The sequence below is a fragment of the Periplaneta americana genome, chromosome 8 (genome assembly GCF_040183065.1).
Source record: "Periplaneta americana isolate PAMFEO1 chromosome 8, P.americana_PAMFEO1_priV1, whole genome shotgun sequence".
Taxonomy (NCBI): domain Eukaryota; kingdom Metazoa; phylum Arthropoda; class Insecta; order Blattodea; family Blattidae; genus Periplaneta; species Periplaneta americana.
In genome coordinates, this window is record NC_091124.1 from 141,730,952 (window position 1) to 141,803,040 (window position 72,089).

The 72,089-nt window shown below is 35.7% G+C and overlaps 3 protein-coding genes across 5 annotated transcripts in view; all 3 read left to right on the forward strand.

The window, feature by feature from the left end:
- The first annotated feature begins 9,327 nt into the window (after window positions 1–9,327).
- LOC138705109 (uncharacterized) lies at window positions 9,328–16,372 on the forward strand. Of its 3 annotated transcripts, XR_011333619.1 has the most exons (6): window positions 9,328–9,579; window positions 12,930–13,258; window positions 13,338–13,493; window positions 13,630–13,707; window positions 14,599–14,655; window positions 14,844–16,372. XR_011333619.1 is itself a non-coding variant. In XM_069833746.1 (5 exons), exons 2-5 carry the CDS (start codon window positions 13,421–13,423, stop codon window positions 14,972–14,974), a joined length of 339 nt encoding a protein of 112 aa, XP_069689847.1. In that variant the 5' UTR covers window positions 12,417–13,258; window positions 13,338–13,420; the 3' UTR covers window positions 14,975–16,371. The 3 variants fall into 3 exon arrangements, 2 of the variants coding, with proteins under 2 accessions (XP_069689846.1, XP_069689847.1); XM_069833746.1 differs by lacking the exon at window positions 9,328–9,579 and having other exon boundaries at window positions 12,417–13,258; window positions 14,844–16,371; XM_069833745.1 differs by lacking the exons at window positions 13,630–13,707; window positions 14,599–14,655; window positions 14,844–16,372 and having other exon boundaries at window positions 13,338–13,514.
- A 2,374-nt stretch (window positions 16,373–18,746) lies between these two features.
- LOC138705110 (UNC93-like protein) lies at window positions 18,747–44,399 on the forward strand. Its single transcript, XM_069833748.1, has 6 exons — window positions 18,747–18,879; window positions 24,716–25,002; window positions 27,273–27,480; window positions 33,102–33,264; window positions 37,060–37,327; window positions 43,132–44,399. The coding sequence occupies exons 3-6, from the start codon at window positions 27,359–27,361 to the stop codon at window positions 43,362–43,364; spliced, it is 786 nt and encodes a 261-aa protein (XP_069689849.1). The 5' UTR covers window positions 18,747–18,879; window positions 24,716–25,002; window positions 27,273–27,358; the 3' UTR covers window positions 43,365–44,399.
- A 16,199-nt stretch (window positions 44,400–60,598) lies between these two features.
- LOC138705111 (serpin B4-like) overlaps window positions 60,599–72,089 on the forward strand; it is a 21,197-nt gene continuing 9,706 nt past the window's right edge. The window contains exons 1-5 of the mRNA XM_069833749.1: window positions 60,599–60,641; window positions 62,261–62,376; window positions 67,813–67,989; window positions 68,283–68,401; window positions 71,441–71,574. Of these exons, the coding sequence (XP_069689850.1) occupies window positions 60,632–60,641; window positions 62,261–62,376; window positions 67,813–67,989; window positions 68,283–68,401; window positions 71,441–71,574 (556 nt within the window). The 5' untranslated portion in view covers window positions 60,599–60,631. The remainder of the gene's footprint in view (window positions 60,642–62,260; window positions 62,377–67,812; window positions 67,990–68,282; window positions 68,402–71,440; window positions 71,575–72,089) is intronic.

The following is a 72,089-nucleotide window of genomic DNA, read 5'->3' on the forward strand; positions in this document are numbered from 1 at the left end:
GTTTTATTCCAAGTCGTGAATAATTCAAGCTTTTCGCGCGGTCTCTTGGCATTCCTATACAACGCAATAATAAGAAGTCGCCTGTAATTCCATTTGTTTTTTCATAATTCGAAGTAAAATTCAACGAATTCAATTACAAAATTACAAAAATCGGCCCGATATAGTGCGAGTCAGAGTGCTGGGAATTAGAAAGGTGTCCATTGTCATATCTGCTGCATCCAGGAATGAAAGTGCTAATTTTAGAACAAAAAAAAATTGAGTGAAACAATTTTCCAGTCGCTGAATTACATCGGCGGGACATGGATTGTCTAACGCGATGGAAAACTTCAGGATTACCATTTACTCGTATTTCCCCAGCTACAGAAAATATTCGCACCAGCAGAACGGTTTAATAAAGCACTGTACTTGGTCAACACGTACGACAAAATGTGAATTTTAGTGTCGTCATGAAATGAGGAACTCATACGCCTTCTACGGTTTAATCAAAGACGTTGTAGTTATATATAAAGGTTTAAAGGGTTTAATAAAGCCTCTGAGGAAAATATGACATTAGAGAAAACAGCTTGTTTTGCTGTCCCATACAACCTCCCGGAATTTGTCGGTTTAATTACTTTTCACTCTATATATGCCAAGAAATAATAACGTTGGCCTAATTATCTGGAAGTAATCTACGGAAAACATATATTCCTAGTATGAAGACCTTATTCAGATCACACGTACTTCAATAAAATTGAGTAAATTAATCACGAAACATACGCAACATTGGAATTCCTGTCCATTTATGTTATCTGTAATCCTATTTCACTATCAACACTATCCCGATATCAAGCCACTGTCCTTTAACTAATGTAGATCTCGACGGCAAATTCATTGAATTGAGGAGTAAGCAGTAAGCAACGACGATGACTGTAATCACTTTGATGATTACAGACCAGCAAAGCGAATAAAGGGACACACAGACGACGCTAAGGATACTGTTTTAACGTCTCTCACATAGAACTGCAACTCCAGAACATTAGTAGGTACAGTGTACTGTTGTCTACAGATATATCGAAAGAGATAGATTGAGCTAGGTTAGATGATAGGGAGAAAAGGAGTCACCAGTAAGTAGACGGACGCAAATTTATTTTCCCTTCAATAAAATGAAAAAGCCAACAATGCTCCACTAATATTTCAGAATTTACTACTACTGTTACTGGCCATGGCAAGACAATATGAGATAAGGTGCTATCTCAACACATTTAGAACAATTAATATTCGTTCCGGCGGCGGGTATCGAACCCGGGTCCTTGGTTCTACGTAGCAAGCGCTCTCACCATTGACCTACGCCGAAGTTCAATCCACAGCACCGGATCTAACCCCTCTCCTCCAGTGTTTTTCCCTTTGTGGCCTGACTTCATGTTGGGCATGTACGTTGACATTTTACATTAAGTCACCTGCCATTATACAAGAAGCGCACTCAGTTGAGTGACTTGGTGGCCGGGATTCCACAGTAATATGGACAGTAATCTGTACAGTAATATGCACTGTTGCTCGGAGTATCTACGTAAAGATTAGCTACTTTTTGGTCTTAAAGAATACATCTATTATGGTAACAATTAATATTAGAGCGTAGCTCAATGGTGAGAGCGCTTGGTACGTAGAACCAAGGACCCGGGTTCTATCCCCGGAGCCAGAGCGAATTTTTCTCCTCTAATATTAATTGTTACCATAACAGATGTATTCTGTAAGACCAAAAAATAATAATCTTTACGTACATTTAGAACAGTTGACTACTCAGTGTGAATGTTCTTTCTTTCATTGGATTATTTTACGACGCTCTATCAACATCTCAAGTTATTTAGCGTCTGAATGATATGAAGGTGATAATGCCGGTGAAATGAGTCCGGGGTTGAAGGAAAATCCCGGAAAAAACCTCAACCAGGTAACTTGTCCGACCGGGATTCGAACCCGTGCCACCTGGTTTCGCAGCCAAACGCGCTGACCGTTACTCCACAGGTGTGAACTAATGTGAATGTGTATTAATAAAAAAGTAGTCGGATCTAGCTATGCCAAAAATAATGAGCATGAAAGTCCGACTATTCCTTGTTGGTTGCTGTGGTTGGTCGTGATACATGGCTCCTAGAGACGTGGAGGGGGTTATAGAATCCTGCCATCAAAGAACTTCAAGCTATTTTCCATCCCCCAACCCTCCTTTGTAAAACCAGCCAAATGGCAAGCGAAAATGTTCCTCACAATCCTCACCCATAGATCTTCATCACCTTGCGCGAGCGCATGTGTCATTCACATGTGCCACAATCTATAATATTTTCGCTCTTAGAATAATCCTAATTTAAACACAAGCACGTGGCTGTCATACCCGTGATTGGCTACTAGTCGAATCACTTACACGACGCAACGTAGGAGAGCATACATAATTCCGTACTTGATGACCGTGATCTTGCACTTACTTTAAAAGAGATTTGAATTTTACCTGGAAAATACGATAAAACATAACTTGACTCAAATGTGCATGGGATGGGCAACTCGTGCTAACGAAGTACTAAAAACCTTGACGCAAACAAAACAGATGGAGCCAGCCGCAGCAGTTACAAGTTGTTTGTATAATTGTTTTTTTTTTAAGATGGGACATGGATAAATATATAATAGGATGCGAAACTGCGGACAGCACAAGCCCCTACAGTCTCGGCTGCGCGAAACGAGGAAACCGGGGCAAATTGAACGCTGCGCTTGCCGCCATATTGTTGGAGAGCAGACAAATAATAGCAGTGCGTAAATCACGCAATTTAACGCTGTGATGATCTAAAATTGACATATTATGGCCATTTTCGACGTTTAACGTAAAATTAGGACGAAATAAACATATTCAAAGCTTCATTGATATGTATTAGAACATTAAAGAAAAGAAAATACGTATGCAGCAATTTATAGAAAACATACTGTTACATCATAAATAGGCCTACACAATACACATTATAGACTGTATAATTTTACGATAATCAGCAAATTGTTAGGTTTCAGAGAATCTAAAATTATATTAACATATTAACTCTTAGATCACAAGACATAAATATATGCACCTTGATTACACAAGTTCTTGTTATAATCAAATTCCTAAGTGAAATAAATATGCGATAATCAGTATAGACTTGTTGTTAAGTTTTAGAGAATCAAAAATAAATTATATTACCGGTACTTTTAGACCACAGGACATAGATAATCTGGTAAAATATAATATGCGAAGGTAGCCAAATTACATTGAATTTATTCTTAAATTAATAAAGGGAATGCTATCAATTATAAAAAGTATCGGTACCTAATACACTGCAAACAATAGGTAACGTGAAGACCTAAAAACTAAACAATCACTTTATGCAAGATAAAAAAACCACATACTTTTTATGTGTGGATTTTTTACATATTGTATTTTTATTTTAAATAAATAAAATAGATATATTATCATTGCTTGCGGAGTGATGGTACATAATTTTTATGCACTTATGCAATATCAATAAGATGCCATTCTTTGCTTTTGTTAATAAAATATAACCGGCAAAACGTAAGAGTTATTTATAGGTGAACTCTGAATCATAAATTCACAAAGGAGGCTTAGCTATTATAGCTATTTATTTATTTATTATCTGTATATTTATTTATCCATATATGGATCTTGAATGAAAGTTTATTATCTTGCAGATAAATTCATTTACATAATAAAAACAAAAAGGTATCTTCCCACTAATGTTTTAACATCTGATGTGTAAGTTTAAACAATTCACTCAGTGGGATTTCTCTACAGTCTGATATACCTGTACTAACAATTAAGTATTCTTTATTGTCGTAAACTACTGATTGATTTTTAATGATATTGATATTGTAACAACAGAGATAATATTATATCGTACCTTTTGCAAATAGCTTGGAAAATTAAACAGGGATGGTATTATCGCCGCGCTCTCATGGTTAACATTCGGCAGGTCTTTGAGCGGCCTCATGCGTTCGGCAGGGCTTTGAAATTTAATTGTATTATTGTTTTCAATTTCTTGTGTCGCCGCTCCAATCACTCGCCTCAATTTCAATAATGCAACCAATAAGCTGCTTCACTTATTATTAAATGACACTTACTTGTCTAATCCACGTAGACTAAACCCGAGGTTGCAATGTCTTGTGCTGAGGAGAATATTAAGGTATGTGATTAAAAATTATTATTATAGAGTTATTATTAAGAGTTAAGAAAGAAAACGTACTCGTATATGAAATAATAATAATAATAATAATAATAATAATAATAATAATAATAATAATAATAGCCATTTAACAATATAACAAACTAGTGCTTATTCTTATCGAGGAAGTAGACGTGACAACGTGACGCTTAGAGTGAAACCTACAGAGCAACAATCAGTCGGCAAAATTATTTTTTTAAACCACACCGCACGTTATTGTATGATGCCGACATGTTAAGCATGAGTCCGCGGCGATAATATATCATCTTTCAAAATTATATTGCCATTACTTTCACACTATTCACTAAAAACACCCGAGACAAAACAAAGGACAAGTATGACAATCGTGTTTACCGCTCTATTTCTACCAGGAGCATGGCGGCATAAATATGCGCAGACTGGTTTCAATTTTGGACAGCACACCAGCGCTCTGTGTGAGTCTAGTATATATATATATATATATATATATATATATATATATATTAACAGAAACATGTATGGTACATAAGTGTCAGCCTTAAAAGGCTTTTACTTTAACAGAGATGGTTAACAAGCAGGAACATTTTATATTTAATTGAGGTGAACGATCTTGACGGCAGTTGTTACATTATACTCTTGTTGCCAGGGCTCTTATCAGAGGATTGGGGTGGTACAGCAAGTCCTTATGAAAGTTTTCTGTAAATTTCTTTATAATGTCGTAGAATGATTCTATTTCAAGCATGTCTTGTAGTTGTTTATTGGTGGTTCTATAGTCTGCACCAGTGATAGTTAGGGATACTTTTCTCTGCATAGCATGAAGACGTCTGATAATTTGGAATTTTGCATTGCTCCAGATTTCGCAGCCATAGGTCATTTGAGATCTTATAACAAAAGTGTAAAGGATTTTTTTTCAGGAGAAGTCTGATGTAAGGTGATTTCAACAATGGATATAGATGAATGAATCTGGCTAATGCTTTGTTACGAGCTGCTTCTACATGGTGATGCAATCGAAGTTGTTTATCAAGTGTGACGCCGAGGTATTTTACAGATTGTTTATAGGAGATATCTTCGGAGAAGAGATTGAGGTGATCTGGTATTTTTGGCTTTCTTCTGGTAAAAATGATGGCTTGAGTTTTACTTATATTGACTTTTATTCTCCAGTTTCTTAGCCACATTTCCAATATTTTGAGTTGTTTTTGCATAGTACGTTGTGCGATTTTGATTGAAATGTCACTGGTGAAGTAGGTGGTATCATCTGCGTATAATCCCATATTGCATTCAGTAATCAATGGAATATCATGTACATAAACTGAATATAAATGCGGTGCTAAGACGGAACCCTGTGGAACTCCGGCTTTGATATTCTTGATTATTGATAATGTGCCATCCATTTTGACTTGAAAAGTTCTATCTGTTAAGAAACTATGTATTAGGTGAATAAGGCTATCATCTATTGACAGTTTAATTAATTTGAATAAAAGACCCGAGTGCCAAACTGTGTCAAAAGCATATGCTATATCCAGAAATGTAGCTATTGTATGTTGGCCGGCTTGAAAGTTATTTGTGATATGGGTTGTGATTCTTTTAAGTTGATGAATTGTTGAGTGATGTTTCTTGAAACCGAACTGTTTGTGATGTACTTTTGATGGAATTTGAAGAATTGGTAGAAGTCTTCTTGCAATAATTTTCTCTAGAATTTTTCCTTGAATGTTCAGTAGACTAATCGGTCTTCTATTATTTGGAATCATTGGATCTTTTCTTGGTTTGGGAAAAGTGACTATGTGAGCATGTTTCCAGGCTTCAGGAAAATACTGCAATTTTAGACAAGTGTTGTATATTTTTGTAAGTTATGTAGTAAAATTTTTTGGAATATACACCAGCATTTCTGTTGTCACTTTATCAGGTCCTGCAGATTTCTTACGTTTGAGTTCCGCAATTATAGATTTTAACTCTGATGGTGATATAGGAGTAATAGTATTCGTTGATGAATGGCTGAGATATTGTTGAACTTGACATTCTGTATTATCAATAAATGTCTGATTGATTGGAGAGGTATTCGGTCTAAATCTGTTTTCTAAGGAATGAGCAATAATGTTTGCTTTGTCTATTGGGGAATAATGTACTCGTCCTGCCTAGTCTTTTATTGTTGTGTTTGATGTCTTTGTTGTTTTTCCTAACAATCTTTTGTGTAAGGTCCACATCTTATCTGGGTTTTCAGATATTTCCTTTACTGCTGATTCAAATTGAGAAATTTTATGAAGTTTAGTTTTATTTCGGACGGCTTTGTTCAGTCTATTGTAGCATCTTTTTGACTGCGGATCACCAGTATCTTGCCATTTTTTTCGTGCTCTGTGCTTTGCTTGTATGAGAAATATGAGTTCTGTATTGTCAGTTGTGTCACTGATATCTTCTTCGGAAAAGTGGGAAGCTTTGCTGTAAGAATCTAGCAAGGAATCTGAGAGACTTTTTATCCCTTCCTCAATATCTTGTGTAGTGTTTAATATTGGATTACCTGGAACAACTTTACTTAGATCATTTTGGTATTGTGACCAGTCTGTACAAGGTTTTCTGTAAGTTTTAAAAGTTCGTATAACAGCAGAAGAGGTGAAATGGACAAGAATCGGAAGATGGTCAGAGTCAAGGGCATTGATTGTTTGAACATTGCCAGGAATTACCGACGTTTTTAGGAGGAATATGTCAAGGACTTCTGGAGTTTGTTCTTCATTGTAAGGATAATGAGTAGGTAAGTTTGGAGCAATGACGCGATAATTTTCTTGATCGGCATATTTTTGTAAAACTCTTCATTTTGGATTAATTACTTTGGAGTTCCATATTCTGTGTTTTGCATTTAAATCCCCCCCTATGATAATTTTTTTTATGTGGGTTTGTGATGATGGACATTTCATTTGGTGTGAGAATTTTATTGGGAGGGAAGTACATAGCTGCTACCATCACTTCTTCATTGTTGTAATTTCTGCTGATGTGAGGCCGTGAATTTGGACTGGAGTGTACGTTATATTACTCTTGATGATAACAGCTGTCCCACCACCTCTTCCATAGGGCCTGTCTGTGCGGATTATTTCTTAATTTCTAATGCTCAGTCTGTCTGTCGATTGTAAATGAGATTCACTAATAAGAGCTATGTCGATATTATTTTGCACAAGGAAATGTTGGAATTCGAAGATTTGCCTTTTTAAACCATTGGCGTTAAAAGCAATGAGCCGAAGTTCCCTGTGATTTGTCTGTTTATGGTGCTGCATGGACAGGAGTTAGAATTTCAGTCACAGCCTCAAATAATATGAACATTTTAGTAAATGTATCGGGAGCTTGTTTGAGTTTTTGCGTGACGAGTTTTAATTGGGCTACAATTCTGTTTAGTCCTAACCCTTGAATAAATGTATATAACTCTTTGTTGTCATTCATGATTTCAATTTTTGGGGTCGCTTGATTGTTGGGTGCATTAGACGTCCATGCAGGTGGAGGCTGAACCGATGGAAGTCGTGGGAAGTCTTTTTCATAGAATTTAAAGTGAGCTTCTCTGTTTTGCAACCTTTGTTGTTTGTTCATTTTTCTTTGTTGAAGGGCGTTTTTTGTTGAATGGCTACTTCACATTGCCTGAAATTAGCTGTATGAGGCTGACCACAATTTGCACATTTGGGTTCGACTGAAGGTCCTTTTACTGGACATTCTGCTATTCTGTGATTTTGGCTACATTTAACACATTTGGATGGCAGATGGCATCCTGCAGAAGTGTGTCCATATTGTTGACAATTAAAACATTGGTATATTTTAGATTCTGGATTATATGATTCAATTAAAACTGGTTGATACTGAATAGCCTTCAAGTCGTATATACTCCTTCCATAATCATTGTTGGTTAGAGATACAACCCAGACTGGAATAGGACATTTAATAAATGTTCCATTTTCTTGTTTAGTGATTGTCAACTGTCTGACATTAATAACAGGGAAATCTAGGACTTGCAGTTCTTCCTGAAGTGTTTGGGCTGTAACATGAGTTGGGAGCCTTTTGATAAGAATTTGAAGTGGCTTTTGAAATTTTGGTGTAAATGTGAAATAACCTATACTCTTTTCACGAAAAATAGTTTGCAATTTATCGAAAGCTTCTTGCGAAGTAACATGGTATTTGGTTCCTTGTTTCTGATGGTAAATTATTTTCAGGGTGTGTCCTAATTCCTTTTCAAGTTGCCTATGATAGTCAAAGTAGTTATTATGGGATGGGAGATTTGGAACTACAATAGGGGGAAATCTTTTCGTATTCTGTTTGTCGTTGCTTTGAGAGTAATCTTCGTTTATGGTACTAGATTCATTTGTTTGCATTTCTTCGTCTACAGTTTGGTTAAGTGGATCATAATAGTTATGAGTAGGGATGGCAGCTACAATGTGACTTTCTTTGGTAGAAATGGAATTAGTTGGAGGATTGTGGTTCTCAGATTAGTTCTCGTTACCTGGTATTATGGCCGAATTTGTTGCATGGAGATTTGGTTTGAAGCTGTCCTCATAGTCGCTTCTGTAATTGTGATGCGTTTATATTTCTGAAGGTGTTCTTCGTCAGTTGGAAGCATTCTTTTCACTTTATCTTTTTTACTATTTACTTTTGCAAGGGGCATAACTTCCTGCCCTCTAGCCGTGAGATAAGTTTTTGGTTTTTGACTTCTTAATAAGACAAGATGAGAAGTCTCGTCTCCTACACCATGAAGCTGATTCGAATTCACATCTGAATTTGAATCCCCTTTCGGGGAACCTTGATCTGTGTCGTGTGATTTGAAAGACAGTACGATATGTAAAAGAAAAAAAAACTCGTAATTATATTAAACTATTGGATAATACCAATCTCAATGTTTGGATAGTAGCGTGTCGTTTAAAATAAAACTGTATTCACTATTTACACAAAGTTTCTCTTCTTAATATCACACAACAAATAAAAACACAATATCTAACGCTTATTAACACATACAATGCTAAACACACTTATTTAATAAGATAAATTAGTTTTTTAAATTCAGATTACGCGGTTTCAGTCAATACGCAAATTGCTGTAATACAACTATCCTGTAGTATACTATTATAACGTCTTTGGGACAGCACGATCTAGATGCGGTATTCTGAAATAAGGTGATCAGCGCCCGACGTCGTAGGTGGTAAATCATAGAACTACGTGAGGACCAGCGTTCTCCACTCTCCGATACGAAGTAGTCAGAACGTTGGCCGATGACCAGCCAACAGCGTTACGAAGGCAAGATGGATTCCAGAAAAATGCAAAAGATTCGAGGAAGATGCTCAGCGCCTGGATGCAAGATTGTTAATACTGTGGGAGGGAAGCATTTTTTCTATTTTCCTCAGGAACCTATGAGGTAAGCTTTAGTATTATTATTGTGTCCTGTGTAGCCTAAACCTTACACTTGCAAACAATTTATCAGTGACAGGTTATCATATTTAGTACTTAAGGGTAGATGGTGCGACATCATAGTTATAAATGCTCACGCCCCTACAGAAGAGAAAGACGACTATATAAAGGATAGCTTCTATGAGGAATTGGAACATACTTTTGATCAGTTCCCTAGATATCACATGAAAATTTTATTGGGGGATTTCAACGCTAAAGTAGGACGGGAGGATATTTTTAGACCAACTATTGGAAAAGAGAGCCTACACGCAATTAGTAGTGACAATGGAGTTAGATTAGTCAACTTTGCCACATCGAAAAATTTAATTGTCAAAAGTACAACATTCCCCCATAAGGATATACATAAATATACTTGGACTTCTCCAGATGGATTGACACACAACCAAATAGATCACATCTTGATAGATAAACGGAGACATACTAGTATAGTAGATATTCGAACTTTCAGGGGTGCAGACTGTAATTCTGACCATTATCTGGTGATTGGAGAATTAAGAGAAAGATTATCAGTAGCCAAGCGAGTAGAGCAATAAGTTAATATTACTAAATTCAATATTTTGAAATTAAAGGACGAGGAAGCTAAGCAAAATTATCAGGTCGAAATTTCGAATAGGTTTGCCACTTTAGAAAGTTCCGACGAAGTTGAGAAAGAATTAGATGTTAATAGCGTGTGGGAAAATATCAGAGATAGTATCAAAATTGCAGCTGAGCAGAGCATAGGTTATTATGAACTAAGAAAAAGAAACCGTGGTTTGATGAAGATTGTTGCATGGTAGTAGAAAGAAGGAAACAGGCAAAATTGATATTCTTACAGGATCCAGTTGAGGAGAAGAGAGATAATTATTTCAATGAAAGACGGGAAGCAAGTCGTACACTTAGGAATAAAAAGAGAGGTTACTTGAAGGAAAAACTGAATGAGGTAGAAACAAATAATAAGAATAAAAACATTCGAGATTTATATAAGGGTATAAAGGAATTTAAGAACGGATATCAGCCAAGGGTAAACGTGATCAAGGATGACAATGGTGACTTGCTTGCAGACTCTCCATCAATCCTAAACAGATGGAAAAACTATTTTGCGCAACTACTAAATGTACATAGGCCAAATAGAAATGATCGGGACGATATTGAAATACAAACTGCTGAGCCATTTATACCCGAACCCACGTTTTCAGAAGTCGAAATTGCGATAGAAAATCTGAAAAAGTACAAGTCTCCAGGTATCGATCAAATTCCAGCAGAATTAATACAAGAGGGTGGAAGTGCATTATATAGCGAAATTTATAAACTTGTACTTGCTATTTGGGAAAAGGAAATTGTACCAGAACAATGGAAGGAGTCCATAATTGTACCTATTTTTAAAAAGGGGGACAAAACCAACTGTGGTAACTTTCGAGGAATGTCACTTTTGTTGACGTCGTACAAAATTTTGTCCAATATTCTTTTGAGGAGATTAACTCCGTACGTAGATGAAATTATTGGGGATCATCAGTGCGGTTTTCGGCGTAATAGATCGACTATTGATCAGATTTTTTGTATTCGGCAGATAATGGAGAAAAAATGGGAGTATAAGGGTACAGTACATCAGTTATTCATAGATTTCAAAAAGGCATAAGACTCGGTTAAGAGGGAAGTATTATATGATATTCTTATTGAATTTGGTATTCCCAAGAAACTAGTTCGATTAATTAAAATGTGTCTCAGTGAAACATACAGCAGAGTCCGAATAGGTCAGTTTCTATCTGATCCTTTTCCAATCCACTGCGGGCTAAAGCAGGGAGATGCACTATCACCTTTACTTTTTAACTTCGCTTTAGAATATGCCATTAGGAAAGTTCAGGATAACAGGCAGGGTTTGGAATTGAACGGGCTGCATCAGCTTCTTGTCTATGCAGATGACGTGAATATGTTAGGAGAAAATACACAAACGGTTAGAGAAAACACGGAAATTTTACTTGAAGCAAGTAAAGCGATCGGTTTGGAAGTAAATCCCGAAAAGACAAAGTATATGATTATGTCTCGTGACGGGAATATTGTACGAAATGGAAATATAAATATTGGAGATTTATCCTTCGAAGAGGTGGAAAAATTCAAATATCTTGGAGCAACAGTAACAAATATAAATGACACTCGGGAGGAAATTAAACGCAGAATAAATATGGGAAATGCGTGTTATTATTCGGTTGAGAAGCTCTTATCATCCAGTCTGCTGTCCAAAAATCTGAAAGTTAGAATTTATAAAACAGTTATAGTACCCGTTCTTCTATATGGCTGTGAAACTTGGACTCTCACTTTGAGAGAGGAACATAGGTTAAGGGTGTTTGAGAATAAGGTGCTTAGGAAAATATTTGGGGCTAAGCGGGATGAAGTTACAGGAGAATGGAGAAAGTTACACAACACAGAACTGCACGCATTGTATTCTTCACCTGACATAATTAGGAACTTGAAATCCAGACGTTTGAGATGGGCAGGGCATGTAGCACGTATGGGCGAATCTAGAAATGCATATAGAGTGTTAGTTGGGAGACCGGAGGGAAAAAGACCTTTAGGGAGGCCGAGACGTAGATGGGAGGATAATATTAAAATGGATTTGAGGGAGGTGGGGTATGATGATAGAGACTGGCTTAATCTTGCACAGGATAGGGACCGATGGCGGGCTTATGTGAGGGCGGCAATGAACCTTCGGGTTCCTTAAAAGCCATTTGTAAGTAAGTAAGTAAGTACTTTTTGGTGAAGTAGGTTAGACGAGCTGTGCATTGCTTTCTGCTAATTTATTTGGGATTATAGTAGGAGTATAAATTTAGATGGTTCCGAAATTCAGTCAAACTGTAACGAAATGTGAAATATTGACGAAAAAGAGCAAGAAGGCTGAAAATGAAACCTCGTAAACCTGAATTGTAGCATTAGGCCACATGGCTGCAAACTAAAACCACATAGTTTTTAGTATAAACATCTCACAGTTATGGAAAATAAAATTATGCCTTCTTTGATGTAGTTAGCCATTCTGGAGAAATTCTCAATCATGTGTAATAATAATAATAATAATAATAATAATAATAATAATAATAATAATAATAATAAGCTTAGGCCTAATATTTAATTTAGTTTGTACCCAATATCTGTTGCTGCTACCAGTTTTCCTATGGTCACTCACCACCTAGTGATGCGCATTAGACATCTCTTAAAATAACACAAATGCAACAGATAACTTATTATTTTTTTCCCCAATTTTTGCATGATTTCTATTCAATATTTCTTCTACTTTATCTCATTAGTAATTGTAATCCATTGCTTTAGGTGTTGGAAGTGGCTCCGATTTTGTGGGCTAGAGGACCGGTATCGAGTTGCCGCAGATGCCACACACAGGTTGAGAATCTGCATGGACCACTTCATTGAGTCTGACTATTATAGCTCTTCACAAAAAGTGATACTTAAGCAAACTGCACTGCCCACTGTTCATGCTAATGGATTAGTGGTGCCATCAAACCCAAAAATCCGGAGCCCACCATCTAGCCCAGTTATGCCTCGAGCGACCTTATCACCGGGGTCTACCCCAACTTTCAGGCATCACAAGACTTTGCGGACGTATGCTAGGAGGGCGAAGATTGATTCTGCAGCTGCTGAAGGTAATTAGTACACTAGCAATGTTTTTATGTCATTCATGTTTAAAATTTCCGATATCATTACTCTTTTCTTTATTTTCAGGTACGCGTAGTCTCATAGGTTTACAAGCTGCAACTGAGTAGGCTGCAAGCTTGGCAGCTACGCCTCAAACAATTCCTGCTCCTATGAGTACTCCAGCTTCAAAGATTACTGCTTCGACGGCATATGCCGGGATGAATAAAGATGCATGCCAACAAGGTAATTATTCCACTTAGTCAAGTTTATGGATTTCAAGGAATGCCTTAGTTTCTCATCAGCTGTTCTTACATTACATGTTTCAAAATACATAATTAATTATGTTTCGTTTTTTTTTTTTTTTTTGTGATTATTACAGGGAACAATATGATTGGTGAACAGCTGAGGGGCTATCAGCAACCATCGCTCCTATTCAATGTGGTTCCCACAGCTGAAGGTAAGCGATACTGTCTTGTGAGCCTGGTAACATGCTAGTAATCATTTAAGTTAATTGCCCCCGGCATATATCTGCAGTTTTCATACTTCATTCTTTTACAGTAGCGAATAATAACAAATCCTCTTAACTACAGGGCAAGGTGTTTATCTTTTTATATATCGATCGTCCAGTTCAAAAGTGCGACAACTAAAAAATTGCCATTTTTTAGTTATTTATACTACGGAAAGCCCCTTTCGGAGCTCTTTCCGATTCAATATTGAGATAAGTCATATTTACAACCAAAAAGAATAAAAGCGAAATAAACTGCTTTAGAAGTAATTATAACTATGGACTTTATTAATTCATTATTACTACATTTCGAAATCTATTAATAATGAACTGGAAGATCGTGATATACTCGTCCTGAATACTGACTCAATTCTAATTGTCGTGGTTATGAACCACAAATCTGTCCCTTTTTAGGGGATTTATTTGAAACTTTCAACTGAAGATATCTCTAAACTTTTTTTTTTTGAGTTGTCGCACTTTTGAACCAGACGATCGATATTGCAACTGATATCCTGACAAGTCTCCCTGGCACGAAGTACACTATCATTCCCTCTTACTGACTTCTCTTTAATATCCCAACACCTCTGCTGATTATCCCTTTCTGTTAGTGTCAGTTGTCCTCTATAGACCAGCCTATTAGCAAAAAAATATTTTATATTACATTACAACGAACAATTCAGATTAACACAATCAAATTTGTTGCAGCATTAAACTTTTGGATTGTTACTATTACTTAACATTTATATGAGTTATAATTTGTACAGTTAAGAGCAGTTTGAAATGAATGGAGCACAAAGTCTGTTCAATTCTTGCTTCAATTTAATTTATCATTTATTTCCTTAGATACTGACATGAATACATTCAAGATGGAACAGTTTCGTTCACCTCCTTCCAAACTTGGTAAATATTGATCACATCTTGATGTATTGTCAATTTTGTAGTATGTTATATTAGCCTATCCATAGCTTGCATGCCTTTTGTTAGGCCTACATTAACTTAACAAGGCTAAAGGTGTTGTCACGTTTCATTTTTATTTAAAATAGTTCCCAGCAATTAGATTAATCTGAAGTTAATTTCGTAATCTTTAGGTCCTGGTGCTGTAAAACGAAAACTTTTCTCCAGTCCTCACTTCTCATCTTCACCCAGGAGCAACAAACTAAAAATGGCAGCTCTGAAAGCAAAGGTGAAGAGACTGGAGAATAAATTGCAGTGTCTTTAAATTAGTGTAAATAGCCCATATTGTGTGTAACAAAAAGGTATAATATCATATTGGTGGAAAGTTCATAGCTTTTTTTTTATTATTTTTTTATTTTTATTTATTTTTTTTTTGCCCCAGAAAAAAATGTTTTTAGCAAATGTTAAATATATTGTGTAATTGTAGGGAGCAAAGTTACAGTATGTGGTACATGTGTGTGTATGTAAGAGAGATATTTGACTTTGGAAGTTGGGGGTTAACATACCTTCAGTTCACCTAGTAAACTTTTTTGTCCAACATAATGCAAGTAAGTGATGCAGCTCATGTATTTCACTCTGACTCTCAGTACATACAACATTTTGGTATACGTTACCGTTATGTGTATGCCAAAAAACAATGTCTAAGAACCTTAGATGTGATCCTAGAAAAGTGTTCTAAAATGTGTTGCAAAATAGTAGATAGTAATATGACAGTTTCAATTATCAAACATTTTTTTGTAGTATCTGAAATCCGATTAATGTAATATGTATCTAGTCAGCGATGTATGCAACAGAGGGGAGAAAGGAATTCGCCACTCTTACTCATTACCTCCTGCTCTGATTGTCCCATGAGTGTTACTTGTAGCGTCCAAACCTGTTTTTGGACAGTTGACTAAACAGTAGTTGATGGGTCCAGGCAGACAAGGGGACAAACCATAAATTTCGATACGTAGGATATCTCATTGGAATGTGAAGAAATATGTTCTGACTAAACTATATGACAACACATTATTCAAATGGTATCATTTACATCTGTAAACGAGCACAGATGGCAGAGCATTCCAAAATATAAATATATAGATGTGGCTTTTTCTCTTATCCGACTAGGCCCCACAATTTCAATTATTCAATTTGTTGTATAGACTTTACCAATGTACTGCACACTAAATATGTAAGTGTATCTGTGTGTATAGGATTACCAGATGTTCTGGATTTCGCTTGACATGTCCTGCATCCTGCCAGGGTTCGTAAAAATCAGAAATTGTCCTGCTTTTCTTTCTTGCCAATTCCCAATGGACAAAAGAGAGTAACTATTGAGTTGGGGTCCATTAGAGGAATTATGTTTGTAAAATCCTTGCTCAAACAAGTCGAGTCACCAGAGAAGTATTAACAATCCGAAAATTAAATAAGGTAAAAGCTAATTTAGAATCCCTATATTTCAATTCTATTCATGATAATAGTTTTGTATCAGTTTTATTGTACAAAGACAAACAAATTACCTAATTATATAACAATGTAAAAAGACGTCACGTCAAGTATCAAGTTAGTCTATTATGCCCTGCTTTTATATGGAAAATTCTTTTTCATTTAAAATGACCTGCTTTTAAATTGTTACAATTTGGTAACCCTAGTGCACATGTAGTGTATGTTAAACAGTGATATGATGGACCTTGTCAAAATTGTGTTGTTGAATGTATTGTAAAATAGTATACAGTAATATACTAATTTCAATTATGTAACTAGTTTTTGCAGACTTAAAGTGCACTATACACTATTACCTAAAGAATAAAATCCCAATTATCTAACCTTGTTTTCTTTTATTTTCTGTCCCTGTTTGGCTGTATTTTAATTAGTTACATTACAAGGTAGTGTAAAATAGACCGTCTCTTCCAACTATTGGCTCCAATAACAATTTTCAGTGAAAGATGATGTGAGGAATAAAAATTTTAAAGTTTTACTTTAAATTGAGGGTTTGGGGCGGGGGGGGGGAGGAGGAATATTTACTGCATATAGTTCAACTTTCCGCCGCCATGCGCGCTGCTAGATACGCGGAGTAATTAGTTATTATTTGCGCTGCTGGATGCACGGAGTAGTTACTCTTTTCGCTACTTGGTGCGCTGCTAGATGTAATAACGCCTCTAACCGCTATAGATGGCAGCACGATCAATTCTACAACAGCGCCTCTAGTATGTGTTACGGGAAACTCAGTGAGTTTCGCATCCTATTATATATTTATCCATGGATGGGACATGACAGGAGCGTTGCGATCGGAAAAACAACTGAATGTCACATAGCGTGGTAGGCCTGTTGCAACGAGTTAGAAAGAGAAAAATATAGAGTGGTCATTGCGCCGCCATGTATGAAGAAAATTGAACGACCGTCGGTAATGAACTTATGCGCCCAAAACAAAGTGGGCGTGGTGATAACTGACATTAGAATCGTCAGCTGTCTTAATTTCGTTTGCATAAATCAGTTAAACTGAAGTGGAAAAATCTAGTATTTCGTCAAATACGTGCTAGGAACTTAATCTAAACTTATGTACGCTAAATTTAAAACACTTGATCTATTCCTAGAAGGAATGCTTAAAAGAATAACCTAAGCAAAATTGTCATGTAGTATGACAAGAAGTCCTAGCAAATATACTGAAGAAAATGTTAATATTCCTAGGTTCTTTTAAATGCAACCTGCAAGATTGCCTATAAAATGAACGAGTATGATTCGGATGATTTTATTAAATTGTTTTCCCCAGTCTCTACACGTTGCAAAACTATTTACTATACCATAAGATATAGAATGAAAGTAGGCCCTATCTGTAGTAAACAACCTTTTCCTCCAAGCTTGTAACGTGGGTGAAACATGACAAAACACGCTTTCAGTTTTTTTGTTACAGTAAAGTATAATTATTATCGAAATGTGAACGTAAGGCCAACAGCCGGCTGGTCTGTCTGAGCCTTTCAAGTGCTGTGGCACCACAGATAATTATTAGTGTATAATTGAGCACCCACGTACAATAATGGGGTAAGTAGTTACGAAATATATTCATACTTACCCCATTATTGCACGTGGGTGCTCAATTATGTTCTTTCATGTCCTTCCAGTCAAAATACTAACAACAATACGACCTACCCCAGAGTTTTGCGTTATTTTGGATGCGAGTGTCGAAATACAATTTTAATATTTGATTGTTATTACTAGGTTTGAAACGGAATTGTAGCGGTTTTATCCGTATTTAGTTAAACTTTATTACTAGTGAACCATTTATATGATTAATCGTTTGTCTTCGAAATAGGCCTACTTCTTATAAGCTACAGCTCATCGTCTTTTTGTATAAGCAGTAAGGACAGAAGGAGCAGAAATAAAGAATGCCTGTGTCGAAATACAGTTTTAATATTGTATTGCTATTTGCTTTTCACTGGATCTGAAACGGAATTGTATTGGTTTTATCCGTATTTAGTTTAAGTACATTACCAGTGAACCATTTACTTTGTTTATGCCGGGCGTTGTTACACATTTATGCATGAAAAAAAATGCTGCTAATTAACAAAACTATGGACTTAACTTCATAAAATTTACATTAAATATGATATATCAGTTGTCTTTTTCCTTTTGACATTGCAGTTATATGCAGCACACACAACAGGCATGTTTTTTCTTCGTTTTTTTGTACTTCTTATCTCCGTTATACAACATTGTAAGCAGACGAATTTTTACAAAGGTGGGCGCTTAGCTCAGATCTGCCGTGTTTCGCGGTGGCACCGCAAAGAGCGCTGTACAGGACAACATGGCCACTCTATAGTCTTCTCTTTCTAACTCGTTGGCCTGTTGCTATGATAACAACGGTTGAGTTGCCAAACTTACCATTCCCACTTGGCGACATTTATTATGCACAGAGTGTTAGCATTGATATGTTTCGTGTTTGAGTCTCTGTCGATTTTTGTATTGTTTTCTTACATTCGCGTCAATTGCCAATGAATGTTTAATGTCAGCCATCTTAACGTCAATTGCTAAGCTTCCATCAGCTGGCAGCATGGTAGTCCATATTGTCAACATCAAAGGGTCAACATAGCACTGTAGTTCCAAGCTCGGCCGTTTAACTGTCATGACCCATCTTTCAAAAAACCAAGTATAGTTACGCTACAGAAGCATGATGAGCTGTAGCGACTCATGCAGGTGATCATGATGTCTAATCCATGATTTGTATTCCATAATGACGCATGATACAATAGTTATAATAGTTTTATACAGACTGTAGTTAAACACACATACTGTAGCTACTAAAATTATATTGTTGCCAAGCTATCTTAATTAGAATACGATATTATGTAATAGGCCTTATTGAAAACATAACTTGAACACTATTTCATGTAAAAATAAACAACATACTATTAATATTACATTCAAATATCCGTTATTATAGGCCTAACATTATAAATCTAAAAAGTAGTCTGCTGATTCACGTGGTGATGATGGAAAGTTTTATGGAACTATTTACCAATATTAATACACGTATCACTGTTTAACATACACTACATGTGCACTAGGGTTACCAAATTGTAACAATTTAAAAGCAGGTCATTTTAAATGAAAAAAGAATTTTCCATATAAAAGCAGGGCATAATAGACTAACTTGATACTTGACGTGACGTCTTTTTACATTCTGTTATATAATAAGGTAATTTGTTTGTCTTTGTACAATAAAACTGATACAAAACTATTATCATGAATAGAATTGAAGTATACGGATTCTAAATTAGCTTTTACCTTATTTAATTTTCGGATTGTTAATACTTCTCTGGTGACTCGACTTGTTTGAGCAAGGATTTTACAAACATAATTCCTCTAATGGACCCCAACTCAATAGTTACTCTCTTTTGTCCATTGGGAATTGGCAAGAAAGAAAAGCAGGACAATTTCTGATTTTTACGAACCCTGGCAGGATGCAGGACATGTCAAGCGAAATCCAGAACATCTGGTAATCCTATACACACAGATACACTTACATATTTAGTGTGCAGTACATTGGTAAAGTCTATACAACAAATTGAATAATTGAAATTGTGGGGCCCAGTCGGATAAGAGAAAAAGCCACATCTATATATTTATATTTTGGAATGCTCTGCCATCTGTGCTCGTTTACAGATGTAAATGATACCATTTGAATAATGTGTTGTCATATAGTTTAGTCAGAACATATTTCTTCACATTCCAATGAGATATCCTACGTATCGAAATTTATGGTTTGTCCCCTTGTCTGCCTGGACCCATCAACTACTGTTTAGTCAACTGTCCAAAAACAGGTTTGGACCCTACAAGTGACACTCATAGGGCAATCAGAGCAGGAGGTAATGAGTAAGAGTGGCCAATTCCTTTCCGCCCTCCAATTGTATACATCGCTGACTGGATACATATTACATTAATCAGATTTCAGATACTACAAAAAATGTTTGATAATTGAAACTGTCATATTACTATCTACTATTTTGCAACACATTTTAGAACACTTTTCTAGGATCACATCTAAGGTTCTTAGACATTGTTGTTTGGCATACACATAACGGTAACGTATACCAAAATGTTGTATGTAGTGAGTGTCAGAGTGAAACACATGAGCTGCATCACTTACTTGCATTATGTTGAGCAAAAAAGTTTACTAGGTGAACTGAAGGTATGTTAACCCCCAACTTCCAAAGTCAAATATCTCTCTTACATACTCACACATGTACCACACACTGTAACTTTGCTCCCTACAATTACACAATATATTTAACATTTGCTAAAAACATTTTTTTCTGGGGCAAAAAAAAAAATAAATAAAAATAAAAAAATAAAAAAAGCTATGAACTTTCCACCAATATGATATTATACCTTTTTGTTACACACAATATGAGCTATTTACACTACTTTAAAGACACTGCCGAGTTCACAGTATGCAGATGAGAGATGGGTGGGTCACTACTCTAGGTAGCTGCAATCCAAGAAGATAGATGCACAATGATGTACAGCAGTGGCAAAAAAAAAAAAAAACGAACCGACCCTTGTAGCTGATTTCAGAGCCTTGTTCACTCCAGAACACAATAGATTGGTAACTAAGACTTTCGTGGTTCGAATCCTGCCTGGAAAGGAACCTTTTTTTTGTTCCTTATTCAAATTTATTCCGATTGCAGCGATATTATACTACTTAATTAACTTATTATTCCCAGAACATGAATTTTGCCATCTTATTTTCTAATGGCTTTCAAAATGGGCTACGTCAGCAGTCGAGACTACAACAATTTCAGTAGATTACTTGCTATCTTGTGAATGCGGGTGTGGCATGTGCAGTGGCTAATTTTGGGGACTTTGATTATTCTGTCGGTCCGGGTTTTCTTGCCACTACTGTACACTGACGTTCAAAATATCTGGCCCTACTAATCGATATTTTTTTTGGCGTAAGTATGGCTTATTTAGTTATTACTTGTATGAATACATGGTGATGATAATAGTCAGTGTTGCCAATTACACATAAATATACCTGCATTATAGAATTCAATTTTTCATCCCACACTGCTGATTGTGAAGCAACACTGAATTTAGCGGGAAACCACTGATATTGTCAATTACGAGAATAATTTATGCTCAATCTACATAGTAATTTTTCCTGACACGTTTTTAACTGCTCAAATAATGGTACCACTTATTGAGAACTAGTGGAATTCTTCCAATTTTTGTCAATTTTTAATGTCTTTGGTTCTGACTTATTCCGTGATTGGAAAGTTTGCTTACATGGTCATATAATCATAGGCCGGATATCTTTGAACGCCAGTGTACATGTGATGCTATCAACACTGTACCTACTTTCTTCTCAGAAGAGACTCAACAATTATTTAATATCCTTAGTTTTCTCTTGAAGTCAGGACCAAAACAATGTGACTGGTTCAAAAACCGAGTCGACCAATTAATCCTAGATACTATATACATATTAAACAAATTATTGAATTGGTCCTGACTACAAACAGAAAAATTACAATCATTCAACACATATTTTTTCATCACAGTCCTCAAATTTTTACAATGACAGTTTGCTTTGAAATGTCTGCAGAATGAATTCTCCCATTCTCGGAACTGAGTGAAAACTTAGTTTCTGGGCAATGAAAGACTTCCAAAATCGTCATTAAATGCCTTGAAGTAAGTAAATATTTGATGGCTTTCACTCAGTTCTCTCTCGCTTTCTCCCAGAGAGTGAGAGTATTTTTACAGTGACTGCATTTATGTTTTTTGAGGAACCTTGAGCAAATGTACCCTGCAATGTAGTACACAGCATTATCGTCCTCGATACTTCCAGTATCACACTCCACATCCATTTCGACTATAGTATCAGGAGTACAATCACTGATACAGTTTACATCTGTAACAGATGACGACTCCTGAACAGCCTTGTCACTAACAGAAATACTATTCAATTTCGTCAACACATACTCAACATCTTTTTCGCAGTTACTTCTGTGTGATAACTTGGAAAGAGATGTAATGAGTATGTGTCGAAGACCACTTTCAAGTTGTTGGACAGATGGATTTACATTGCACCGGTGCTGTTGTCTTATAGTAGCAAATGTATTCTCCAATGCATCCTGACTCAGAAATCGAGTCCTTAATTTAGGAATGTTGTACTCAGAACTAAGCTCATCGAACAAATTCAGCAAGCTCTGAATACTAATTCTCCAACCTTCAAGACAAGCTGGCTGACGCTTGCAACCCACGAATTCCAAGGACTGAATGTCATTCAAAGTTTTTTCAAAAATTCTACGTGAACGGAGTCAGGAGTTATGGCAAATCTATATTTAAATTTATCTGTTTTCAGTTTCGTGCTGTTGAAAGTGTCAAACAGCTTGTCCATCATCTCAATGAAGTCGGCAGTATGCAGAGCACTGATAGGTAGCTTTCCCATTCCAACATATGCATGAACTGCAGTATGTACAGAATAGGAAAACACCTGTGTTGCCAGCTTAACCTTCATACGAGAAAACATTTTAGGGAAAACATGGTCCTTTGTCAGTTTAGGAACTAACTTAAGTTTTAACACATCATCATGCATATCATATGGCATTTCCTCCATATGCGATGAAATGGTTATACTGCCATGGCTCGATCCCCAGAGCCTCATTTGTAAAAGCAGGTTGTACCATGAGCAGTGAGAATGGGAATTGGGTAGGAGAGGCTATGAACACTTATCCTTGCAACCCGTTTTCTCTATTCTGTCAAGATTAATTTTCTGCAATCTCTTTGGATGTTATCTTCCCAACTTGTCCTATTCTTTATACGGGTATTTCTTTCTGAAATTGCTTTTCTTTGGAAATCTACAATCATCCATTCATATACATGATGTACCACTCGTTGCAATTGTTTGAGTATTATATTATGCTTGATAATATAGAATATTACTATTAGCATATATGCTTCCGACTATTTCAAATTTAGGAGATATAATTTAAAAGAGAGTCTATTTCTAGAAATTAACTCCCCTTACATTAAAGGCTGTAAACCTTCTTATGCCTCAGGCTATAGTGTAAGCCTTAAGCTCCCTTCTCTGTACAATAGAAAAAAAAAAACTTTTTATAATAAATTATTATAAAAATTTTGTTTGCAGTCGAGTGGCATCCAGTTATCACTCCTTATTTAGTTACCATGAGCCCTACCCCCCCCCCCCCCCGAAAATTCAACTGCTATTGAAATAGATAATTATGAGTAATGTACCGTAACCACTTTCTTAAATTTTCCTAAAAATGAATTCAGGTAATAAGAAAGATTAATAATAGTTAGAATTGTGTTTAACGTTTTGCTTCAAGTCTATTTTTTTTTATATATGCTAATGGGTATCATTTGTAAGCTATCATAAAATGTTCCCATTGTGAGATCAAAATGATACAGTAGAATTAACATTAAACGTTGCTATGAAGAAGCAATCTTCTGGCAACATATCTCTTTAATTGGTGTGTATCTTAATGTTAAATTTAGCAATTTATTACTTTATATTATTAAAAAGTTCAGTTTAAAATGTCTTCGAACTAGTTCAGATAGCTTGCATAATGGTTTGAACAGTCTTATTATATTTTATAATTATTATGTAAGAAATTTTGTTGCCACAGTTGTCACCCCTCCTTCGAAAAGAAGTTCTATATATGAAGGATGAATTTTTCATGCAATTATATCATATATTATGACTGAAAATCATATTTTGTCTTCTTAAGTTATGTAGCAGTAGGAGCTATACTATTTGTGTTCAGAAGAAATAAATAGATATACAATTTAATTTTGTCTCAGTGTTTCCTCTGAAATGTAAATTAATTGCCTATCATCTAGAGTGAATGAAAAAGAGACTACTAAGCAATTTATTCATTACGGTAAGAAGAAAAACAAGTTCATCAGTAGATCACGGAGTTCATTTTGACAATGAATATGATACTTTGTGTTTTTTTTAAATATAATTCTTTGAGTACCAGTAATAATCTAAATGATGGTATTGCAAATATTTTAGTAATGTGACACAATTTATAATGGCATGATGTATTTTTCAGTAAGTTTCATGGGAGGTGAAAGAACCATGACACTTACAATCGAAATAGAAACTCGATCATTTCTCTAGTTACATATCAAGCTAGAGAAATTATTTTACGATTATAATAGCTTAATAATTAAACTATTAAACAATTATTGCTGCCAAATAAAATAAATGTTACAAAATTAAGATTTCAGGTTTTTATAGACATTGATTATGAAGAATTTGGGTTTTCAACCATGCATCGAGATTCAATATCTTCAGTTTTTCATACTGGTAACAGGATATTTGTTTGTTTATTCTGCTAAGAATCGACCCTGATGATGGGACTTGTACGTACCTACGAAAAGTTTCGAAACATCAGTAAGTCTCAAAGCATGGTTGAAAACTTCAGATCTTTCTTCACATGAATTAAAACAGTTTTTAAGAAATATGTTTTCAGTTTTTAAGAAATATATTTTCAATCTTTTACAGATGGTTGGGATGCAAATGGACCATGTCAGTATCATTTATTTGCTACATGCCATATATTCTAGTTCAAGTGTATGCACGATTCTATACACTGATTCCAGCAGCATTACTTGATGGCATGGGGGCAGGGCCACTATGGTGTGCCAAATGTATATATCTCAATGTGGTGGCAGAAATTTTCTCTAAAATAAAAGGTGTTTCAGTTGAGACAATTCTTGCAAGATTCTTTGGCATCTTCTTCATGATCTATGAGCTCTCTGAAGTATGGGGAAACCTCATTTCTTCCACAGGTATGAAATTTTACAAATAAAGTAGCTACAGTGTAACTGGACTGTAAAAACAGAAACCTTTTTTAGATTATAATATAGAGAAATCATAGTGACTAATCACTGGAAGTAATTCATATATTTAAAATATGCTAACAACTGAATTCTCATTTTTTGTATTCATGTACACCTTTTGACACGGAAAATGGTCGCTCTCCTGAAGCGTGAATTTGTCTAAGTGTCATTTCGGTTATCGTGCGATACACATGGGTAAATATTAAGCATCGAGGTCCAAGGATGAAGTCAAGTCGTAGCAGCAACTTATCTTTATGTCACGAAATGACATATTCCCTGTGAGGCCTTTATGGCCTAGCAATAGAGCTCTTTCTTTTCGTTACAAAGACTGGACTTCGAATCTCTCTATGTCAGCGGTTATCAGCAGAGAACACACTGGGGCTAGCATCTCTTACCCACGGAGAAGACACTGCACCATGGTGCACTCGTAGCTGCTGGTGGGTATGCTCTCTACCTCTCTTTCTGCTGCACGACGGGGCACAACATGTTGCTCTGCTTACCCTTTACACATTTCAGCGAGTGCTGACGACCACTGCTCTATGTAAAACGCACGCACATACGATGATTCCCGAGCTGTTTCGAGGTGGGACTTAGTGTCTGAAGAGTGATCAGTTTCCGTCATTTTTGCCAAGTTTTTACTCATGGGAGACAATTATCTTACCAACTCCCATAATATGAAATCTGAAAATTTCAATCACTTTAAGCTCATTTCATCATTGTTGACTGTATATATATATATATATATATATATATATATATATATATATATATATATATATATATATATACACAGTCAACTTCGGTTATAGTGAACCTCTGCGGACAGCATATTTTGTTCACTATATCCGAGGTTCACTAAAACCGAAGTGTGTGTTTTTATATTACTGACGTTGCTATACATACAGTATTAATGTCCGCTTGGGATAGACCACGTTCAATATCAGTAATAATGTTCACTTTATCTTCCAACTTAAACACTTTATGCTTCGACATTCTGAATTTTCACAGTTCGAAACTTGAATCTAATCTGGCCATGTAGGTAGTAGGCACTGACTGATTTCGCACCTCTTCCCACTAGAGGTATGCTTACTGTGTACTCGGCCTTGGAATTTCCCTGGGTTCACTTTTACAAAGATGCGGGCAGGAGGGTTGAGGACAATTATATTGTAATCCTTTTTGTATTTACCCTTTGGTCATCTCTCTACTCTCTGTTACAAAAGAAAACACTTCCTCTCCCTATTCTTCGAATAACCTCTTTTAAAGGAGTCAGAACTAATCCTTCCTTTCTTCCTCACTGCATACACTATTCTCTTTAACATGTTTCAAGCTGTCCAGGAAGGTGAACAAATCCTTTGTCTTCCAATGCGCATAACGAGTAGAAGGTTTGAGATTTTGTTCTGAACATATTCTTGAAAGTTTATAGGAGAAAGGGTTTCCTAAATTACCATTTTGGCCATTTTAAAATTACATTTTCTTGGGAAAGTTTTAGTTTTAGGTTCACTATAACCGAAGTGAGAGTTCACTATAAACGGAAATATTAATGTACTTTATAATGTATGCAGGTCGAGACCAACGATTTAGGTTCACTATAGCCGAGTTCACTATATCCAGAGTTGAATGTATTGAAGGGTACATGGGAAAAAGAGATTCATTAACATTTTCTAAATTTTAGGAAAGAGCTTTTTAATCAGTGTTATAAATATTTTCTTCACCTGTATGGGAAGATTTCAGATGCGATTTATTTCTCATAAGGAGCTCCTTCTTTCTAGTTTGCCTTGCTCAAATGGAAGGCCTCATGATATCGTAATATCTGGAAAAAATGCAACGAGCCCCTTTTTCTTAGCTAATAGGTTATTTAGCGTCAATAGGATTAGTGATAACGAGATGAGGTCAAGGATTCGCCATAGATTACTTGAAATTTGTCTCACGGTTGGGGAAAATCCCGGAAAAAACCCAACCAGCTACTCAGCCCAAGCGGAAATCAAACCCACGCCCGAACGTAAACTGCGTTTATATGAAACATTTCATAGCGTGTTTTGGGAAAGCCATTAATTTAATTTCCAACATGCTCAGTAAATTTAAGAGAGCAGTGTATTATGATAATAAATGAATGAAAGAATTTTAGTTTTGTCCTTTAAAAGTGCAGAAATTTGATCCAGACAAATGTAACTTTTCGTTCTGAAAAGGAATTTTAAAACGTTTTTCGCTTTTTGTTTCAGTGTAATCTGTTGGAAGGCCGAATGCAAATGCAACAATTAATGTAATAGAGGTGTGCGGCGTTAATTTCTGTCCTGGGAGTGAACTCATGGCTAACCCTAATCTTGAGAGACCTCCAGACGATAAAGTATGGACCCTGGTACTTATCTATTTTGGCTGCATGGTTCTCGCTTGTCTCATCGTTGCATTTGGAGTCGATTCACTGAAGAGGTGAGATAAATCTAGCTATAAATTATATTTGGAATATGTATGATAAGAACTTTCTTGTGTTAAATTTTAACGTACCTTGTTAACATGTTTCGACTTATTTTGGGTCATCTTCAGAACTGGTCGTTGTTGGTCTTGGCGCCTTTTGTTTCCTGCGAGGGTGCGTTCGTAGTGTAGAGTCAAATTGAGTTGTTTTGAAATTGAGTTGTGTGTTGAGAATATCGTTGGGGTGTGTTTTCGTGTGTCTGTATATTTCATATTGTTCTAGTGTGTTGAGTTGAGTTTAACACAAGAAAGTTCTTATCATACATATTCCGAAGTGATACAGTGTTAAAAGTTGTGTAATCAATATGTATATATAAATTATAACTACACAGTGGAATATCCTCAGAATACTATAGACCTACCTTGTGTAATTACGCTTTCAATTTCCTTCTTTTCCCCTTCTTCCTTTCCTGATACTTATTACACACCAGTCCTCAATTACAGTCTTTATAATTACTACCGTTTTATATTAGGTTTATAGCTCATAATTTGTTAGGAAATTTAAGAATCGTTCATTCAAGATACCTACAGTACATCAATTTACCATTAATTTGAATTTGCATTTATTTATATGGAGAAAAAAAATGTTACAATTTCTAGACGTTGAACAGTGCATGTAATTGAGAATATGTTGTTGTTGTTGTTTTCTAATGGCAGGCGTTTGACAATAAAGTCATTTGACCTCTTGCACTTCAATATTTTTTAAAGATATTGTCATGGTCAGCCACTGAAGCACAGATTTTGAGGTGTTCCGAATCCATTTCTTAATTTGAATTGCACAATGGGTAGTTAGGGGATTGATATATTCCAATTCTATGCAGGTGCTTGGCCAAACAGTCATGGCCTGTTGCCAATCTAAATGCAGCTACAGACGATTTGCATGGTAAATCGGAAATTAACTGTGGATTATGATGCAGAGAGTTTCATTTTTTCCCTTGAGATTGTGTTATCAATTTTTTTTTTTTTTTTTTGTTGAAGTCGAAGTATCATAGGCGGAGAGAGAACCGTTTCCTTGGGGGGGGGGGGGGGCAAAGCAAAACCATAGAACCCCCATGTAACAGGGTTTTGGGGAATATCTCCTCCCATTATATCTTGGCCTTGGTACAGTATATCGGAATATGATTATTTAATAAAGGTATTTTCGAGGGTATGTTTCTTACAATGTTACATCCACATCCGTGATGTTTCAGACCGAGTTGTATAGGGCTTTAACTGTAGGAATACTACAAATTATAATAGGGCCTGCCACAACCTAAAACAATCTCCCTCTTTTTCTCTCTCGTACAGAAACACATACATACATCAATAAAACTACGTAACAGTGCTAACAGAAACTTTTTTATGTGACGTTTACCTTCTTGAAGTTATCATATGAAATGTAAACTCTAATTATTTTATTTAATCTTGTCTTTAAGTTTACACATTATACTGGGATCACTTTTCTTTTTTCTGCATTGTTGTGCAGTATGTTATTCATATTTCTCTAAGTGGCGGCCTGAACACCTGCAGATTCCTAATACATGAGTATACACTGTTACAAAAGAAACATTGCAGTGCTTCCATTCCTCAAATTAGGTATAGAAATTTTTATACATTCAGAAATTTAAAATAAATATTATAGTCCAGACACATGATCTGAAGACATTAATTCATCAATTTAAGCACAGAAACTTAATCATAAACAAAAGCAAGAAAGATCTTTTGAATTCAATATTTTCTAATGTTAATATAAAAAAAAGTTCAGACAAGTTTGGGGGGAAGTGTGTCCCCCATACTCCCCCATAATTCCGCCTATGCTAAGTATGTAGATTTAATAAATCTTTTCACAGAGTAATACGTAAATTTAGTAACGGTCTGTAAGTAGCAGTGCTGTCCTTCTTTGCTAAAGCATCCGCATTCTCGTTTCCCAGGATTCCACAATGGAATGGTATCCATTGGAATACAATTCTTTTATTGAGTGTTATTAATTGAGAGAGCATTTTAGTTATTTCTCTGTTTGAGATGAAGGTGTGTGTCTAGAGACTATTGATAGAATAGCTGCTTTGGAATCTGACAATATAACTACATTTTTAAATTTATTGATGTGGCATAGAAGATTCCTGAGACTTTCACTTATTGCAATGATTTCTCCATCAAAACTTGTTGTTCCATATTCATGAGATCTATAAAGTGAGAAGAGACAGCACCTAACACCTGCACCTGCACCTGCACCTTGTTCCCTGGAGATCAAGAATCCGTTGGTGTGTGTGTGTGTATGTGTGTGCGTGTGCGCGTGCGCGCACGTAAATGCCTATGTAGTGTGTGTGTGTGTGTGTGTAATGTTCAGGATTTAAGAATGTAGTTATCTTCCTTCTTTTCTCCCAATATTTGAATGTAAGCCACCAGCATGGCTCAGTCGGTTAAGGCGCTTGCCTGCTGGTCTGAAGTTGCGTTCGGGCGTGGGTTTGATCCCCACTTGGGCTGATTACCTGGTTGGGTTTTTTCCGAGGTTTTCCCCAACCGTAAGGTGAATGCCAGGTGATCTAAGGCGAATCCTCGGTCTCATCTCGCCAAATACCATCTCACTATCACCAATCTCATGGATGCTAAATAACCTAGTAGTTGATACAGCGTCGTTAAATAACCAACTAAAAAAAATTTGAACCTAATATACTCATAAGTCTTCAGAGATTTCCAATTTGTTGGGTGTTTCATGTTCATATCGTGTTCCTTCGTGCATAACAAACATTTAGTGGAAGTCAATACACGGACTCGATGAAGGTGTTCACTGAGGCTGTCATGACCAGTACTCCCTGTGAACCTAACCAGGCGAATTTTCGAGGTAGATCAGAAATCACTTTTAAATCTTTCAATTAATTTTCCCTCCATAAAATTTGTTGCGCCACTATTAAATTAATTTGATGTTTGGCATTAATTTTTCCTTTATAACCAATTTTACAGATTCGTATGAAAATTTGTAGTTTGTTTAATTTTGATTTTAGTTTCTTTCTTGGTCAACATATAAGATTTCCCATTACCATTCAGCCCACACTGAGTTAGGATCCATTGGGGGGGGGGGGGAATCGACTTGGTTGGCAAGTTGGTATAGCGCTGGCCTTCTATGCCCAAGGTTGCGGGTTCGATCCCGGGCCAGGTCGATGGCATTTAAGTGTGCTTAAATGTGACAGGCTCATGTCAGTAGATTTACTGGCATGTAAAAGAACTCCTGCGGGACAAAATTCCGGCACATCCGGCGACGCTGATATAACCTCTGCAGTTGCGAGCGTCGTTAAATAAAACATAACATTTAACATTTCCATTGGAAAATGATGTTCTTATTTAAATTTTGAAATTATTTTACTATGCAATGGATTTCTTTAATTCTTTTCATTTTAGGGGATGTAGTACTGTTCGCCTGGTTTGAAGCTGTAGAATTTGATAGGAAGTTAAGAAATAGGAGTAGCGATCAGAAGTTTGTTGGCTTCTTCTTCCTCCTCCTCTTCCTCCTCTTCTTCTTCTTCTTCTTCTTCTTCTTCTTCATCTAATGGCAGGATTATTGGAAAAATTTCAGTCTCCTTCTAGCTTCCCAATAGCATTCTTTGATGTTGGTTGTGGATAATTCGTTGCAATGGGCGAGGTGGTTAGCATCCAGAATGTAGCCCTCTTTGTAAAGCATGCATTGGAACAGGCTCAAAAAAAAAAGTTTTCCTTATAGACTCACAGGCAGCTGTACAGGCTCCAGCATCCAATATGTTTAGAAATACAGGAAATAAGAAGGGCCATACGATTAATGACATCAACAGGCATACAGGTATCATTCTAATGGATCCCTTCACATGTGGGCATCTATGGTAATGAAAATTCAGGCATCTTAGCAAAGAAAAATCGCAATATATACCTACCACAGATTGATACGAAGGACAAAAACGACACTAATATATATAAACTACAACCAAAATATAAAAAAAACAGTCCTACAAAATTAAGCATAGAGTCAGACTTAGGAAGAAGAGGAAAGAAAGCCAACAATGAAAAGAGAAGCAGGGCAAACTTCAGGTTGTACATTGGACATGAGTGTCTCCAAAAACAATTAAAAAGACAACATAAACACAGACACGGAAATTCTACATATTCAACCGAAAAACCAGAAACTAAACACACTAGAACAATACGAAATATACAGACACACAAAAACACACCCGAATGACATTCTCAACACACAACTCAATTTCAGAACATACACATTTTTTGACTCCACATTACACTACACAAACACACCCCCATAGGAAAAGCAAACAGAAGGCGCGAAGACCAGGACCAACCAGTTCTGAGGATAGCCCATAACAGGCTGAAACTAGTCAACAAGGTACCATACCTAGTATTTAACAAGCGAAAGCAATGAAGTACATATTCCGAATGATATAGTGTTAAAAGTTGTGTAATCAAGATGTATAATTAAAAAGAGTAAAGATCCTGAACTGAGACCAATGCACTCTGGATGCTGATCACCTTCTCCGCTGTAATGAATTATCCTCATTGGAGAATGGTATTGGGAAGCTAGAAGAAAACTGGAATATTTCTAACAGTCCGGCCATTAGAAGAAGAAGAAGAAGAAGAAGAAGAAGAAGAAGGAGAAGGAGAAGAATAAGAAGAAGGAAATCTAGTTTTTGCATTTGTGTAATCAAACAACCTCGCCATCAAATTTCGTTGTGTATTTGCCAATATTTTTGTAGCAGGAAAAGTGTAGACAATTTATTAGCACCTGTTCCAGATCATTTATCTTGATCTGGTACAAACGTTTGCCTTTATTACAAATAATGTAGACCTACAACATTTTTATGGTGTACGCTTGTACACACGTGAAATCGTCATCATCATTCACTAAACACAATTCAGGCCATAGTTGACCTGTTTCAGTCTCAGCTAGACAGTGTCTAAGAGTCGTTTTTGTGGACGGCCAGGTCGACGTCTTCCTTGGGATGGTATTGTAATACAGCATTAGGTATCCTAGTTGGTGGCATTCATGATACATGTTGGAGCCATCTTTCCCTATACCGGTAATTGAAAAGTTTGTCCTCTAGTGGAGTTCCTCTAAAATGTTCTCATTTCTCTGATGGTCGAGCAGAGTTATATCCAGCTGTTCGGTGCATATATTTCATTTTAGCAGCTCTTAATTTACCGATGTTTTTCTTCTTCAGAACCCAAATTTCACTTCCATTTATGAGAGTCGTGAGGGCTAGTATTTTATACAATTTTAATCTGGAATGTTGTTGTACTAGATGTGGTTTTAGATATAATTTGAGAGTCCTAATATTTGCAAAAATTGTGTGATTTTCTTATTTATGTCATTGCCACTTTCATAAGAGATATTGCATCCTAAATAGCAGAAATTATTAACTTGTTCTAAAATATTATTTTCGATGGAATTTGTATCTTAATAAAGATTTTTTCCAAAGATACAACAGCAGTAAGAGAAATGTTAAATAAAAACAACATAACTTTCATAAATTGTAACAGCGATTTTTTCTATTGAAAATGACTTGCCACAAACAGAAGTACAGTGTCTCACATGTATGGTTGTAATTTTCTTTCTGTTGCAGATATAATGAGGCAGGCCGTGTTGGTAGTGGTACAGGAGTAACTGGAATACAGCTGCTGGTTGTGACAGTGAAACTTCTAAAGGATCCAAAACAATTACTATTACTACCAATCACAGCATGGCTTGGAGTGGGACAGGTCTTCAGAGGCTCAGATTTTACAATTGTGAGTATGGTCTCTATATTAAAATAAAAGCAAATTCCCTTAGAATTACTTCTGTACAATGTATTTAGTGCTAACTAACTTACTGGCTTCTAAAGAACACAGAGGTTCATTGCCACCCTCATATAAGCCCACCACTGGTCCCTATCCTGAGCAAGATTAATCTAATCTCTACCACCATATCCCACCTCCCTCAAATCCATTTTTATATTATCTTCCCACCTAAGTCTCGGCCTTCCCAAAGGTCTTTTTCCCTCCGGCCTTCCAACTAACACTCTATATGCATTTCTGGATTCGCCCATACGTGCTACATGCTCTGCCCATCTCAAACGTCTGGATTTAATGTTCCTAATTAGTCAGTTGAAGAATACAGTGTTTGTAGTTCTGTGTTGTGTAACTTTCTCCATTCTCCTGTAACTTCATCCCTCTTAGCACCAAATATTTTCCTAAGCACCTTATTCCCAAACACCCTTAACCTCCATTCCTCTCTCAAAGTGAGAGTCCACGTTTCACAACCATAAAGAACAACTGGTAATATAACTGTTTTATAAATTCTAACTTTCAGATTTCTTGACAGCAGACTGGATGATAAAAGTTTCTCAACCGAATAATAACAGGCATTTCCTATATTTATTCTGTGTTTAATTTCTTCCCGAGTATCATTTATATTTGTAACTGTTGCTCCAAGGTATTTGAACTTCTCCAGCTCTTCAAAGGATAAATTTCAAATTTTTATATTTCCATTTCGTACAGAATTCTGGTCACAAGACATAATCATATACTTTGTTTTTTTTCGGGATTTACTTCCAAACCTATCTCTTTACTTGCTTCAAGTAAAATTCTCGTATTTTCCCTAATCATTTGTGGATTTTCTCCTAACATATTCACGTCATCCACATAGATAAGCAGCTGATGTAACCCGTTCAACCCCAAACCCTCTCTGTTATCCTGGACTTTCCTAATGGCATACTCTAGAGCAAAGTTAAAAAGTGAAGGTGATAGTGCATCTCCTTGCTTTAGCCCACAGTGAATTGGAAACACATCTGACAGAAACTGACCTATATGGACTCTTCTGTATGTTTCACTGATCGAACTAGTTCCTTGGGAATACCAAATTCAATAAGAATATCATATAAAACTTCTCTCTTAACCGAGTCATATGCCTTTTTTAAATCTATGAATAACTGATGCACTGTACCCTTATACTCCCATTTTTTCTTCATTATCTGTCGAATAGAAAATATCTTGTCAATAGTTGACTTATTACGCCTAAAACCACACTGATGATCCCCAATAATTTCATCTACATATGGAGTTAATCTTCTCAAAAGAATATTGGACAAAATTTTGTACGACGCCAACAAAAGCGATATTACTCGAAAGTTACTACAGTTAGTTACAACAGTATTTAGTGCTACCTTATTTTAACAATCTCACGATACCAATTAAAACACAGACACATTTTAGTACTGTAACATGAGATTGTAAAACATTTATCTTTGTATAGAAGAGTAACTACATGTAGAACTTCAATTGCAATTAATTTAAATCATAAAACTAGAAGTCAAAATCGAAATCAGACTTTTGGTATACCATTATATGCTGGAACTTAACATTTTCAATGTTTTGGATCTACATACACGATCCTAACCTGATGGATCACATACTTTGTTGGGTCTGTTACGCCTGGCTACGCTCTTGAACATACTACGAAGACACTTGGGAGGTATGGAGGTAGAGCCCCATACTTGACCTCGACACTACTGTCCGTCTGAATAGTTATGTTGCATCCCGGTTTCCCACACCCGCTTCTGCTGGCCTCTGTGTAAAGGCTAGTCTGTTAGGCTCTTTTCCTAAAAATATTTTCTGTGTGGAATTAGAAGTCTACGTAATATTATACAACTGTTGAAAATAATTGAAAGAAAAAAGGCTATGTTTCGATGATCCTGTGACATAACTACTAGGAAGGACAGTAGAATAACGGTACTTAGTAATGTTGACAGTATGGTGGTGTTGGTAGTATTAGTAGTAGTAGGAATCGCAGTAATATTAAATACTTAATAGGTCAAAATACAACAATGTTCATAAGTGTAATAATTATCTCCATTATTTTTAATCGCAGTAATAGTTGTAAGAATGGCAGTGGTAGTAGTAGGAATTGCAGTAATAGTAGTAGTAGTACTAGTATTAATAATAGTAATGGCAGTAGTATTAGTACTATAGCAATAGAGTGGCAGTAGTAGTAGCAGCAGCAGGAGCAGCAGCAGCAGTAGTAGTGATATAGAGATGTTGACAGTGGTAATGGTAGTGATAGTAGTCATTAATTATCAGGCTTTCTGTACAATACTGTTAAGGTAACTGATTTTATTTTATTTGCACTGAAATAAATTTTCCTCATCTATAGTAAAGTTAGTAATAAGTCATGCTGCAGCAGGAGTTTAGTATTGGGAAACTGTACAGATCTCCTATTAGGTTGTGTCATCTTGTTTCTGGTTGAAAAGTAACTATACCTCCTTCCTTTGCACTTCTTATATACAGGATAACTTTTTAAATGGTTCCCAAAACTTTTCTCTGTTCTATTTATGAAAGGTTAACTTTCATGACTCTGCCCTTTGTTTCATGAAATTGTTATTTGGATGAGGTAGATTTGTTATTTGTTATTTTCCAGATTACAATCCTCATTTTACTTAAGTGTATTAGGGTTAGAATTTTCAACTAAGTACAGTCACAGTTCAGAAATAACTTCAATAGAAGAGGAATATAGAATTAAATTAGAAACTAAAATTAAATAAGAACGACAATTAAATCACATAATATAATATCTTAATATTAACATAGAAAAGAATTACATAATTTTGTACGAAAAAAGAAACTAAATAAATAAGAAATATATATAGGTTTATATATAAAAAAAGAAATGATACAATACAAATATAATATAGCCTGATAATTGATTTATACACATACAAATTTGCTTAATGAAATTGTAGCCATTAACAAGTTTTTAATTTTTTTATTATATTTTAGTGGATTACCTATTAGAAGTTCTGGGTGTAATAATAGCTACCAAGGTCCAAAATTAATGTTGTTGTGCTTCAGACCTGCATAATGTGAAACATTTAGGTTCTTCGGAATATGTATTATATGTCTTTCTCGTGTTAAATATTACTGTACCGGTACCTGGTTAACACGAGAAAGACATATAATACATAATCCAATGTGATATAGTGTTAAAAGTTGTGTAATCAAGATGTATTTAGGTTCTACTAATGTTAAATTGTTATTTCATCCTGCACTATAATAAGGGTTAAAGTTTCGAACAAAATATAAATAATATAATAATAGTAATATTGGCATTTACAACTTCCTATTGATGCAGTGAATAAAATTAATGAAAACATTTTGAGAATAGTTTCTACTAAAAAGATTGTACAATGGCTTTTGTAACTCATATTACACTTGTTTAAATGGATTTCAATTCAATGCCATATCTTACATTATATCTAAATGATGGACAATGAAATAATAAATGTTCTACTGTTTGTTCACTTTCACAGACGCATTAAATTCCATTCTCTACATTAATATGACATTTGAAATATGAATGAAATTTGCCATGGCCGAATGAAATTTTTGTTATTAGAAATCTGGTAAAATTAATGTAGACCTACACTGTAAGGGGTTGTGTATATTAGGGAAGGAAAATTTCTTTTCGATGAGCTCATTATTATTATTTTTCCACTGTGGGTTCAGTGTGAGTTTTTGCACGAGATAATATTGTATATTGTTTTCTTTCAGGCGTATGTTTCATGTGCGTGGGGAATCTCAAACATCGGCTATGTGATGATAGTGTATGGTGTCACCCACTCCATCTCAGCCATACTGACAGGGTACGTTGTGAAACTCACTGGACGCCTCTTCACAGTGTGGTCCGCTATGGTACTTCAAATTGGTATAATTGCCACTCTTCTCATCTGGAAACCAGAACCCACTGACAGTATTATTTTCTTCAGCATCTCTGGTGTCTGGGGCATCGTAGATGGTGTTTGGCTTGTACAGATCAACTGTAAGTGAATTATTCTTATCCAATACAAGATTGCCATCCTATTAAGTATAAATTAAATCTATGAATGTATATGAATAATATTGGGTGAACTATAAGCATTGAATCTACACTTGGCCCGTTTGTCCACCACAAGTCAAGCAGATGCGCCACCATATGGCTGATTGTGAAGCCTGCCTCCTGAATGTCACGTACATCACGTCTTGTCAGTCTTAGGCCCATATTTACCAGTGAGCAGAAGGGGGGGACAGAATTTAGGGGGCGGAATTATTTGCCCAAAAGGCCTGTGATACATTCGCGAATTTTTTTTTTGAGTAAAAAAATACACTTTAAAAATCGGTGCTGAAAATATGTACTATGTAATTCTTTCCTAAAAAAAAATATCATGATACGACATTCGAACAAGACCAAAACGAATAAAAGAATACTTTTGCTAAAACAAAGAGCAATTAGCAATTCATTTGTGAAATGGTGCGGTTTCATTCTCATTTTCAAAGCAAGAATAAACATGGGGCATTCATTAAATTAGTCAGTGATATTTGTATGGAATTAGGCTAAAAAATAGCGATAATGACATTTAATATTATGAGAAAATAATGGAAAAGAACTGACAGATTAACAGTTACTGGCTGTGTATTATGATTCAATATTGCAGACCCGATCAAACAACTGTGAACGTTTGTCCTTACTTATTTTTCAAACTGCAGAGTGCTCACTGTTAAAACGTTTGTTTCCACTTGCATATGTGGAGTGACGGTAGCCTAGTACATTGGTCAGCAGATGTGTGATTTAGTGATTAGTTAATTATTAAAGAATGAATGACTGTAGAGTTAAATTGAATGGTGCACAGTGCAAAAATATCAATCAAAAGAAGGACTGTTTGGAACAATGAATTAATCAGACAAATTTCAAAATTAGAATTATTGTTTAAGAAATCCGATTCGAAAAATTTGGCCCAACAACCTGGTACTTCCGTGTCCACTGCTTCTGACTTAAGTGTTAATTTTAATTAATAAAATCATACAGATACAGTACACGGCACAGACAATAATTCTTCACCAGCAAATTATAGTGACATTTTATTTCCTCCAATAAGTACAACGTAGTAAATCATTCATTCATTCATAGTGTTCTGCCCAAGGACAGGTCTTTCACTGCAAACCCAGTTTTCGCAATCTTTCCTATTTTCTGCCTTCCTCTTTGTCTCCTCATATGATCCTTATATCTTAATGTTGTCTATCATCTGATATCTTCTTCTGCCCCGAACTTTTCTCCTGTTCACCATTCCTTTCAATGCATCCTTCACAAGGCAGTTTCTTCTCAACCAGTGATCAAGCCAATTTATTTTCCTCTTCTTGATCGGTTTCAGCATCATTCTTTCTTCACCCACTCTTTCCAACACAGCTTCGTTTCTTATTCTGTCTGTCCATTTCACATGCTCCATCCTTTTCCATATCCGCATTTCGAATGCTTCTATTCGCTTCTCTTCACTTCGTCGTAATTGTTTCTACCCCAAACAATGCCACACTCCACACAAAGCACTTCACTAGTCTCTTTCTTAATTCGTTCTCCAGAGGTCCGCAGAAGACGCTCCTTTTTCTATAAAAAGCTTCCTTTGCCATTGCTATTCTCCTTTTGACTTCCTGGCAAAAGGTACGTTAAATTAATTTATCAAAAATATTAGTTAACTGTTATTTTAAAACTTATTTGTATATTTTTGAAAACATTTTTAAGTTATGCTGTATGACTGTCAATTTTACATAAACTCTTTCAAGAGCAGAACCCCTCTGTTTGAAACTGAGTACACGGTAATTTATGACTGCTAGAATTTTCGGAGTAATGACCCTGCTGACTGTTTGCATCGCAATGAATCAAATAACGAATGGAACGGCAAAATATAAACTGCCCAGGATGGCAGAAATCTAAATACGGCCTTGGTCAGTCTATGTTATAATTTCGCTATTTAGTTGGCGTTATTCAGAATGTGTATATTAAGTTAATATGGCTGAATTCAGATATTCTCTTCTTCAAAGAGTGTTATGTATGATTCGTGCATGCATATGGAATTGTCTGACTGAAAACAGATTATTTCAAGAAAGAATTTCGGGCATTAAGTTTCAGGACAAAATACGATTCATAGATTGGTAAATACATTTCGTAAAACAGGAAATATTTAAGATAAGCCTAGAAAGCAATGTACTTTGCTCACAGAAGAAACTCACAGTCATTGGATATTTTCTGGAAAATTCTCTCAAAAATCACTTAGGTATATTTTGCATTTCTCCACGAATGTTATGTATTAGTTCATTTAAAGTACCTAAATGGATTTATCTTGTACACTTTACCTTTTTTAATCTCAGTCTGTTTTCGGGCGAAGCATGGTTCCACCTACGTGGATATGTTAATACATATTTTCTCAAATGTAACTGTGTAGTGTAATGGTTAATTTCACTGATTAAATTTCCAACTTCTTTAATGTGTTAATATGAAGTATCTCCTTGCGCAACATGGATGAGTAAATTACTTTTACTTTTTGAGTGTTTATTAGTAATAACTTACGAGGGAAACCCTCGTAGGTAGGTTCATCAGTGCCATAAACCTGACTCGCTGCAGACGACAAGCCAAGTGCTCAGGTTCAATGCTTGTTCTTCACTCAGTACTTAGCTATATAATGGAATATATATATTAAATTTGGATGCAGAAATGTGAAGATCCATCACGACCGATGTTACCTGGTAGAATAAATATATCCTATATCATTATATCATATCATATTAAATTTGGAAGATGAGCTACGAATTTAGTTTTCGAAAGAAAGAACTTCATGAGATGCCATGCTCGAATGTTTGCTTGTGTATGTGTGAAAGTGAGAGTGAGAGTGTGTAAGGGAAAGAGTGAGTGTTAATGTGAGAGAGTGTGCAAGTGCGCGAGTATGTGTGGAGGATAATTGTTTAAAATTTTGATAGACTTCCTGATGTCTTCAACACGAATGGTATAGCTCAGGCAGTAACACGTTTGCCTGGTGATCTGGAATTGCATTCGGACACTTGTTTAGTCTTCTCTTATGCTGATTACCTGCATGGAGTGAATGAATGCAAATAGATAGATAGATAGATAGATAGATAGATAGATAGATAGATGGATGGATGGATGGATGGATGGATGGATGGATGGATGGATGGATGGATGGATGGATGGATGGATGGATGGATGGATGGATGGATGGATGGATGGATGGATGGATGGATGGATGGATGGATGGATGGATGGATGGATGGATGGATGGATGGATGGATGGATGGATGGATGGATGGATGGATGGATGGATGGATGGATAGATAGATAGATAGATAGATAGATAGATAGATAGATAGATAGATAGATAAACTAATAAGTAAGTAAATAAATAAATAAATAAATAAATAAATAAATAAATAAATAAATAAATAAGTAAACTAATAAGTAAGTAAATAAATAAACTAATAAGTAAGTAAATAAATAAGTAAATAAATAAATAAACATATAAACTAATAAGTAAATAAATAAGTAAATAAATAAATAGGTAAATAAGTAAATAAATAAATAAGTAAATAAATAAATACATAAGTAAATAAATAAACTAACAAGTAAATAAATAAATAAATAAATTAGTAAATAGATAAGTAAACTAATAAGTAATAAATAAGTAAATAAAGAAATAAACAAATAAATAAGTAAATAAACAGACTAATAATAAATAAATAAACTAATAAGTAAAAAAATAAATAAACAAATACATAAAGTAATAAGTAAATGAATGAATATATGAATAAATAATTGAATAAATTAATAATAATTAAGTGAAAGAATGAATGAACAAACGAACGAATGAATGAATGAATGAATGAACGAGCGTACAAATGAATAAATAAATGAATGAATAAACATTATTTTGTAAATGAATGTACTATCATCCCTTTTATTGGAATTAAATTGTAAATGAACCACGTAATACAGGAATGATCAGAAAACTAATAATAAGTAGATCCTGCATAATATCATCATCATCATCATCATCATCATCATCATCATCATCATCATCATCATCATCATCATCATCAGCCACAATACATATGCCACTTAATCTATTCTGTCATTAGGGGATGTAATATACCTATTTTTAAAGTCATCTTCCCATCTTCTCGGTGTTCCAATCTCTCTTGTTTCACTAAGTCTACAATACAATAGTTTTCTGGGAATTCTGTCGTCATTTATCCTATTCATATGCTGAAAGCAATTAACATTTCATTCATTCTGTGGTTAGCAGCTATAAGTTACAATTCAGTAGCCTATATACAGTGTAGTAATATGAACTTGTTTCTTCACAGTGATAACAGGAATATTAGTTTCTAGAATATTACACGAGCTTTGTGAATCACCTTGTAGAAACAAACAATTTCACATCTTTTTTGTTAGGAACACGAGCATCTTTCTCTTTTCATCTTCCCCTAACTTTTCCCTGTACTCAACGAATTTTTGTAAAAATTTTAAATTTCCGTTCTTCTCACCTGTATAAGCCGATTAAAGTGCAGCATTTTTTTCGCAGTCTATACGTCACCATATCATCAATCATCATCAGTAACTGTTGATTATATGTAGGCCCTACTGGTACAATTCTGCGAACGGAGATCTTTAATTTCAAGTTTGTATTTCATTCTGTACATAATATTTATCATACAGTGAGAGTCAGCCAGGGGCTAGACCAGTGTCGGGGAAAGTAGTATGCATAGTAACTGCTGCGCCATCGCAGTGATCAGACATCTTGCTCGCGTACGTTTCGTGTTTAGTTATGTAAACACGTTCACACAGTGAGGGTGCAGTTGTATACCGCACATTAGAGTGGAATAGTGGATCCATTATGAAATATAGCCTTGAACAACGAGTATTGTGAAATATGAGTCTTGGAAAACAGTTGTAACAAACTTCCGTCAGTCATTCCCTGATTTGGCAGAGCCTTCTAAAGCAATGATTTACAATTTAGTGAAGAAATTTCGTGCAACTGGAACAGTATTGGATAAAAAACGAACATGTATCAAGCATGTTCTCACTGAGGAGACATTAGATGAAATTGGTCACAGACTAGAGAGAAGTCCTACGACATCATCGCTCCGTGTAGCTCAGCAGGTAGGGGGTGCCACAATCTTCGGTGATAAGAAGTAGGCCTACGAAACAGTAATTAAAATTAAAACCTTACAAAATTCGTGTAATTCAGAGTTTAATGGAAACTTATTATCAGAGCAGACTTAGGTTTTGCATGTGGTTCCAATAGTAGTCGGTACTTGACCCCACCTTAATTTCTATAGCGACGAAGCATGGTTCCACCTCAGTAGTTAAAAGTAAAGTTTACGCGAATAACCCACATTCACTTGACGAACTTGAAATATCCGGCACGAAATTCGAGCCATTTTGGAGAACAAACAGCGGCGAGTTGCTGGTCATGTCTTCAGGAGTTGTGCAGCCTGCCAAATATCACAAGGATGTCATTTCGAACATGAATTGTGAATTTGGTAAGTACATCATTACACCATAACCGCAAAAGCGTGGAACGAATCATCCGCAAATGATAGCATAATTTCGTATGAATCAGCCGCTGTGAGTGCGGTTAGGAGTCTAGCCCTGGCTGGATATTTTATCAGGATATTTTATCATTATTTTTCTGTTAGCGATTTATCTCATTCTGGAACCTGTCATTATTTTTCACTTCACTTCCAGCTGTGCATGATTTATAAGGTACTGCCGTATGGCTCATTATGATGCATTTTTTTCAGCTTTATGCGGAATGCTGTTTCCTGGCAATGAAGAAGCAGCTTACAGCAATTACAGAGTATGGCGTTCTATGGGATTCATCCTGGCATATGCTTATAGCCCTTATTTGTGTACTAGTACTAAGATCTACATCCTGCTAGGTCTACTAATTATCGGTATGGGTGGCTACATCATCATAGAATGGGGTGAAATGAGGAAGAAGAAAGATGAAAACTGTAAGAAATTAATACAATAGTGTAATGAAAATAAATTGGAAAGAATACATTATAAGTATAGACCAAAGAATTTCGCATTTACTTCAGAAAAAATTTAGGATAAAATATATTTTGCATTTTATTGTATAATTTGTATAACTGAGTAAACAGTTTTATGTTGAAATGGAAGAAATATCTTCTCTTTTTTCTTGTTTGAATCTTCAATTAAGATTTATTTTTTTGGAACCACACTTTTATCTTTTAGTGTCAAACGAAACAATGTTTGGACAATGTGTTACGTTTCTCCCAGCCTACTCCCACATTACAAAATTTACACATTAACATATTGGTCTTGGACGCACAAACACAGTCACTCAAAACTAATTCGCTCTGTAACTGTAGTAACACAGCTCATTTTTATAATTTAAATTTGGAAAATATTAGTCCCAAAAATAGGAAAACCGAATATGCCTTACTCCCCTCACTGTAGTACTGTACCTATTAAGTGTTACAGTACTAACCTTCTAGAAGGGTGTGGGCAGTTATATCCCTATTAGACAATACAGTGGATGTTTTCAATTTCAGTTTCCACCTATTGAGAAAGAATGGACACCTTTCTCACTGCCAAGGAAAACTGAAAAAAAAAAATATATATATATATATATATTGCAACATGAAATATTTTGTTACAAAACATAATTTCCCGAAAATGTATGGTAAAAAAAATTGGTATATTCGATATAATTAAGTACGGTAGCCTACATATTCACAAAAAAAGACAACTTTCCCTTTTAATCCAAATTTATAGTATTTACCGTAAATGCGAAAATCTTTGACCTCTAATTAATTATACCATCAGTTTTATAGTTTACTTTATTGAACGTAAGTTATGTGATGCAGAATATAAAGGTTGATTTCATTTAGTCACAATTACAGTGTAACTATACAGTTTATATTAGAGCTAGCATCTGTAAAAACGATAAAATTGAATGCAAATATGCATTTAAATGTATTGAATTAAATACTGTAAATATATTTTATGCAATTATAAAATTATATTTTGGAGAAGTATAAATCTTTAAATCTTTAAGCTATTCCAACCCACGTTCTACCTCTTTCTAACCTCTGAAGTGCCTTTGTAAGGATGCGAACTAACAGGGTTGTCACAACGCAGATGAAATCCAGTAGCCTAATGAAGTAAATTTGGTTGTAGCCTAATTATACTAAAAAAGCTCGATAGAATTTAATATAGCATACTATTATATTTATTCAAGCAGAAATATAAGCTTATTCATTCTTATTAGATTGCAAAATTTTGGTGATAATTTGCTTTTCAGTTTTTTTTTTTTTCTAAAAATTCAGTCATACAGTTATGATTCATGCATAGAATGCAGAAAATTATGTTTATATTGTGTTTTTATTATTTATTTTTATTGTTGGAACTCTGAGCAACTGACGTATTGGTACTTCATGATAATCTGCACTATTGTTATGATAGAATCTGTTGATAGCTTGCTTTTTCTTTCCTGTTCATTGGGCAGTCATAAAAAAAAGGAAAATTTCGCTGTCAACTCACTGCACTGAAACTACGACACATTTCACTTATTCTATCCTGATTTCACTAACACTTCAAAAACATTTCAGTGTTCAAATACTTTGCACTGCCAATATAAACTATAAAACTTCACTGACACAACTCATTTCACACTTCTCTGACACAATACACTTCTTCACTGATACAACCTTTCAAATAACAAAATACCAATGAGACCCTTTAAATAGTGTGTATAATGTGTATAATATATTACCGTTTATTAGTAAAGATAGAGACAGTAGTAAGATTGCAGTACTCAATGAATTAGGTGTCAGAAGAGAATATTTCACAAAAAATTTCTGAGTTTTCACGATACCTTACAAGTTAAATCAGCAAAGAAAAGAGCATGAGAACCGACATTGGAGGCCAGAAGGACTAAGAGAAGATTAATAATGGAAGAATACACTCAACATGTTGACAGGGAAGTTGTAACATATGCAGCAAGTGTTTTTAGTGCAGGATGTAAGTACAAGCATGTCCCAACTTTAGACATATTTCCCTGAATAATTATATTTATCGATACAAAAAACCTGATATCCCAAGAACCGTTTGTATGATTTCATTCAAATTTTGTACCTACACTTTTCCTTTGTAATAGCCTCTAGAGGTTGGACCACAATGGTTAAATTTGAATGAAAAATTAGCAATTTTCTAGTAAAAATACATTGTTTAATACAAATTCAAAAATCTATAATAATTTAGTATGAAGTCAGCTGTGATGCTCATTGAGGACCAATTTTTAGATTACGATTTCAGATTTAAGGAAAAAAAATAGTAAATGGCTGTTATTTTCTCAGTTTAGGTTAAATCATGTTTTTTTGTAAGACAATGTTTTTTTTTTCTTGAAAAATTCAACTTTCAAACATATTCATGGTTACTAGATGTATTATATATCAAATTTAAGTTAAAATCATGTAGAATAAAGAGTGTAAAATTTGAAGAAAATACATAAAGTGGTAGTCAAATTATTTAATATTTTGTATAAAAGTGCAACCGCTACAGTATGAAAAACCCTCAAGTCTTTTGCCACATAAATTACTATTGTTAGTGGTTTATGTATATCATTAGAGACAAAATTTGAGGAGCTATGGATAAGATTGGATAAGATAACATGTGATAGTAAAGTTAACATTTATATTTGTGATAGTGTAGTATTTTGTGTAAATTTATATACTAGTTCGTTAGTGCAAATGCTTCTGATAGTATCTAAACTACAGCAAAAATAGAGAAGAAATAGAGAAGGAATACATAGAACGAGAAGTACTTTTGATTATGTCATCGATTGGATCATCATAACTGTGGAGACATCAGCAACGATAATGAAAGTGATGATTCAAGCAGTGCATCAGATATGGAGGGCATAGGACAGCTGGGGAACTAGACTAGCAGCAGTATAATGGTAAGTGTTTAATGTTTTAAGTACCGGTAGTACAACCACTCTAAGTTACGTCCCACACCCTAAAGATCCTGTATACACCCTCAAAATATATGTACTGTATTTTAAGAAACACCTCGAAAATTTGCCAAACTCAAAAATATTCTGTAAATAACTTCTTGTTTCTTAATAAACATTTGGTTATGCACGAGAATTAGCTCAAGAAGTGATTAGGTAACTAGGCCTAGGAAAAACACCGGAACTCACATGGACTCCCTCCCCATGTAAATAAACAACTGAGCCACCCCTACGTAAGTGGGAGGCCCTTGCCCTGAAGGGATTTCATGGGCTTATTATTATTATTATTATTATTATTATTATTATTATTATTATTATTATTATCATTATCATTATCATTATTATTCACGAAGGCTAACTTCAGCATGGACCGGTATAGCTCATATGATTTCGGATTCGTCTTTTTCCCCCAAGCAGACTGTTTTCCAATCATCAGTGCAGATGAACAGTCATTGATAAATTTAAGAATATGGCTCCATTGCATAAGCGTCTTTTATTAGTATAATGACTCTCAGTAGCCTAACTAAATAATTATTGTCAAAAAGTCTACTATTCTTGTTTTGTATATTTTATTTCTCCTAATCTTAATTTTTTATTCTAACTTTATTTCAAGGCGTATCTATTCAAATAATTTAAATAATAGAAAGGCCATTCCAATCTATACATCAGAAGATAAAAAACAACATGAATAATAATATAGACCAGTGGTCGTCAGCACTCGCTGAAATGTGCAATGGGTATGTGGTGCCGTCCTGTGTGCACTGTCGTGCAACAGGGAGAGATAGAGAGCATACCAGCTAGCAGCTACGAGAGCACTATAGTGCACTGCGTTTTCCGCGGGTAAGAGAGGCTAGCCCCAGCGTGCTCTGTGCTGACGACCATGATATAGACCATTTTCACTTATACATCAAACTTGGCTAAAATTCTAGAAAAATGCATTGAACATAGACTAATAATAATTATTTACAAAAAACATACCGGTAACACTTTTACCAGTAATTAACAGGGTTTTAAAAACAGTATATGCCCTAGAATTTATAACAAATTAATAAATCTACAAATTAATAAATCTACTAAGGAATTGGAAAAGTAATGGCAACATAGTCACTGTTTCACACTAAATTTATTTAGGTTACTTTTGGCATTACATACTTCAAATATAGTCTCCTGCCACGTTAACAATGCGTTGCCAAATTCTTGGAAGACAGCAGACTCCATCTGCAGCAGCATTTCTGAATCTCTCTCTCACTGATCGATCTAAAACTTTTCGGATGTCAACTCTTGATTGAAAGCGAATGCCTCACTTCCACCCAACTTGCAATAGTTCGGTATGGTAGGACTTCTCTCCCACAGGCTTCTTGTAATGCCCTAAAGCACTGAGTTGCATGTTTTTTTTCTTGCAACTTGAATTTTTATGAAGCATCTTTGTTCGTACCTTTAGGGCTGTATTGTTTACTACAAATCAGAAACAGCCACTGTATTTACGAAATGAAGGGTCCACGAAAAGAACATGCAAGTCACTTTGTTCATTTTTGGTTTTTGGTCCAATCTCCCAGCTTGTAAAGTGAACTATCTTTCTACTGAATCAAAATGGCAAAAAGTCTGCGTTGTAACATGGTACTTAAACTAAATGAGATGTAAATTCATAGTGTCTTATAAGTGTATTAAAGTTAAGAAATGCTCTTCTGAAAAATTTAAGAAAAGTGACTAGCATGTTCTTTCTGTGGACCCTTCAAATATGGCTACTTCGAGACTTTCAGTATTGCAAAGTTATGAAACAATCGCTGCGCTATTACGTAGTACAAGATTTCAATGGTCATCGCTAGGAGCAAATACCTTACTATAATAATACCGGACAGCTAGCAGTTCTGTGTGCGAACGGAGCAGGTGCTGCTACCTAGGCGGCAGGGTGTGCTGAAAACCGCGAAGCGAACTATAATCTACTATAATGTAGATTGTTGCTGGGCTAGTAAATAGTTTCATTAATTAGTGCTGTGTTAAAATATCAGGGTGTACATATGCTGTTTATAACTGCTACAATATTACAGAAATACAAACTGCTCCAAATCGTACTTTCGATTTCCGAGGGATCATAAAACGTAAGCCAACAACATTCTTTAGTAGGCCTAATGCCTTCGTGTCTGTGTTGATAGAACAATAAAAATTAGCTTTTTTTTTAGGCGTAATAAATGAATATATTATTATTATTATTATTATTATTATTATTATTATTATTATTATTATTATTATTATTATGTACCGAAGTACATATGATATTTCCGTGCAGATATTCTGCATCATCATATGGTGAAAGGTGAGTGGAACGGAAAAAAATTCTCTCCTGCACTGGGATTTGAACCCTGGTTTTCATCTCTATGTGCTGATGCTCTGTCCACTAAGCCACACTGGACTCCCATCCTGATGTTGGATCGAATCCTCTCAGTTTAAGTTCCACCTCTTGGGTTCCCTCTGGTGGTCTATCCTCATGCACTGCGTCATAGATGTATGACAGTGGGACCATGTCCACACACATGTGCAGAGGTGCACTCGTTATATATGACATGCGAATAATCACTTAGTGATTTAAGATGGCGCTTATTCTATCGGATCCTGGCCACTTAGTCACTCACAACGCCTGCACTACTGTTGTTATGTCGTGCGCTACTGTATGTATGTCGTACGCTACTGTACTACGCCGTGCGCTGGTGTACTAATGTCGTGCCCTACTGTACTCCGCCGTGTGCTACTGTACTTATGTCGTGCGCTAGTGTACTTATGTCGTGCGCAACTGTACTACGCCGTGCACTACTGTACTACGCCTTGCGCTACTGTACTACGCTGTGCACTACTGCACTTAAGTTGTGCCCTATTGCAATGCGCCGTGCACTACTGTACTACGCCGTGCACTACTCTTATTAAGTCGTGATCTACTGCACTACGCCGTGCAATATTCTACTACGCCTTGCACTACTGTACTACGCCCTGCACTACTATACTTATGACGTGCGCTATTGTACTGCGCCGTGCGCTACTGTACTACGCCGTGAACAACTGTACTACGCCGTGCACTACTGTACTACGCCGTGCACTACTGTACTACGCCGTGAACAACTGTACTACGCCGTGCACTACTGTACTACGCCGTGCACTACTGTACTTATGTCGTGCGCTACTGTACTAGGCCGTGAACAACTGTACTACGCCGTGCACTACTGTACTTATGTCGTGCGCTACTGTACTAGGCCGTGAACAACTGTACTACGCCGTGCACTACTGTACTACGCCGTGCACTACTTTACTTATGTCGTGCGCTACTGTATTACGCCGTTCACTACTGTAATTATGTCGCGCGCAACTGTACTAGTTTGTGAACTATTGTATTTATGTCATGCGCTACTGTACTACGCCGCACACTACTGGACTTATGTCGTGCGCTACTGTAGTTACATCGCGCGCTACTTTACTACGTTGTGCACTACTGTATTTATGTCGTGCGCTATTTTAGTACGCCGTGCGCTACTGGACTACGCCGTGCACTACTGTGTTAAACCGTGTACAACTGTACCTCGACTTACGCTAATGTACTTATGTCGTGCGCTACTGTAGTTACATCGCGCGCTACTCTACTACGTTGTGCACTACTGTATTTATGTCGTGCGCTATTTTAGTACGCCGTGCGCTACTGGACTACGCCGTGCACTACTGTGCTAAGCCGTGCACAACTGTACCTCGACTTACGCTAAAGTACTTATGTCGTGCGCTACTGTAGTTACATCGCGCGCTACTCTACTACGTTGTGCAGTACTGTATTTATGTCGTGCGCTATTTTAGTACGCCGTGCGCTACTGGACTACGCCGTGCACGACTGTACCTCGACTTACGCTAATGTACTTAAGCAGTGCACTACTGTACTTACGCATTGCAATACTGCACTTACACTGTGCACTACTGCAATTACACCGTGAACTACTGTACCTATACCGTGCACCACATTACAGAACTACTCCTTGCACTGCTACACCCACACCGTACTGTACGGTACTACACCGTGTACTTCTGTACTTATACCGTGCACTACTGTGCTTACGCCGCATAGTGGTCCGAATCGCTTAAAACCCGGACAAAAGTAATAACTTCTTTTCTAGTCGTCATATTAACTTGAAATTTGGTACACTTATTACTAATAACATGTATCTAACGTGTGCAAATTTTAATGCCATTTGGAAATGAATAACTTCCCCCCTTGAGGGGTGAGATAATTATGCGTTCATTAATAAGGGCCAAATTAGATATTTTTATCACACTCCTGTTATTTTATTGCAAAACTCGTTAAATGCAATAATTATGGTAATTTTATTACACGATATCATCAGCAACCCCTAATATAAGGGTTGAAAAGTTGCATAAGTTATGTAATCCAAAAGTTTTAAAATTATATGAACTTGTATAAATAATAATCGAAATTCAATTAAGGACTGTATTTTTGTGCGTGAGTACATTCTTTCATTTAATAACATAAATAATCCATTAATATTTTCGTAGTTTTGAAGGAGTATCCAAAATATTACGTACCATTCAATATTACTGGTATTACAACTTGTATGAACTTGCACACTTGTAAATTCCATTACATTATTGTGCTAATTTATACTAGAATATCTACATTTTTATACATTTTGTTATGAAGTTTATTTAAGGCTAAGCAGAAATAAAGTACCGGTATGCATTTTGATACACAAAGGTGTTCATCATTTGCATCTGAGAAGTGTGCACTGAGTAGTTTCATTGTTGAAATAGCAGACAAGTTGAAATACAGAACTGTATGAAGGTCGCAATTCGACTATCTGTCTGTCTGTCTGTGTGTCTGTCCGTCCGTCCGTCCGCCCGCCCGCTTCTATCTTCCGCTCTATTTCGCTGTACTTCTCTGTTTTCGCTCTACATTCGCTCTATTTTCTTTCTAGAATCTGCTCTTTTTCCCTCTTTGATCTCCCCTAATTCCACTCTATTTCACTCTATAATCTGCTCCATTTTCGCACTATTTTCTGCTCTGTTTTCTCCTCTATATTCCGCTCTATTTTCATCTCTATTTTACCATCTATTTCCTCTAAATTTCTACCTTTATTTTAACTGTATTTTTCTGTCTCTTTTCACTGGTTTACGTTCTATTGACGCTCAATTTTCTATTCTGCTTTGGCTCTGTTCTACGCTGCATTTCCTCTCCATTTTCTGCTCTATTTTCGTTCCATATTCTCTTCCAGTTTTGCTTTTTCGCTTTAATTTCTGCCCTATTTTCGTTCTATTTTCTGTTCTATCTTCGCTATATTTCCAGTCTCATTTCTCTCCACCTTCTACTCTATTTTTGCTCCATTTTCTCCTCTATTTCAGATCTTACTTCTGTTTTATTTTCGCCCCATTTTCTGCCCGTTTTCGCTGTATATTCCGCTCCATTTTCGCACTATTTTCGCTTCACTTCCTTCTCTATTTTGTCTCTATTCTCCGCTTAATTTTAGCACTCTTTAGCTCTATCTTTCTCTATTTTCTGCACTTCCTTCACTCTATATCCTCTACCATTTTCGATCTATTTTTCCGCTTCTTTCTACTGAATTTTCACTAAATTTTTGCTCCTTTTTTATCTAATTTCTCCATATAATTTGTCTTATTTTCTTCTCTAATTTTTTTCTCTATTTTCTCCCGATTTTCTGCTTCATTTTCATTTTATTTCTCCTAAATTTACGATGTAATTTGTCCTCCATTTGCTGAACTATATCATCTCTAATTTCTGCTCTACTCTAGTTCAATTTTCTGTTCATTCTTCCTCTCTATTTTCGCTTTATATTCTGCCCTATTCTGTTCTATCTTCCGCTCTCTCTTCGCTGTACTTTTCGTTTATTTTAGCTCTACATTTGGTGTATTTTCGTGCTGTATTCTGGTCTACTTTCGCTCTATGGTGTCCTTTATTTCCACTCCATTTCTCTCTCTAATCTACTCCATTTTCACACTATTTTCTGCTCCAATTTCGCTCTCTTTCGCTTCATTCTCAGCTCTATGTTCACCTCTATTTAACCATCTTTTGCGCTAAATTTCTTGCTCTATTTCATCTCTATTTTTCTCTCTTTTTCACTCTAGTTTCCTTTTTATTGTCGCTCAATGTTGTACTCTGTTTTAGCCTTGTTCTACCCTGGGTTTTCTACTCCATTTTGGTGTCAATTTAGAACAAATATTCAGCTCTATTTGACCTTTATTTTCTCCTCTAGTTTTGCTCTTTCTCCCGCTAAATTCTGCACTATTTTCGTTCCATTTTCCTCTCTATTTTCGCTATATTTTCAGTATCTATCTATCTATCTATCTATCTATCTATCTATCTATCTATCTATCTATCTATCTATCTATCTATCTATCTGTCTGTCTGTCTGTCTGTCTGTCTGTCTGTCTGTCTGTCTGTCTGTCTGTCTGTCTGTCTGTCTGTCTGTCTGTCTGTCTGTCTGTCTGCCTGCCTGCCTGCCTGCCTGCCTGCCTGCCTGCCTGCCTGCCTGCCTGCCTGCCTGCCTGCCTGCCTGCCTGCCTGCCTGCCTGCCTGCCTGCCTGCCTGCCTATCTATCTATCTATCTATCTATCTATCTATCTATCTATCTATCTATCTATCTATCTATCTATCTATCTATCTATCTATCTATCTATCTATCTATCTATCTATCTTGAAGCAGTCGCACCACGTTGGGGCGCCAAAATCTGAAGAGGTCGTCGGTGGTCGTTGGAGCGCCAGAATCTGCGGCGGTCGCCTGTCGTCGCCGTCGATGTTGCCCACGACGCCTTTCCTTGCCCTCGGCTGCCAGCTCCGTCGTATATGGAGAGTAGCTCAAGGAGGCACGTTGATGTAAATAACTAAAGATGTACACTAATTAATTTGGGCGCCAGCCTCCTCGAGATTACAACGGTAGAGTATGAGATTCCCAGGTCAGCTGCAAAACGGTCGGGACATGGGGTTTGGGAGACGTGTTCGTAGATTGAAATGATATAGGCGCACACCAGAAGTTGTTGGTAAGAACTATGAGAACGTTTATTATTATTAAGTGTTCGTTTCAGATTAGCAGGAATGCGCGTCCAAGTGTATAATGTACTGCTCTCACTTCCTACAAGTTGGTAGACTAATTTCTGAGTTCACGTAATTATATATTTTATACTATAAAACACCAGTACTATAACGGAGATTTGATAACGTGATGACAATTTATTCCTAATGTAATAATAATGATGAGAAAAGAATTTAGACTTATAATAATGATACAACACACGGCTTCTTCCTATACTGACTAAAAAATTCTAAGTCCGTAAATTGTTATCCTTCCGAGTTAGGTTTGCCAAGAATATGTGGAAAGCGACCTCTTCGTAAGCTTTGTATATGCCTTCTGTCTATCTGCCAAATCTACCCTCTACTTGCAACCACCAAACATACAATTTCGCCCTCCTATCTATAAATCACGTGTCTCTATTATACATCCTGATTGGCCATAATTACTCTTACGTCACTTAAGACGCGCTCTTCAAAAATTGCTCGTTACTAGATTCTCCCCTACTTCCGGTGTTCTGACAATTCTCTGACATATACCAGATCATCTCTTTTTCGAACCTGGCTTGGCGTCATCTTGCTGACCACCCGCAGGCAAAGTCCACGCATTCCCTCATCGGTCAACTCTACGCCTGGACACATGTTTCCTGTCCGCGTAGCGTCGCTCCGGCCTTCCTGCCCACCTGTTACTTCCGCCTCAATTCTGAAACCTTCTTACACGTCCATGCTTACTATCCATATAAGAATATTAACACGAAATGCTAATCTGATAAGAACCTCCTTATCCTATACGAGGAACCGTCTCTATCTATCTATCTATCTATCTATCTATCTATCTATCTATCTATCTATCTATCTATCTATCTATCTATCTATCTATCTATCTATCTATCTATCTATCTATCTATCTATCTATCTATCCATCTATCTATCCATCCATCCATCCATCCATCCATCCATCCATCCATCCATCCATCCATCCATCCATCCATCCATCCATCCATCCATCCATCCATCCATCCATCCATCCATCCATCCATCCATCCATCCATCCATCCATCCATCCATCCATCCATCCATCCATCCATCCATCCATCTATCTATCTATCTACCTATCTACCTATCTACCTACCTACCTACCTACCTACCTACCTACCTACCTACCTACCTATCTATCTATCTATCTATCTATCTATCTATCTATCTATCTATCTATCTATCTATCTATCCACCTATCCACCTAACCATCCACCCACCCACCCACCCACCCATCCACCCATCCATTCGTTCTAGATTCTACTCTATTTTCGCTCTATGGTCTCCCCTACTTCCACTCTATTTCTCTCTATAATCTGCTCCATTTTTGCACTATTTCTGCTCTATTTTCTCCTCTATACTCCGCTCTATGCTAATCTCTATTACACCATCTATTTGAGCTAAATTTCTACCTCTATTTTAACTGTATTTTTCTGTCTTTGTTCACTGGTTTACGCTCTATTGTTGCTCAATTTTCTACTCTGCTTTGGCTCTGTTCTATGCTGCATTTCCTCTCCATTTTCTGCTCTATTTTCGTTTCATATTCTCTTCTAGTTTTGCTTTTTCGCTCTAATTTCTACCCTTTTTCGTTCTATTTTCTGTTCTATTTTTGCTATATTTCCAGTCTCATTTCTCTCTACCTTCTACTCTATTTTTGCTCCATTTTCTCCTCTATTTCAGATATAATTTCTGTTTTATTTTCGCCCAATTTTCTTTCCTGTTTTCGCTCTATATTTTTGCTTTATTTTCGCTTGAGTTCATTCTATAGTTTTTCTCTACTCTCCGCTCAATTTTTGCTCTCTTTAACTCTATTTTTCTCTATTTACTGCACTTTTTTCTATCTATATCTTCTGCCATTTTCGATCTAATTTTCCGCTACTTGCTACTGAATTTTCACTAATTTTTTTTTCTTCTTCTTCGCTGTAATTTCTGCATATAATTTGTCCTATTCTCTTCTCTAATTTTTCCTCTAATTTCTCCCCAGTTTCTGCTCCATTTTCACTTCACTTTCTCCTCTATTTACGATGTATTTTTTGTCCACCATTTGCTGCTCTATTTTCTCCTCTAATTTCTATAGAGAGAAAATAGAGAAGAAAATAGAACGAAAATAGTGCAGAATTTAGCTGTACAAAAGCAAACCTAGAGGAGAAAATAAAGCGCGCATTAAGCTGAAAATTTGTGCTAAATTTGCGCCGAAATGGAGCGGAAACAAAGCGCAGAACAGGGCTAAGGAGAGTAGAATATTAAGCGACAATAAAGTGGAAACTAGATAGAAAAATAGAGATGAATTAGAGCAAGAAATTTAGCGCAAAAGAAATGGTAAAATAGAGATGTACATAGAACTGAAAATGGAGAGAAAGAGAGCGAAATTGGAGCAGAAAATAGTGTGAAAATGGTGGAGATCATAGGGAGAAATGGAGTGGAAATAAAGGAGACCACAGAGCGAAAATAGAGCAGAATACAACACGAAAATATAGCAAATGTAGAGCGAAAATAAACGAAAAGTACAGCGAAGAGAGAACAGAAGATAGAACAGAATATGGCAGAATATAAAACGAAAATAGAGCGGAAGACTGAAGAGAAAATTGAACTATGGTAGAGCAGAAATTATAGGAGAAAATTGAGTAGGAAATGGAGGACAAATTACATTCTAAATAAAGGAGAAATAAAAGTCGAAATGGAGCAGAAAATGGGAAGAAAATACAGGAAAATTTCGAGAAGAATATAGGACAAATTATATGCAAAAATTACAGAGAAGAAGCCGGAAAAAATTTAATGAATATTTAGTAGAATGTAGCGGAAAATTAGATCGAAAATCGTAGAGGATATAGAGTGAAAGAAGTGCTGAAAGTAGAGAAAAATATAGTTAAGGAGAGCAAAAATTGAGCGGAGAATAGAGGCAAAATGGGGAAGGAACTGAAGCGAAAATAGTGAAAAAATAGAGCAGAATATACAGTACATTGAAAACAAGGCAGAAAATTGGGCGAGATACAGCATAAATGAGATCTGAAATAGAGGAGAAAATGGCACAAAAATAGAGTAGAAGGTAGAGTGAAATGAGACCGGAAATATAGCGAAAATAGAATAGAAGATGCAACGATAATAGATCAGCAATTAGAGCGAAAAAGCAAAACTAGAAGAGAACATAGAACGAAAATATAGCAGAAATATTGTCTTAAATTAGAGCAGAAAATGGAGAGAAAATGAAGCGTAGAACAGAGCCAAAGCATAGTAGAAAATTGAGGGACAATAGAGCGTAAACCTGAGTAAAAAAATACAGTTAAAATAGAGGTAGAAATTTAGCTCAAATAGATGGTAAAATATAAATTAACATAGAGCAGAATATAAAGGAGAAAATAGAGCAGAAAATAGTGCGAAATGGAGCAGATTATAGAGGGAATTAGAGTGGAAATAGGGGAAACCATAGATAGAAAATAGAGGAGAATCTAGAACGAAAATAGAGCGAATGTTGAGCGAAAACAGAGGAGAAGTACAGCGAAATAAAGCGGAAGATAGAACAGAATACAGTGTTAAATTATAGAAGAAGACCGAAAATAGAGCGGAATATAGAACAGATAATTGAACTAAAATAGCTCAAAAAGAGGAGAAAATAGAGTACAAAAATGAGGACAAATTATATCGCAAATACAGGAGAAATTATTGAGAAAAGGACTAAAGTATATGAGGATATATAGTTAGATAGATAGGTAGGTAGGTACGTAGGTAGTTAAGTAGGTAGGTAGACAGAGATAAATAGGTAGATAGATAGGTAGATCGATAGATAGATAGATAGATAGATAGATAGATAGATAGATAGATAGATAGATAGATAGATAGATAGATAGATAGGTAGGTAGGTAGGTAGGTAGGTAGGTAGGTAGGTTGGTAGGTAGGTAGGTTGGTAGGTAGGTAGGTAGGTAGGTAGGTAGGTAGGTAGGTAGGTAGATAGATAGATAGATAGATAGATAGATAGATAGATAGATAGATAGATAGATAGATAGATAGATAGATAGATAGATAGATAGATAGATAGATAGATAGATAGATAGATAGATAAGTAGGTAGATAGATAGGTTTTTATTACGTTATTTTACGACGCTTTATCAACATCTAAGATTATTTGAAGGTGATAATGCCGGTGAATGAGATGAAGGTGATAATGCCGGTGAAATGAGTCCAGGGTCCAACACCGAAATTTACCCAGCATTTGCTCATATTGGGTTGAGGGAAAACCCCGGAAAAAACCTCAACCAGGTAACTTGCCCCAATCGTGAATCGAACCCGGGCCACCTGGGTTCGCGGCTAGACGTGCTAACCGTTACTCCACAGGTGTGGACGATAGATAGGTAGATAGACAGACAGACAGACAGACAGACAGACAGACAGACAGACAGATAGATAGATAGATAGATAGATAGATAGATAGATAGATAGATAGATAGATAGATAGATAGATAGATAGATAGATAGATAGATAGATAGATAGATAGATGGGTGGGTGGGTGAGTAGGTAGGTATGAAATGTCAAGGTCTTGGTCTATTCAAAGCAGAGTGGAAAGCTAATACTTGTCGCTTCCTCGCACTGTCAGCCAATCCCTACGTCACAGCCACTCGAGATCTCTTTACTGAAAGCACCGAATGCCTCAAATCTTTGGAATTAACCGAGGCATCCGACGTAATTAAAATCCCACGAACCAGTTTTTATGACGCTCGGTGTATGAGGAAAAAGCTTAGAGAAAAGAAATTAGAGGTGTGGGCTAACCTACCTCAGAAAGGCCTTTGCGTAGAGCTATACGACTACAGCGAGTATACTGCGGCGAATTCTCGAGTAAGACATCGCGAAGGCCTAACCTCTAGCGAGTGGCGCGAAGCTATTAAAATGACTGCACAACTATCTTCCGTACGTTCCCTTCCGGGCAGGACTCGGGACAACATCCTTTGTCGGCGATGCCACAGAGAGCCAGAAACACTTGCACACGTCCTGGGCTCATGTCCGCACGGTGAAGTACTCCGTAACTCACGACTCCATAGAATTCGTTCGATGATCGCCGGACAGTTTAGATCAACAAATTTTCAAGTGTTCGAAGAAGTACACGGACTGGCAGACAATGCAGTACAAGAAGAATAGACATGACTGCCATCCCACCAAATAACAACAATGGCCACATCAAAGGTCCCACAGTTAGATTTAAAAAAGAACAAAAGAACCAACCTGAATATGTAAATAGGGAAAAAAACGACATATATATGCGTACCGTTCCATATTTCATGGACAAATACGGCCTACAACGAATTGAAGTAATACGCCTTATGATTGGAGCGCGCGAAACTATTCCCGGTTTCTTCTTTCAAATCTGGCAACGCTTCGGCTTACAGAGGAAGGCAATTGATGACATTGTTCTTGCAGCTCTGAAGGGATCTATATTTCTACTCCGAAACTATGTCTACGGTCAACAGTGTTCTTCAAATAATTAATTAGTAATTATTTATTCCATCATTTCTTGTCATTCCTGTATGACTTTCTTAAACTTAAACATATGTACGTTATTTGTACTTACAACTGTATATTGTACAATATGCTCTGTGTTTGTGAGAGCCTGTTAATACAGTAAGCTGTTATCGTTTAGATAAATCAATCAAAAAAAAGTAGGAGAAATTAATGGACAAAACAGAGCGAAAATACAACCGAAAATAGAACAGAATATAGAGAGAATATATAGCAAAAATAGACGACAAATTTGGGCGAAAAGATAGGGAAAAGTGAGCAGAAATTAGAGCGACAATAGAAGATAAACTAGAGCGAAAATAGAACAAAAATAGAGAAGACAATAGAGCGAAAATATAGAGAAGATAGTGTGAAAGTAGAGCAGAAAATAATGCAAAATAGAACAGAAATTTTGCGAAAATAAAGCATAAAATAGAGCGAACATAGAGCAGAAACAGAAAGAAAATAGAGACAAAGTAGAGAAGATAATAGAGCGAATATATTGCAGAAAGCAGGGGAAAATAGAGCAGAAAATAGACGCGAAAACAGAGAGTAAGACAAAGCGAAATTATAGTCGAGTATAGGGCGAAAATAGAGCAGAAAATAGAGCGAATTTAGAGTAGAATATAGAACGGAAATAGAGGAGAAAATAGAGAAATAGTAGAGCGAAAATATAGGAGAAAATGGAAGGAAAATAGAGCAGAAAATTGAGCACAAAATAAAGCACAGAATAGAGCGAAACTGGAAAGAAAATAAAGCAATACTACAGGAGAAAATAGAGCGAATTTGGGCAGAAAATACATCGAAAGAAGGGCAAAAAATAGAGCGAAAATGAAGTAGAAAATGAGGCCAAATAGAGCGAAAATGGAGGAAAAAATAGAAAGAAATTATTTCTTCAGTTCATTGTAAAAAGAAAAAAATTATGTCATAGACAATCTTTTGTTATTCCAATTCCTACAACTGTTTTCTTCAGGAACTCTCCATTGTTTGTTATGTGTTAATACTTACAACTCTCTGTCTTTAAACTGTGATACTCGATTAGATTTCAGTACGATTTTAAAAAGAACTATATTTCTTTAGGCATTTAAATTATGATGTTTTTCCTCTGCTTTTGAAATAATTGTGCATTATTGTATGGACATTTGGCACAATAATAACTACAATATCACATTCTAGCATCTATTATCTATCCTTCTTTCTTTCGTTTGTATTGCTTGTTTTGTTTTTCCAATATTATGTATTTTGTATATAAATTGTTTCAATGTAAGCCAGCTATAATTGAAATCTTGCTTCTGTTGGTGGTGAAGTTTACATAAATAAACAAATAAATAAATAAATAAATAAATAAATGGTGATGATGGCGACGACAACGTTACTGTACTAGAAAAGATAATTTTGTGAGGGCAATCAGAGAAGAAATTAAATTATTCAAATTCCTCTTACTGAACGTTATTTTATGCCAATCACGGCTTCGTTTCGTGCATGTGAAGGTTCGTTGTAATGTTTCTCGATCTATTGACTAATAAATTCGATTCCAATATCTTTTAATGACATAATTTCCTGTCGCTTAATTATATCATTCTATGTTATTGGAAAATTAAAAGTGTAGCTCCTTTATCTTATCTCATACCTCTCCAGCTGTGAGAACAGTAGGTCATTAAGTCCGGTAACAACATGAGGCTTGGTGAGTAGCTGTTCTAGAATTCGCAAGAAAAAGTGAGACATATATACGTTCAAAAGGTGCGTCTATAGGACTATGTGTAGCTTCAATACTCGAGTTTATGAAAACATTTTAATGTCAATAAAATTAATAACTTCTTTGATTGAGGTTCTGGCTGATATGCACATCTAATCAGGCAGTACATCTCACTTGACGATATGTCAGAGGAAGACAATTGTTTGTATACATGTGAAGTCTAACTAGTGTAATATGTAACTAGTCGTCGATGTATGCATTGGAAGGAGAAAGGAACTCGCCACTCTACCCGATTATATCCTGGCCTAGTTACCTCATAAGCGGTGCCTTCTTGGTATCACTTCTGAGGTTCAGACCTGTCTTCGGGCAGTTCACTAAATAACAAAAAAATTAATAAAATATTGACCTTATTTTGATTAAATTGCAAATCCTATTTTTTATGAAAACTCTACTTGTAAAGTAAACAAGAATTTGTGAATGAATATATTTAAGAAAGAGAAAGAATATCTAAACATACAACTTCATATTAAACATTAATATACAGTATTATTAGGTCGTCTCAAAGATCTTTTTCTAAAAAATATCCTACTAATTTATTCTTGACTTGCTGGGCAGTGGACGACTTGTTTTTATCTGTTGTTGATATTATTATGAACACACAACAAGAGGCATTCAATTAAATTTTATTGCATAATATATAATATTTACTATATATATTGTCTCTTATGGTCAGTTTCACATTGTATGTATGTATGTATGTATGTATTTTTTTATTTTATTGGGTTATTTTACGACGCTGTATCAACATCTAGGTTATTTAGCGTCTGAATGAGATGAAGGTGATAATGCCGGTGAAATGAGTCCGGGGTCCATCACCCAAAAGTTACCCAGCATTTGCTCGTATTGGGTTGAGGGAAAACCCCGGAAAAAAACCTCAACCAGGTAACTTGCCCCGACCGGGATTCGAACCCGGGCCACCTGGTTTCGCAGCCAGACGCGCTGACCGTTACTCCACAGGTGTGGACTGTATGTATGTATGTATGTATGTATGTATGTATGTATGTATGTATGTATGTATGTATGTATGTATGTATGTATGTTTGTATGTATGTATGCGTTTGTGTATGTGTGTGTGTGTATGTATGTATGTATGTAGGTATGTATGTATGTATGTATGTATGTATGTATGTATGTATGTAGGTATGTATGTATGTATGTATGTATGTATGTATGTATGTATGTATGTATGTATGTATGTATGTATGTATGTATGTATGTATGTATGTTCTTGGGAACAACTAAGTAAAACAACTAGAAAATGTAAGTTCAAAATATTTAAGATATTCATAGGCGAATCACTATTCACAATTAGCCCATGCAATAGAAAAAATATCTTTCACAAACGGAATTGCTTTTGGTCATAAAGTTATTTGTAATGTGCTTTGTTACTATACAGTATATTAGAGAATTTTGTAAGCACTAAAAAATTTACTCATTAATTACTGTAGTAATCCATTTCTAGTACTAGAGTTCAATATTGCAACATTTTTTTTTCTGTCATATGTATTTCACACATGATTGATTAGGTTTTCCATCTTATTCATTAGGGTTACTCTCCATCGCAGTAACCATAATCTATGTTTCATCAAGAACAGCTCCCACGAATGCCATCGCCAAATCAACCATCGATTCTCTAAACTTATTTTCGTTGGAGCTTTTTAGGGTAAGATGAAGTAAAATACTTAGATATCATTCTTAATTAAAAGTAAAATTTAAACGAGAGATGAGATTATAGGAATTAAATAATGATTTCAATTAAGTACCTTCAAACGATCAAGCAGCAAACATGATTCGCAATATAACATTGCAGTGAACGTTAGATGAAATCAAACAAAAGCTTCCAACTTCCAACTAAAATAAAAATTGAAATCCATCCATCCATCCATCCATCCATCCATCCATCCATTCATCCATTCATTCATTCATTCATTCATTCATCCATCCATCCATCCATTATCCATTTATCCTTCTTCCATTAATTCATCCATTATCCATTTAATTAAACATTTATCCATCCATTCAATTAAACATTTAACCATCCATTCATATAACCATTTATCCATTCATTTATCTATCCATTCATGTATAACGTTTCAGACTATCTAAAAGGTTTCAGTCTCTAATCTCTGGAAATACTGGCGATATGGGGAACAGGATGCAGTGTTGTATTCCCCCTTGACTTACTTCGGACAGGATAGCTTCAAATTGGGAATCCCGAACACGAGCTGATTTTCGAGAAAAAAAATACAAAGGCTTTAAATCCCTATCCCGCCAACATTCATCTATTCATTCATACGTTCATTTATCCATGCTCTATTTATCCATCTATCCATCTATTCTACTCATTCTTCAAACCAACCATTCGTTCTTCTATTTACTCACCCATTTATTTGTTTATCAATTCAACCAATTATCCATTTATCCATCTATCGAGCCACCACTACATTTATCAGTTTATATATCTACACATTCATCCATTTACCCATTCATCCATCCATCCATCCACTACATTTATCAGTTTATATATCTAAACATTCATCCATTTATCCATTTATTTATCCTCCATTCTTATCTATATACAGTATCCATTCACCCATATATATATATATATATATATATATATATATATATATATATATAGGGTATTTCAGAAACCCTCTGACAAACCTTGGGGCATGTCCCTCACACCAAAACAAGAAAAAAGTTTATATAGACATATGTCCGCAAGTTCTTAATTTTTAGTTTTACAAAATCTAACAGATGTTTCATTATGTTCTTTCATTAATAACTAAAAACGAAGGATTTACGGACATATGTTTATCTGAACTGTTTTTCTTGTTTTGGTGTGAGGAACATCCACCCGAGGTTTGTCAAAGTATTTCTGAAACACTCTGTATATATTAAACCAATTATCCAATTTTTTATTCGTACATCCATCAACCCTTAACCATTCCTCAATTTAGGCATGTTCTTCCTCATCCTTTTAGTCATTTTTATCTTTCCATCCATTCTTATCCTTCAGTCAGTCCATCCCACTCATTCTTCCCTCACCCACACAACCAACCATCATCCATTCATCCATCCGACCATCCATCCATCTAATATAATAGTCTGTCTAGTCTGTCTACATAATCTTATCGATTTTTATAATCTAATGAAATGTAATAAAACGAAACTTTACCTAAGCTAGTAAAATGTAAACTGATGTATGCATTACGTATTATATAATATTATTTATTGAACCTAAACCTAACTAAATATACATAACTATAATATAGTCTAGTGAAATTATAGTCTAGACTAGTAGCGTATAATGTAATGTAATTGAGAAGCCGAGATCAAAAACGGGACTTGTCATCAATTTTGGAGTATCCGAATTAAGAGTGTTCCCATATTATATGAGCGACCCTTCACCGTGTAAAAATGAAAGTCGTTACGTGCGTGGAATATTGTAGTTAAGTTAAAAAACAGGACTTGTGAAGTGACTAGTTCCCTTCTTCTAACAAAGAGGTTCATGCACTTTGAGATAGAGTGTTAAACAAACTGACCAGCATTCATAAATTCTGAGAGTGCTGAGAGTGAGTTGTGAGACAGTGAAGATGACCCAATTGGATAGTGTTTTACTAAGGTGTCAACTTATTTATAAATATAATTTTGTGCTTTAATGTTTATAACAATAGTAATATAATACCAAAAAAAGGTTACATTATTTCATTTATTTACTCTTTTTAAGAAAATCTGTTCCTTTAGATCAAAAAGGGGACATGTCAAAAATTTTCAAAACTATTTTCTATATGTTATATTTTCTAAAAAAATTAACATCATGTGAGACAGTACTAAAAACAAGAGGTTAAAACAAGTACAATGCAGTCTGTGAAGTTTTATGTGTTTTTCTTAAAACAAACTCTGAATGTCTAGTCCCGTTTTTGATCTCAGTGCCTCAATTAGTGTAATGTAATGCAACCAAATGAAATATAACAATGAAATCCAATCTAATGGAATCCAACATAATGAAATGTACCATAACGATATCTTATTAATGTCGCCAATCAAATCCGAGACATACAAGGTGCGATAAAGGAATCGGACGGTTTTAGAAGGTCGTTTACTGAGCGACATGAGGGGTTATGGATATCGATCGACCGTCGTTTGTTAGCATTTTTGATGCCATTTTGTGTAATCATGGAAGTATGGAGTTCGGGGCATCGTGCTTTCGTTATCGAGACATTTTTCAAGAACAGTGATTCACTGTGAAAACCCAGCGTGCCTTTCGTCTCTAATTTAATGTTGGCCGCCATGGAGCCGTTCCTGCTCGCAATACCATATTGAGATGGGTACAAAACTTTCGATTATCAGCATCAGCTTGCAAGAACAAATCACCAGGACACGTTCGAAGTGTACGAACGCCACATAACATTGAGCGAGTAAGAGTGGCTGCTACGAAGAGTCCACATCGATCAGCTAGACGGCAGCCTATAGCACTGAGACTTTCAGAACGTTCTGTGCGCCGAATATTGCGTTCAGATCGTAAGTTACATCCATATAAACTTATGATTGTTCAGCAATTGAATGAGGGAGACTATGTCCAACGCAGGACATTCGCCGAGAGAATGGTGGAAATTTTGGCTGACGAAGTTGTTATGTTCATGAGTGACGAGGCACATTTCCATTTAAATGCTTATGTTAATAAGCAGAACTTCAGATACTGGGCCCCCGAAAATCCTAACGAAATACATGAGCGTCCGTTTCACTGTGCAAAGATTACAGTTTGGTGTGCTGTGTCTAGATACTGCGTCATAGGCCCGTATTTTTTTGAGGAGAACGGGAACACTGTGACAGTGAATAGTGAAATGCTGAGGACATTTCTTCAACCAGAACTGCGTAGGCGTCTACGTGCGATTGATAGACAAATTGTATGGTTTCAGCAAGATGATGTCACGGCTCATACGGTAGAAAATTCAATGACAGTTTTGCGCCTCATGTTTCCAGGGCACATCATTTCTCGGCGAGACGACATTCCCTGGCCTCCCCGCTCGCCTGTCCTTACCATCTGCGACTACTTTTTGTGGGGTTATCTGAAGTCCAAAATGTAAGTAAACAGGCCCCAAAAAACTGATGACCTGAAGATTGTCATTGCTCAGGAAATCGCCAACATTGATGGCGAAATGCTGGAAAGAGTGACACGCAACTTCAGGGAAAGACTTGAAGAGTGCGTGGAGAAAGAGAGAGAGAGAGAGAGAGAGAGAGAGAGAGAGAGACGGACACCATTTGAAGGACATAATTTTAGAATCTAAATGTATGTCACAAAATGGCATACATAGCCAGCTTTTTTTTTTGGCAATAATAGATTTGTTCTAATAGACATAACTACTGAGTTATTTGCATATGAAAATCGTCTGATTCCTCTGCCGCACCTTGTATAAAATAATTCAATCCCATTCAATTCAATTTCCCAATTCATTCCAATCCCAAACATACCAATTGAATACAATTAATTCCATTCCAATACCATCCATATTTCCATTGTATTTATTCAGCTATTCAGTCATGAATTGGTTACATATGTTTCCCCAGCAATCAATTATTTGTCTGTCTATTCGTCGTCCTGTCATGTCATCCGTCTGGAATTGCACGTCTCTATGCATGTTCTGTCTAATGGTGGGGTGTGATGTGAAGACCTGTGGTTTTGTCGCAGTGATAGGTTTGTCACTGGTTCCGACTGTGACTATATTTCCGAAAGCACATCTCCGAGAAGTCGCCATCTCAGATCGATACGTGGTTCATAGGGATGGTGACTGATGTACGTATACAGTATATGAAAGCGCCAGTGTTCAGAAATTGCAAGTCAGAAGATTAACTTGAAGGACAACATAACTGGAATCTAAGTAATTATCGTCACACTCCAGACTAGAGGTCCACAGGTCCACGTCAGTAACACTTTGACACTGAAGTTACAATGCACTCGCGATTTTCTTCCACGAATGACTCACATTCGTAAACATTCTTGGACGAATATATGGGTCCACAAATCGCGATAAATCATGTCACAGTTTGCTTTGCTTTAGTATACTCGCCGCGATAATTAATTTTGTTGATATGAGACATTGCACTGGTATATCAACTCAATCTGCATAAGAGCTGTAAACATAAACGTTTGTCCGCTCGTGATGGAAAATATAGGCCTACATGTTTTGACTACATACAGTATAGTGCTAATTTGTAGTCCATATGGGTAAAGGCGTTTAATTTAGAAGATTTTTTAACAATTTAACCCTCATTATTGATTTAGGGGAGAGTCGGGTAGTATCGGACATCGGGTAATATCGGACAGTGAGTTTCTTTCATCTACCACACGATGATAGTACCTGATTGACATGGTTACGTTTCTGTGATGTCACATAGAGAAACGTAACCATGTCATTCAGGTACTACCATATGGTGGTAGATGAAAAAAACGCACTGTCCGATACTACCCGATGTCCGATACTACCCGACTCTCCCCTATATAAAATATCAATAATAGAATTTTACGGAATATGTGAAACTGGTCACCAGTTAGGTGTAGGCCTAATGGTTTGGGTCTCAAAACGAAAATTTACGGTCGGTACATTACGGGCTGTGCTATATATTTTGATTGCAATATTCGGATTCATTCCAGTTTTGTTCCGATATACATATTCCTTACAAAGAACAGTTACATTTCTTAATTTTGTAAAATTACCACCAATTGAAGACTTGAAGAACCCAGACAAGCTGGGACTTCCAGCAACAAGAAACTCCTACATCACGACTGATGACGACAGTACCCCTGGAATTTGGCATGTATTGCCTGCCATCATCTTTAGTGAACGACTCTATGAATGTCAGGACCTTACAACATTCGCAATCGCTAAGATACATCGAACACAAAAATCACACTGTGACAAAATCGCTATTATCTATCACAGCGATTTTTTCGGACTTGTCACAGTTCGAAGCTGTGACTGTAAAACTCTCACATCCCACCTATATTTCCGTCTTCTCGTCCACGAAATGCTATCAATCCCACATCAAAAACATAGAAAGTTCATCTTTTTAATAATATAGTATAATTTTTTAGGATCTAGTACAGTTGAAGCCCAGCAACTTCGCGTTGTCACCAATCGGCGTGTCCACCTTGGTGGCACAGCTGCAACAGGGAGCGAAGAATGCGTCCAGAACACAGCTGGAAGAAGCACTTCACATAAACGCTGGTGTGGCAAAGTCAAGGATTGGAACATTGACGCGGAAACTGAAGGTACAGTACTCAATAACCGCGGAATAATAACGAGGGGGGAGGGGAAGTTTATTCATTACAACTACTGTATTTGGTCTTATATTGGAAGGCAAGAAAGGAAATGATGTTATATATGCGGCTATTTTGGCTGTCTTATGCAGTTCATTAAATTATTCATTTGCAAATGAAAGTGCAACATAACGGTAAGTCGCTCGTTTCATTCCATTCGTTTTTATGACAATACATATTTATTACTTTTTATGTATCTTGCTGTACAATTTCTACAAGAATAGCTAATGTTACGTTTAATGTAGTTCATAGGAAAGAAAGTGGACGAGTCTCTGCTAGTGGTGCCGAAACTGGACATCGTGCACTGGGCATTTGGTGACAAGATATTTAATCCTTCAAGCATACAAGTTGTGCCAGAATTCAGGTAATGAAAAAGTTTCCGAAATAATGATTAATTCATCCATTGTTGTTGAGTCAACAAACAAAACGTAACTGACTTTTCTTTTGGTTTTGAATTTAGGAACTATCAAAAGCTGTAACTGACAATTATTACATAAATTTGATAACCTTATTTTCGGAAAGAACTAAATATTGTAACATTTTCCATTGTACTTGGATTTTCAAAATATGCCCTTCAATCTCCTAAATTAACAATAATTATTTAATTTAAGTGTATTTTCTATGCCCAGTTTGGCTCCAATTAAAAAGCGAAGAAGAAAATCTATCTTTCCAAATTATGAGTCAAAAAGATGTAAATATTTAGTAATGGATCATCGAAAATATAATTTATTAGATCACTTTCAGAGACTTAATACAAAGTTTTAAAGTCAAGTTCTCATAATTTGCTAAAATTTAAGCTACGAAAATAACACATACTATCTCATTACATTATTTTCATATTTCGCAATATTTCAGTTCTCTCACCATATTAGAAAATATATTCCTTGTTACAATTTGTTCCCTTGATCTATTGCTAAAATTATGTACATAAAAGATATAACTTATCACGTAACCAAAAATAAGATAAACTTTTATATTCTGGATTAGTATCTAAAAGAGAGTTTATTTTCTCATACATGAAGAGATCTGAATTTATTTACATAGCCTATTACACGATTCGAGAATACGTATTGATATTGAATATATAATTAATTTTACATAAATTAACGTAAAATTAATATCCGTATACCTGTCGTAATAATTTTTGTATTAGGTATTATTTTTCTCTTCAGTAGAAATAGTATTTAAAATTTATTTGAACATCACAGGATATTATGGGTTTATATTTGTATTAAATTCGAACTATATTCCACCTGTGGAACTAGGGGAGAGTTGGAAGTGATGGCTGCTAATCTTTAAAGAAAGAAGTCAGATGTTATAATATGATGTGCTATGATAGACTATTTCAGCTGACAAAGCAATAGAGCTGTTGGCACAAAGTAGTGAAGAAATATATAAGGGTTCAGAGCCATGGTGGGCCAAGCGCCATTTATTAAACACAGAGAAAGCAAAGTTAAAGCTTAGTGAATACTATAGTTTAATGAAGATTGACGTATCATTTAGTTTTAATGTGCATATTTTATATCACTTGCTATAGCCTGTGTTTAATTGAATTAAGGAATTCACTTAATTTTAACGCTTGTTTTCTCTGTTTTTTTATATGGCGCTTGGCCCACTATGGTCTGAACCCTTCATATCGATGGCTGAGAATCAGACTGTTCTAAGTCCAACTTTTTACAAGAAAGAAATATATGTTTCACTGTGTTCCAGTTCTTGTCTGCATATATAAATCGAACAAAATTGTAAATATTCCTCTCTATAGGGTTTCTATGAAGCTATTCCAAACTGCTTTATGAAGCTTTGCATGTCAGGAGCTTAAAGCAGCTCTCCTGAAGAAAAAACAGTGAAAAGGACTTGGAACAGTTTGGTTCTGAGCCATCCATATGTCTAATTGACTCCGACAGTGTCGAAAAATGGCACAGTTACTTTCCATGCAGCGCTTTTATCACGTCGATACTTACGCAGTTATCTACTACGTTCGTAGATGGCAGCAGGTGCTCTCTTCGGCTTAGCTTTAATGCCATGAAGTTTATAGCTGGTTTATCATTATGTTAGGGTACGTACACGTTGGAGCAATGATAAACGATAAAAGAAACCATCTAGCGACGCTTTGGTATTATAAAAAAAAATGAAGTGTTCATATCGGAGCAACGAGGACGCGGGAAGCGAACATTTCGATTTATCAGTAGAAGATATTCTATAGGCTACATCCACTTAATGAAAGAAGGTTCAAGGTTAATATAACTTAAATACATACAAAATTGAACCCGTTTCTCATCCCAAAGCTAGTATAAATTCATTGTGTTGTGATTGGTTCTTGTGATCACATAACGTATCACGAATAAATATACAACTGATCAATTTGCCAATGATAATTAATTTAATATGACGAAATAATAATAAATCGATTACTATTCGGATATATTGATAACCACCGGTCATTACACGGATTAATATTATCTTAATTAGAGATCATTTGAACGACAAGAGCGAAGAAAATGGATTTTTTTCTTTTTCGTCGCTTTTATCGCGTATCTTCGCTTGTATCGTTACTACAATATGCACACCTCAATGACAATGCATGCTTCAATTCTCTCTGATATAGCATCGCTGCTTCTTTTATCGTTTATCGTCGCTCCAACGTGCACGTACCCTTACACAGCTTACACAGCAACACGCTATATTAAGCAAATATTCGTCAAATTATCCACATCAGAATGACCCGATTGCTTCAGTCGTAATACCAATGTTTCGCAATTAACCTAATCCTTATCCGAGGAATGTACAACATAAATTATATATACAGAGTGAACAAAATGTGATCAATAGTTGAGGAGAGAAGGCTTACGCAGATGGTAGAAATACAGATATGCCAAAAATTAATTTATCGGTACCACATTTTCGTAAACCTTCCTAAATCGGTTTCTTGCACTGTAGTAGGCCTTAACGAAATGCTTCCTACGGTATATACTTTATATAAGCGATCCTATAAAAAGTTATGGCAGTAAAATCTTTTAATTTTATTACATTGAAGAATGTTACTTTCCTCTTGAATTTATTGCATTTACAAATAAGTTTCTTGTATTTTCTATTCTACAGGATTCTATCTTTATTTTGGATATCTACAGTTGCCTGGCGATTTCACTAACATTTTCATCTCCATGCATAAGAAAGAAATAAAGTGGAGAATTCAAGTAAAATGTGTAATTAAATAAACTACTCACATATTTTTTTACAAAGATAAGGAATTTTTAGAAACAACAAAAAACTCTACCTTTTACATAAAATAAACTAGACTGTTACTATATTCCAGGAAAATTCTCTGTTTTAAATCTGAAATTCAACCAATAGCAAACTGTAATTTTTGAAAATCAAAATCACGTACTTTTATTTGTACTAACAGATTCGTACTACAGAAAGATTTTATGACCGAAATTGACAGAACAGACTTTCATAAACCAGAAGAGGCAATGAAGCAAATCAACTCTTGGGCAGCTGGAGTAACTCACAACAAGATGACCAACCTTCTCCCAAAAGGTACATAATTTTGTAGATATTTTTAGACAAAAGATTAACTATGAGAAATTGCTTCTAAGTTAAAAGGTTCTAGCAATAGATATAATTATCGAAGTTTCTCTAGATAAAAAACATCATTTTCTGAATATCAGTACCTAAGTTAAAACATAAATTAGTGAGCAAAATAATTAGTTTACAAATTAACAAACGGTGATAATTGAGAAATTGAAAAGGAATTGTACATTTTTATATTTTATTGCTGATCCGTACGTCGATAATGGAAAGAAAAGTTCGAAAAGAAAACATGCTGAAAAACTGAGGCGTTCAGAGCACAAATGGTCCAACGCACAAAATTATATTTCCACTTTACCGTTACGTAACAGCGCGCGAAACGCGATACATAAATGAAACTTGTGCTGAAATCACATGGAAAAGCTAGGAATGATGATTATGCCGATTTACACTTTGAAGAGAACAATATGTGGAGCTCTTTAAAGCATTAAAGTGGTTTGGGACATTTGTGCGTTGAGCGACTC

Coding starts and splice junctions, on each gene's coding strand:
- LOC138705109 (XM_069833745.1), top strand. CDS start 9,437: ATGACCAGCCAACAGCGTTACGAAGGCAAGATGGATTCCAGAAAAATG. Junction 9,580..12,929: donor TTTCCTCAGGAACCTATGAG/GTAAGCTTTAGT, acceptor CCATTGCTTTAG/GTGTTGGAAGTGGCTCCGAT. Junction 13,259..13,337: donor TGATTCTGCAGCTGCTGAAG/GTAATTAGTACA, acceptor CTTTATTTTCAG/GTACGCGTAGTCTCATAGGT.
- LOC138705110 (XM_069833748.1), top strand. CDS start 27,359: ATGGCTAACCCTAATCTTGAGAGACCTCCAGACGATAAAGTATGGACC. Junction 27,481..33,101: donor GGAGTCGATTCACTGAAGAG/GTGAGATAAATC, acceptor TTTCTGTTGCAG/ATATAATGAGGCAGGCCGTG. Junction 33,265..37,059: donor GAGGCTCAGATTTTACAATT/GTGAGTATGGTC, acceptor GTTTTCTTTCAG/GCGTATGTTTCATGTGCGTG.